The 70,786-nt window shown below is 38.1% G+C and overlaps 2 protein-coding genes and 1 long non-coding RNA gene across 3 annotated transcripts in view; all 3 read left to right on the forward strand.

The window, feature by feature from the left end:
* LOC127523517 (protoheme IX farnesyltransferase, mitochondrial) overlaps positions 1-20,713 on the forward strand; it is a 42,078-nt gene extending 21,365 nt beyond the window's left edge. The window contains exons 5-7 of the mRNA XM_051914284.1: positions 9,750-9,820; positions 16,431-16,663; positions 19,383-20,713. Of these exons, the coding sequence (XP_051770244.1) occupies positions 9,750-9,820; positions 16,431-16,663; positions 19,383-19,807 (729 nt within the window). The 3' untranslated portion in view covers positions 19,808-20,713. The remainder of the gene's footprint in view (positions 1-9,749; positions 9,821-16,430; positions 16,664-19,382) is intronic.
* Positions 16,684-18,636, forward strand: LOC127523519 (uncharacterized). The gene is made up of 2 exons (XR_007932889.1): positions 16,684-17,313; positions 17,450-18,636. It is a non-coding gene; the product is annotated as an uncharacterized LOC127523519 (long non-coding RNA).
* A 5,346-nt stretch (positions 20,714-26,059) lies between the features above and the next one.
* Positions 26,060-48,348, forward strand: hs3st3b1b (heparan sulfate (glucosamine) 3-O-sulfotransferase 3B1b). Its single transcript, XM_051914286.1, has 2 exons — positions 26,060-26,926; positions 45,338-48,348. Exons 1-2 carry the CDS (start codon positions 26,349-26,351, stop codon positions 45,954-45,956), a joined length of 1,197 nt encoding a protein of 398 aa, XP_051770246.1. The 5' UTR covers positions 26,060-26,348; the 3' UTR covers positions 45,957-48,348.
* Positions 48,349-70,786: the final 22,438 nt, after the last annotated feature.

Below are 70,786 nucleotides of genomic sequence, written 5' to 3' on the forward strand. Positions count from 1 at the left end.
CAAAGATAGATGCAGTTTCAGCAGAGAAAACAGATCTTGTGACCTATGTCCAGACATGTCTAAGTGCTTACCGCAAACTGCTGATAAAGAAAAGAGAATAAAACAGGCAGATTAGAAATTGAAAAGAGTTTCTATAGGTGAAATGGCACTAGGAATGTGTGTATGCTTTGCGTGTTATGCCTGTATATCTGTCTTGCACAAAAACTCTTCTCCTCAAAATCTTAACATCCCTGCCTCATGGATCATGGAGATAGGAGAGGGTGCTGACATGAACATTTTGATAAGAAAACCACTTCTTTCAGACGTCCATTGTTGAGATGGCTTAATGAAGAATGTTTAGCCTTGTGTCACATCTTTGTCAAGTTGGTATGTTAAAAGTTCAAGTAAACTGTGTCTATCTGAAGTGAGCCAGCCTCTTAAGAAGTAAACTTAGACGTCCGTTGGCAAGAATGTTTGGATGAAAAGTGCATTTTCGCCACAGGTTGTTGATGGCGACAAATTCAACACAATGGAATTGAGGCGGTAGGAAATGGAGTTCAACCTCTATAAAGATATAAACTATAGGTCTGTATGTAAACACTTAGTAAGCAAGCATTTTAGGGTCGTGCATTTGCGAGGCCGCTTTTCACATGTGCCTTCTGCTGTCACACACAGCTGGAGGCACCAGATATAATCTAAACACACACTCATGCGTTCTTGTATAAACACATGCTTACTTGACATCCATACAGATGCTGATATTAAACGACTCAGTTGCACAAACAGTTCATGGTCTTAATGGTAATCTGGGAATGTCATCATTTAATCTTAACCAATATATCACAGGTAAAATACACGTATGGCTAGCCGGACCTATCAAAGCGAAACATGGCCTTTTGGCGCATTAAGTATGTTTGCGTCCTTAGCAAAAATAAGTGTATGACTCAAATGTGTCTTTGTTTAGTTTGCCAGAGACTTAAATTGTGCTTTGATTATTGGGGTCATGATAAATGAGGGTTCTTAGTAGAAAGCTCTGTTCATAAACATGCCTACGCATGGCTGTTACTTCAGGGAAGTTTCTTCATTTAACATCATGAACAAGGAACTTGGCGTAACTCTCAAATATTGCTCAAATCACCAAATTTAAAAAGGCTGCCTAAAATTTTTTTTAGCCCAGTTATTATTTTGATTGTTCCTTATGTGCCAGATCTTTTGAAGAAAGGCTTGTTTTGGCTTGGTTTTAAATGACTTGATTAACTTATAATTGCCTCATTTTTTTTCAGGGAGGTCTTGTTGTTTTTGTTGTAGCACAAAATACAAGACCAATAATGAAATTGTTTAAATTTCAATCCATCACAGTTGTCTTATTTCACCGCAACCAGTATCATCAGCCATTCGAGCTCTTTCTCTGTAACTTGAAGCCCCATCACAGTAGGAGGCACTGTGGTGTGGGATCACGACGGCGAACTACGGGCTCACCTTAGTGATGGTCTGGGTTATGTGAACTGACATTGGGCCAAAGATGATGAACTAGCTCGTCATTCCCACAGGAGATTCTCGGCTTAGCCTCCGTCTCCAACTCCCAACCGACCTAGACAGCGCTCATCCATCTTATGTCATCGCCATGAAATACCTTTTAATGTTGTCGTAATAACTGGAACGAACGTTGCAAAAACATCTGGAACCAAGCCAAGATGATTTGGAAAAAGAAGGGCTACAGTGCAGACCATGTCACTTTTCTTGGGTGTGAGTTGCTAACATGACCAAAACACAAGTCTTTATCGTTCGATTAAACTGATGATGCATAGATTTCCATATGCTATTTTATCCTTTCTTCTTCAGGACCTCATCCCTAAGCATTCCCAGCCTCCCTATCCTATTTTGCCCGCTGGCAAAAGAACTAAATACATTGATTTGCACTGAGGCAGCGCTAGTGTAGAGCAGAACATTCATAATTGGCTGATTAGCATGTGGACAGTTTAGCACTCAACTCTGCTTTGCACAGGCCATTAATCAAGTCTGTCGCTGTGCCAGCTGACTTACTGCCAGGTTCCTTGCAGTGCTCCAAGCTGGAGAGGCCAAATGATCACAGCTTGGATACCAGGCTGGAAGAGAAGGACCTGCATCCTTGCTCTTGTGTGGGGGGAGCAGGGAGTAGGGATATTAAATAGGGCTCAGGATGAGCCTAGACTCAATAGACTGCAAAGTTGCATTGCTAGATATCTGAATCTAGAGGATTGTCAACTTCATTGGCATGCATGCATCCAACTACTTTTCAGTTCAAACTTAAATTAAGTCATTTTAAAATTAAAATTGGTCATGTTTACTTTATTAATAAATGTTTATTCTGTTAGTGTGATGATTTTTCTTTGCACTTTATCTGCCAATATTATTATTATTATTTTTTTTAATTTATTGGTATCAGTCAGGATATTGGATATAAAAATATAAAAATATACATGCTCATTTCCACTATTATTTTTACATTTATATTGTCTCATCATCTAGCACTCTTTAAAAAAAAAAAACACTAATAATTTAATACCACTGTTAATTGTAATCTTTTGCAGATCTCAAAATGAAAATCTGTCATTATAATGTTGTAATGCATAAATTCACTTGAGGCATTTAAAATTAATTTATTTTAGTGTTTTATTATTATTATTATTATTATTATTATTATTATTTTACATAAGATAATACAGAATTTTAATTATTGGCCATTTATTAGTTATTGCAAAATAAAATAATTATCCAAATATGTCAAATCTGAATATCATAGCTCAACTACGCAAAAATCTGTTATTGCTCTTTTTTTTTTTTTTTTAACTGTGAATGTTAATGTAACAGTTGACCTTGTCATGATTTGGTTATGAAACACAATTTAAGATTGTCAAAATGTGTTTCCATTAGTTTTATATTCATATTGAGATCCTCATAAATATGTTTGTGATCCTCATAAGTTTGAGTAGTGAAGCAATTGTTCGCACTGGCAGAGGTTTGTAGTGACAGTATTCTTTGCCTTGCTATAGATTAACACAAAAATATGTCTAATATCTGCTTGACGATTAAAAAATTGTTGACACCGAGGCATCATGAACATCCCTGTCTGTAGGATTGGTAAATGTGATTTCACCAAGTACAACGTTCCTGGATCTATATCTTTGTTGATCCTTTAACAACATTCTAATCAGCCTATCAGATTTGAGAGAAAGTTTACAGTTTGTCAAGTTTAGGCTTACAACCAGGGTTAGGTGCTTCTACATCAGTGTTATTCACCTAAAATTTCACTGATTTTAGGGATAAATTATGGGTAGCGTTAGGTTTAAAGGTGGGGATAGGATTAGGATGAAATTTTCAGACAGTAATGTTGTTCCAGAATCATCAGATCAAATATGTTGGTCCAGGAACATGTCTGTCTTGGCAAAATCAGGGTGACCCTGTAGGATTCATCCATTTACATCCTTTCTTGTGATGTGTCAGGAAGGTAAGATTGAACGAAGCCCATGCAACTGATTTGTTGAATAATTGTAATCATGAATGAAGAATTCAGAGGTCTTTTCTGTTGGAGATGATGCTTTTTGCCTACCAACTTTTGTTCTCCTTCACTGAATTTCACAAAAACAAGGAAATACAGTTCATAATTGTTATTCAGTAGACTGTGATCCAGTCTTGCACCTTTTAAAGCATAATCTTAGTGCAGGCACTCTGTATAATTACTGTATGGCTGAGCATAGTGGTCTGGCGAACAGTTTCTGCTGGGCCACGGCAAAATTCACGTAGCTCGGGTTGAACTTGAACCTCAATGATTCAGCGGACTGCTGTCACTAAAGAGGAATTTCTCTTTCATAAGCTCTTGAGATAATAGGCAGCTGATGATTTCTGCTGCTGTTCTTTAGAAATTTGTCAGGTAATTTTGTTAAATCGATGGAGTATTACCTCTTCAACTCCTGAACTCTGGTTCTGCACCTGGACTTTGACAGCATGAGGAATTATCTTTGAATGCATGTACTTACAATGTACACAGCGCTGATTGAGAATCTGGATTGTACTTTTTGTTTGCAAAGGTGGAGGAAAAAAGTTGAAGTTGCTGAGTTAGGTGTTTGAGCAGGTGGTGTTTACTTTGACCAATTTCTACTGATCAACGCCGACATCTTTCTCATATACAGCAGCTGTGTTGTAAATGTGTATTTACTTGGGCTCCATGCACATGCATTTCTCTCCGTGAGAATATTTAGGCTGACTTTTGTGTGTTTGTTTGCATGTTTATGTAAGTGTGTTTGTCCTCGGATGCACCTCCCTTCAGTAAACACTTGTCACTGTTACAGTAAGTTTCTCATCAGCGTTAGTTAGTACGGTCTCATAGTTCAGGCAGCGTTTGTTTGCTGTGCGTGTCATTTTGTCCAGCCATGCTGCTGCAGTCACAGCGCTTTTCACTGTGAGTGAACCCAGAACCCCGTCACTGCGAGTACAGTGAACTCTGCAGTATCACTCTTGTGCTGATGTAGCATTTTTATAAATATACTGAGACTCTGTGGTGTTGATAAGAACGGAATGAGGATTAAAGGGTTAGTTCACCCAAAAATGAAATTTCTGTCATTAATTACTCCCCCTCATGTCGTTCTAAACCCGCAAGACCTTCGTTCATCTTCGGAACACAAATTAAGAGATTTTTTTTAATTTATTTTTTTTAATCTCAAATAGAAAGCAACAAAATTACCACATTCAAGGTCCAGAGAAGTAGTAAAGACATCGTTAAAATAGTCAACATGACTGCAGTGGTTCAACCTTAATGTTATGAAGCCATGAGAATACTTTTTGTGTGCAAAAACAAAACAACAATAACGACTGTATTCAGTCTTCTCTGTCAGACTCCTACGCAGTTGATGCAATGAACGCAGTGCAGAGCTTCCATGTTTACGTCCGAAGTCCGACTCATTATTGGCCGGCTCCTGCATCAGCATCACATGCATGCGTCGTGCTGCTCACGTGTACAGCGTCGGCCAATAATGAGCCAGTGTTTGGGGTCAAACACAGAAGCTCTGCGCTGTGTCAACTGCATAGGCTCGCATTGACTATTTTAACGATGTCTTTACTACTTCTCTGGACCTTGAATGTGGTAATTTCATTGCTTTCTATGGGAGATAAACAAAAAACCTCTCGGATTTCATCAAAAATATCTTAATTTGAGTTCCGAAGATGAACGAAGGTCTTGCGGGTTTGGAACGTCATGAGGATGAGTATAGAAACGACAGAAATTTCATTTTTGGGTGAACTAACCCCTTAAATGCAACGGTTCCTTTATACACACACGCAATGCAATGGAATATTGCTGTAACATATCACTTTGCAGTAGAGACTAACTATTTGGTCTTCTTAGTTTGGACGCACCTTATGCATTCAGCAAAAAATTCACTTCTTATATTTTGAATCAAGATATGAGACCACTATAAGGGTTTCTGTGATACTGTCAATATTGTAAATGATACTGAAATATTTCTGTACTTGGATGTCCTATCGCTCAAAAACTTGTTAGACTAAATTAACATTTTCAGGTTTTATAAGCAGAATTTGGCAGCCTCTGCCATGGTCAGGCCTCTGATCACATAGTCAGAAAACGTTGCCTGGACTTTGACATTAGTTCCCTGCCCTCTGCCTTCCTCCCTCTTTTATCCACTTCTTTGACCTCTCATATGGCCTTCTTGTCCAAAGAATCATTGATTGGTGGTGCTTTCCCTGGCAGCCTATCTGCTCTATACTGACACTGCAAATTCTCACTCACTTTATTTATTTATTTTACTTTTTTTAAACGTTTTTCCACATTTTATATTTATTTTTTCTTAATTTAATTTGCATGTATTTTTTTAAATTATATTTTTAAATGTTACCCAAATATACACTACCCTTCAAATGTTTGAGGACAGTAGGATTAAAAAAACATAATACTTTTATTCACAAGGGCAAATTAAATTGATCAAAAGTGACAGTAAAGTTATTTAAAATGTTTTAAGCGATTTCTATTTAAAAAAAAAATGCTGTTCTTTTGAACTTTCTATTCATCAAAGAGTCCTAAAAAAACATGGTTTTCATAAAAATATTAAGCAGCACAACTGTTTTCAACTTTGATAAGAACTGTTTCTTGAGCACTAAACCAACATATTAGAATGATTTCTGAAGGATCATGTGACACTGAAGATGTAATGATGCTGAAAAATTCAGCTTTGTCATCACAAGACTAATTTATATTTTATATATTATATTTTATATATATTTGAAATATATTCAAATAGAGAAGTTATTTTTACATTTTAGTTTAGTCTTTTTATTTTACATTGTAATAATATTTAACACTTTTACTGTTTTTACTTAAACAATAAAATAATCTTATATATCAGGGCTCCAGACTGCGCCTAAAACGGTCGCATTTGCGACTAAAAATATTAATTTGCGAGTGATATTTTTGCTGAGATCGCCTTTGGCGACCAAACAAATTCACACGTTATGACTGTATAATTTGCAGTTATTTGCGTGTTCTGTGACCAGTAGCCTATCACATCATTTGTTGTTTTGACATAATTAAATGAGATGCTGCGTGTGAAAGTTTCACTGGGTTAAAGCGCCAAAATATGAACTGGTAGGGGAAAATATCACACACCAAACAGACGCCAAAGAACTATCGCTGATGAAAGCTGACTATGTTGTCGCCTCGCATCGGTGCAAAAAACTGCATTTGAACACACCGTTCTGCTCCTGCGTAAAGGAGATGGGGGCGATGGGGGTATTAAGTGAAAATAGTGACATTCATTTCCCAGAAAAATCAGAGATGATAAGATTAAAATGCTGAAACTGTAAAGGGGAGATATATAAACACAACAGGAAAAAAATTAAGTTCCTTGTTGTTTGGTTCTTAAAAAAAATTTTTGGCGCCTGTTTTTTTCCCCCTATAGGAGCCAATGGCTCCTTAATGAATTTTTTTGTCTGGAGCCCTGCATATTCAGGAACTTGGATATGGAGATGTGACAGCCCGTAATCTTATGCACTTCATATTCATTTACACTTGTACTCACTTTCCTTTTTAAAAAGCGTGATCTTCACCAACAATAAAAGTACTGAAGCAGAAGTGGCAGAGGTCTTGGGGTGTTGAACCAGATGATGTACCAGTCTGAGAGGGGAAAATGTATAAAGATAGACTGAAATAAGACAATTCCAGAGAACTAAGTGGTTCTGACAAGCACCGAAAACATCTTGAACACTCAAAACCCTGGTTGCTTTTTCATTGTCGCAGAATACGTTTTGTCGGTCTGCTTACTCTTATGATTGCTCCAAAGCAAGTCTTCAGTCCCAGGCCACATTTATACTGACTATTGGGAGTATTTTATTGTAAACTTTGTCCTTTTGCAGGTTAACAAGACATTTGAAATCTCACAGGTCTAAAATGTGCAGTCGTAGCCAAGATACACTCCGCAACAATCGTGTTAGCATCCGGCTAATACTTCGGAGACTATTCCAGCACCAGAAATTCGCTCCAGTTCTCTCTGTGGCGACCATCTGACGCACTTCCTGACCCAGGAAATAGAATTAACACCTCGGCCCTAAAACTGCAGGGACCTGAGCTACAGGTCACATCTGTGCACTGCCCCATCCGGCATCTCGAGTGCAATAACACTAACGGCCGAGAGAATAAATTTGAGACTCAGCAGACCCTCCACTCAACTTTATACAACACACTTTGGGCTTCAACTTCCTCTGCACTGTATCAGGCTACTTTATCACTTTGGATGACATTGGTCCGAGTTTGAAAATGCTGCCAAAAATAGCTGAAACAAAATGAAATAGCATCAATCTTCCATGATGGCTTTTAGACACGTTTGTCACCGAGTTCGTTTTTTTACCTCCTTGAGATGTTTTATTGACCTGTCTTTTTGTCGTACATTAGTCTAAATATGAGGTTCTTTTGTTTTTTTGTCCTTATGCTTATGTTAAGATGCCTGCTGGGAAGTATCATGTAATTGATGGATGTTGTTATTTGTTGCAAATAGCACTAGCAGGGTTCCTCTTTAAACTCGAGGGGACGCTTAGAAAGGCCAAACAGACACGCACCGTCACAGACAATATGTATTTCCCCCCGTTGTCCTCCACAGTGGTACGGTCCCGTCCTCTAAGGTATCTAACAAAATATAAATGTATTCTGCGTGAAATGTATTACCTACCACAAGAACATTTTTAAGCGTGGACTCTTTTCCGATGTCAAATGGACAGTAAATTAAGAGAGGAAAAGAGAAATGGATTATCTGTTTATTAGTTATTTTATGGGGGCCATATTTTAGGAGAAATGGATCCTGAAATTCTTCAGTTGAAAAGTGAGCTATCTGTTTTCTTCATTAGGTGCATGTGCTGTCTCTCACAGACTGAATAACCGGTTCCTGGGTTTAAACGCCCCATGTGTTTGTGTTTTAGTCTCACATTGTAGATTCCCCGAGGTGACTTTTGTACAGACTCCCCAGCAGAAAGCCATAAAACACAATTTTTTTTTTTTTTACCTTAATCGTCCCCGTTGCACCTAAGCAACCTCTGTCGTTCTGTCTCAAACACATGCGTTCATATCGATCCATCTAAGGGTTTGAATTTCATGCGTGAGTTTGGATATCTTGAGCAGATGTTTCAGAGAAATTCTTTCAGAAATGTGTTTGAGGTTTTTGAGAGAAAAGTGCGAACAATTATTGGCTGTGCTGATACTACAGCAGTGTGATTGAGAATGTGATTTATTTATTTTTTACAATACTTCATTTTTTTTTTTTTTTTTTTACAATACCATTCCATTTCAAAAGTTAGGGGTCAGTAAGATAAGATATTAATACTTTTATTCAGCAAGCATAAAAAACTGAAGACTTATATTTAAAATAAATGCTGTTCTTTTGAACTTCGTTCATCAAAGATTCATCAGAAAACGTATCACTGTTTCAACAAAAAATATTAAGCAGCACAACTTTTTTCAACATTGATAATAAGTAGTAATGTTTCTTGAGCAGCAAATCAGCATCTTAGAACGATTTCTGAAGGATCATGTGACACTAAAGACCGGAGTAACGATGCTGAAAATTCAGCTTTGTCATCACAGGAATAAATTACAATTTAAAAACAATTAAAACTGGAAACAGTTATTTTAAATCGTAATAATATTTCACAATATTTCCGCTTCACTGTGTTTTTAATCACATAAATGCAGCCTTGGTGAGAATAAGAAAGTTCCTTCAAAAACATTTAAAAAATAATTCCGAAAATTTGAATGGTAGTGTATACGGTGTTTTTCTCTGCCAAAGTTTAAAAGAAATGTAATACTATCGCTATGTAATATTTGATATCTGTATATTGTGTGTCTTTAGTGTAATGTGATGGAGAGAATGCAACTCAACTTTTTTTTCTCTCTGTCTTCTGTATTGGACTGCAGTGTTTTGTGTAATTAATGTTTGAGGTCATACTGAACTTGGATTCAAATAGAAATAATCAAGTGTGTGTGTGTCGTAATAATACCCCAGTACATTTCACCATATCACAAAAATATTAATGTGTAAAAAAATACTAAAAATATTGTTTCTTCTGTCTAAGGTGTGTTAGAATGACTGTTTAATTTAGCCTGGAAAGGATCTGGATTGGAAAAGAGAGGCGATATGCACATTTACATTTAAGATTGTTCGTATGTGTTCAAGGGAGTTTTTGTGCTGTTAATGTACCTTTTATATATTAATTTCATTCTTTTTTTCCTCCAACAGTACTTCGAGGTGCCCTTTGACTCAAACATGAATCGTACCAAAAACAGACCTCTGGTCAGAGGACAGATCAGGTAAGACCGTTCAACACCTGTATCTCACTCTTGGGCAGTTTTAAAAATTAGTGAGCATCATACCTAGACTGCATTTTCGGGCTTTGTATGTAGATTCAAACATGCTTGTGTTTTCCAAAAATGTTGTTTAGGTAGGCAGCTCACTCAGTTTTGAAACACATCCTAGATGTGTGTAAAGAGCCACTGCAGAATAAAGTGGCTTCCTTACTTTCATTATGTACATCATTTGCTCTCTACATTGTTCTCATAGCCCAGTGTTTGTGTATAGCTGAGCCTGCTGTATCAGAAACTATACGCCATTGTCTAATATCTAGCGCTGGCCAGCCGCTTGCGCACCTGTCCTGTGTAACCTGATCCAGGTGTGTGTAGGTGTGCCTCTCTGTTCTTCCCGTCTCACTCCACTGCTGACAAAGGATGGTCCAGTATGGTCATCCATCCACCAACAGACTAGTCGTATAGTGAGGTTGACTAATTTATTTTTGTTTTAGCTTTGGGAGCTTTAAAGTGGAGGCATTTACAGTTGCAACTTCTTCATGCTGTTAGACTAGCATGCTAAACTCTTTCAGAGAAGTTGTTTTTTCTTCATTAGACAGATTGGTATTAGGCTAAAAGACAATGATAGAGTGCTGCACTGATGACATTTTTGTAGGCCAATCCGGAGATTAGCTACTTGTTAGCAACCACCTTTATAAAAACAAGTAAAAGCTTTATAAAATCACAAGAGGGCATCACTGATGTATTTTATGTCATAGAATAAAACGTGAAAATATCTTGAGCTTGTGTTCACCTCAGACCATTTTTTAGGCATTTAACCAAAAACCTATTCAAAAAAAACATTGACTCATTGAAAAGTGCTAAAATGCTAACTTGTTTCCAGGGTTTTGCCTACATGAATATGTCATCCCTGCAGTACTCACTCTATGGGGCACCTTGCAGACTGGACTCGAACCTGCATAGCCCCATAGCACAACATCTGGAACAGCTGCGCTATAGCTCTGATTAAAGGGGACCTATAATGCCCCTTTTACAAGATGTTATAAGTCTCTGGTGTCTCCAGCATGTGTCCGTGAAGTTTTAGCTCAAAATACCCTGCAGATCATTTATTTTAGCTTGTCAAATTTTTACCCTATTTGGGTGTGAGCAAAAACATGCTGTTTTTGTGTGTCTCTTTAAATGCAAATGAGCTGCTACTTACAGCCCACTTTCCAGAAGAGGGCGGAGCTTTAACAGCTCCTGCTTCGGTTGCTCAACAATAACAAAGGTGGAGAATCTCACGCAGCCCAACATGGCCTCGCCCCTTTTGTTGTGTGTTTCCGGGAGTAGGGTTTATGTAAATTTTGGGGTTTGTAATGTCACCAACCCTGGAAGCTTGTTGTAGTCCCTTCCAGCCGGTTGTTGTAGTTCTTAAAAAGCGATTTCTGTAAAAGAAAATATCTCCCTTTGCATTAAACTCTGAGCATTGTAACTACAGATGTTGTTTATGCAAAACAGCAATATTACACACTAACTGAAGTTAAAAATGTGAAATCATAATCAAGGACCCCTTTAAAATAGTCAATCAAGAAGCATTCTATGTCCATCTCAGGCATCTTTTCACGCGTTTTTGAGCACGATAACACACATTTGACAGCCATTACTACTTACTAATTGGGTGTGTTAGTGGAATTTAACTGAACAGGACCCCTGCCCTCTCTCACTCCCTCGAGGGTCACTTTCCAACAACAAAAGGGGCAGATCTGTTGACGTGAGGGTATAAGGAATGACTCGAGCAGTCACAGTAATCCAAACAGTCCAAACAAAACACCCCAGCTTATCCCGTTGTGGTGTGTGCATCTCAAACACACACTCACAGACGAAGACATCATAAGCGACGCTGCCCAGCTCCAGGATACATAAGAGGTTTTGTAATGTCACTATCAACTGTCAACTCATTCCGGCTCATTCCACACCCTAGTGTGCTTTTATTTTAGATTGCGAAAAGTATGGTATTGTGATGATCAAGGCAAACAGTTTGTTTCAAACTATACATCAGAAGAAAAGTTGTCTGAGGCAGAGCAGATTATTATAGTTTGATTAATAAACAAAATATATTTGTATAAATAATGTATGTATTTATAATATTTTTTTTATACATTTTAAATATTTAATAAATTAATATGTACCAATAAACCACAGTAAGCACAATAAGACTAGAAATCATGAAAAAAAGGTTTATTGGCAATTATTTATTATTTATGATAGTGACAGTCTGAGAGGTGACAAAGAATAAGTATTCGAGTGGAATAGTGTGCGTACCACTCACAATGCCACGTCTCCAAATTGCTTTTTTTTTTAAGCTGTTATTGTGTGATCTATGTTTGCAGGCTATTGTTATGTCATGCATTATCTTGGTTTGGAAAACGTATAGCTGTGCAATTGACTCCCTTTCAAACACAACATTCCTCAGCCTAAATCCAGGCTCGTTTCTAAAACCGTTTTGGAGCAGAAGATAAAGAGGTGAGCAGATAAATAGTGCTCTATTTCAAACTTCTGGAAACATCCCCCCAGAGCTGCTTAATTACTGTGCGATTTAACCTCGCAGTAGCACAGCACTAATTCAGCTGCGCTGTAGGAGGTCTATGCAGGTGGATTAAAGAGCAGCATTTATATGAAAGCAGATGAATGCGATTTGACATGCATCAAATGCACTATTTTTCTGTCACTCCAACAATGAAATTGCTTTCCTGAATGTTTACCATACATCACAGATCCAGACTAACTGTCAGTGACGGGAGGAATTCATCTTTTGTGCATCGTAACTACTTATCTTCACCTGACACCTTTGTAGACACTCTAGACCTGAACACAAATGCACAGCATGCCAACAGTAGAGTGACCTACCAAAACGTGTCATTACACGCATTAGACGTGTCCTAGCGCAACCTGTTTATGCCCACACATCCATTCGTACATCTCTCAGTATGTTATTACGCAGACTTGAGATGACACTGTCCTCTTTGATGTTTGCGTGCGTGTGACTGTCACATTTTTATGATGTAAGCCTAAAGGCAGAGATGTGCGTGAGAGAAAGAAAAGCAGAATCTCAGAGCTGTGAATCCTTTCATTCTCAAGATCGCTGTGTGGAGTTTTTGTATGTTATTTTTAAAATTATTTATCAGAAGGCTTTTTTCATCTGCGCATATATATATATTGATTTCTCGATTTTAATCGATTCTCATTTCTACGAACCGATATCGATTCTTAAATCCCAAGAATCGATTAGTCTAGTCTGTTTTCAGTTGATGAATGAGCAGAATATGTAGCGCCTCACATCCAATAATCACAATAATCTTTGTGCTTTGTTACTTTTGATATGAAGCAAAGTCTCAGATTTCAAATGACGTCCATCTTATTATGAGATTCAAAAAATAAATACTGTTTTGGCGCTGTTTAATGTGGCGTGACAGATCACTTTAGCGCCTCAGTTAAAGAGAAGCAGCAGCACGGGGCGCATGTGAACATCCTCTCCTCCGCTTTAATACCAGTTACAGCACAAAATAAACTGACTAAACATCTGAAGGTATGTTAAAATATACAGTACAACTTACTGAAATCTGTCTCGTGTAATAGCTCAATCAGTGTTTCAACCTCGGAAAGACGTCAATAAAACGGTAAACAGTGTCACGTAACTTCACATTTACCTCAGAAAAACATATTCAGTGACCATAAACTCATTAGTCAACTAGAAAAGTGTACTCTAGAAAGCAACATTCTGATAAATATAGCTATGCACCGTTACATATTCATTATAATTTTTAATGTTCTTCAATATTTAATGCATGTTTGAATAAATTAGTTATGACAGCCGCGATTTATGTTTATATTTCAAAAAAACAAATTGGAGTAGAAATATGATTATGTAATTCTAGACTTTATAATAAAAACATCATTGAGTGTAATTTAAGTGTTTGTATATAAATAAGTTAATTTAACCTTCAATATTATTATAGTAGTACCAACTGACTTACATGTGTAGTTTACAGCATTAGTTGAGTTTTTTTGTTCCTCTAGAAAATTTGCCATGTACTGTAACTGAAATACTACATCCAAAATAATATATATATATATATATATATATATATATATATATATATATATATATATATATATATATATATATATATATATATATATATATATATATATATATATATATAATATTAAAACCAATCAAAAGTTTTTGAACTGTAAGATTTTTTTAAAATGTTTTCAAAAGAAGTCTCTTCTGCTCACCAAGGCTTAATTTATTTGATCCAAAATACAACAAAAACAGTAATATTGTGAAATATTTTTACTATTTATTATTTTTATTTTTTTAATTTAAAATAACTTTTCTATTTGAATACATTTTAAAATGCAATTTATTTCTGTGTTGGTAAAGCTGAATTTTCAGCATTATTACTCCAGTCTCCAGTGTCACATGATCCTTCAGAAATCATTCTAATATGATGATTTGCTGCTCAAGAAACATTTATTATCAATGTTGAAAACAGTTTTGTACAGTTTTTTTTATTTTTATTTGATGAATAGAAAGTTCAAAAGAACAGCATTTAAGTTATTTTAAATTGTAAACATATTTAACAATATTACTGTTTTGCTGTATTTTGGATCAAATAAATGAAGCCTTGGTGAGCAGAAGAGACTTCTTTTAAAAAAGTTTTTTAAAAATCTTACCGTTCAGAAACTTTTGACTGGTATGGCACACAAGTTCACTCAAAATGTCAGTTCTGAAAATCATTTACTCACCCTCATGACGTGCGTGACTTTTTTTTTTTCTTTTGACAAGCAGATATGCTGAATGCTTGCACTATTTCCACAAAATGAAAATGGAAAGTGATTCAGACTGTGAAGCAACAAAAACAAAAAATGAAACGGATGTGCTACATTCCCAGTTTTCTGAAGCCATACAATACAGCAGCTTGCTTGATGAACGGACCGTAATTGACTTATTCACTTCAAATTTTTCCCTCTGTCATAGCATGTTTCTGTCAATAATGATTCAGTCACACTTTTATGGAACTTTAATGGTGTGTTTTGTGGAAAGCACTACCCATTTTTACTGAAATGCTTGTTGCACATAATAAAGGAAATGATACATTTGGGAATTTGTGTTTGAGTAATCAACTCTAGACTCAAGTGACTGATTTTTTTTCTACAGAAAGTTATTGTTGATGTCATGATTTAGGCCTTGTCTGGGATTCTTTTTGCATTCTTCTTGGGAAAACCTGCCATATATGAGACCATGGCGTCACATACATTGAATTATCAAGGCCTAACGGCTATTTCAATAACTCATGTACTTGTTTTAAGTAGCCCATCACATGAATAAAACCTTTGTAACACTAGATAAATTCAATAATGAACAAACTTGAAATATCTAGAATAGCACTTTTTATTCATGTAGTGTAGGAAATGCCAGTGGCTTTGCTCCTAACGTTAGTCAGCCTTATCCCTCAAACAACTGATCTCACCCGTTAACTTATGGGACTCATATAGATTTTAAAACCCTTCCACCACATAAAACAGCCATAACAATGATAATAACATTAAAATGGAATCTCCTGCTGTTGGGCGGAAAATTTGCCCTCTTTTCCTCTCTGCTTTGGTCTTTGTCTCAATATTCCTCTAATTTATGGAGCAGTTAGCTGTGAATTTGAACCAGACGCTTCTGCAGGATTGGAACTGACTGCTTTTAATAAACCTTAGAGGAAGTGGTTGTCCAATGGGGCACAGAGAATAGCGTCTGTGGCCAGGAGAGGTTTAATCTGTAGCAGAGACCCACAAGCCTTTGTTTTGATGTGACTCATAGAACCACACTAAAGTTTATCTCACAAACTGATGTTATACATGCACTTTATTACTGCTTCTTTTTCAGTTCACTCTATCTTTTTATGCATCAAAATATTTTTATTTTTTGATTTATCATTTCTTTTCTTTTGGTGGTTGTTTCAGATCTGTAAGCTAACATTATGTATGTTCTGCGCCAGTGCATGCTGGTTTATTTTAAAGGGTCATACATGAGGAATCAAATCATTCCTTGATATTTTGAAATAAAAAAGTTGTGTACTATGAAAACCAAAATTCTATTAAAACTTACTGACATCAGACAATATTAAAGGATTAGTTCACTTCAGAATTAAAATTTCCTGATAATTTACTAACCCCCATTTCCTCAAAAACCTTAATTTCTTTTCGACTGAAGAAAGAAAGACATAATCCTGGATGACATGGTAAATTATCAGGAAATTTTTATTCTGAAGTGAACTAATCTTTTAACACAGGGCTTCCTATTTTTACAGTCAACATGTTTTGCTGTTCACAAGCCATTTTACTTTGTAATCTGGCTCAAATTATGTGTCATACTTGTTGAATGTCCTGTTTCACTTGAAAATACAGCAGATCAAATTCTGTTTTGCTAAAACAATGCCTATAAATCGACTATTTGACACAAAAACCTTCGTTAAGAGTATAAGTGGACCTCAAGGAAAATAAAAGTATGATGTCTTTAAACCTTATTTAGGAATTGTATTTTGGTTGTTCTGAATTTGCCCTCCATCTCTGTTTCTCTCAGCCCTCTGCATGCCGTGTCATTCGCCCTGGCATGTGGGATCCCTGGTGTGACCTTGTTGACCCTGGGCGTGAATCCCTTGACGGGCTTCCTGGGCGCCCTGAACATCTTCCTGTACACATGCTGCTACACTCCTCTGAAACGCCTCAGCATCACCAACACCTGGGTGGGCGCCGTGGTGGGCGCCATCCCACCTGTAATGGGCTGGACAGCAGCAACCGGCTCTCTTGATCTAGGTACAAAGTCCTCTTACACGCATACAGTAGTGACTACAGTTCCTGCTGGAATGACTTGGATTAAGCAAATATACTTCCATTTAAATAGTCTTAGGGGAGACTATTTAAATGGAATAAATGGTCTCCCCTAAGACTATTTAAACAGAATAGGTTTGGTTTCACACTCAACCTGATTCTACCAAGCCCTGGTTCATTTGCGTTCATCTTATGTGCACAAATGTGCATGGCGCACGATAGAAAACAGGACGCGGGTCAATATATTGTGTTTTTTATTAATTTGGAGAGAGAGCGGTTAATCAGGTGCACCATCATGTGGTCGGATCATTTTGTTCTCTTAACTGTTGTCACTGCCGTATTATCAACATGTCTAATTGTTTGCTAACATTTTTATTCTAAACAGTGATTTCTCGATTTAAAAATAATAAAATCGTGGCAAAACATTAAATTCAAATTAATAATAAAAAAAATTAAAAATCAGAAAAATCTCCCAGCCCTAGTTTCAGTGCAACCAAACTCATTTTTGGCTGAACTATTCATTTAAGCTTAACACTCACTGATTCTCATAGACCTTTTTTGACCTTTTTAGACCTCTAGAGCTGTAGAGTTCTCTTCATAGCACCATATATGGCACTCTGGGCATGAACGATATTGTGAGTGTTATTGTATACCTTATCATGTGATATCTTCTCTATTGCCACAAAGCTAAATGTTAGTGTTTCAATAGGAACTTATTATCAGGCTCACATTGAGATGTGTCCTTGGTCTTAAATGCCTTCCTTGTTTCAGCGCTATCACAGTTCGAGGTTGTGTAGCCATTCCAGAGAAGTGAAACTTCATGTTCCAGATGGCACTTCTGACTTTTACTGACTTCTCTCCCAGACCCGAGGTCCCTGTCCACTTATGAGTGTTGTAGTTACATATACATCCAGCATCCTGTGTCCCCCCCCCCCCCAAATACGTCTAGCACTTGGATCAAGTGTTTGTAGAAGACAGCAGGGGGCCTCTGGCCTGTTTTGCAAACTATTAAAAGTGTGTTGTTGTGGCAACCGTGAGATCTGTTTTCTCAGGAGCGAACGACTGAAGTGTTTGTATGCATAGTTTTGAGAACTCCATACGTCTCTTGTAGTAGTACCGTTTCAGTGCCGTTTCAAGCCTGTGAATGAGGATGTACAAACCTAAATATTGTTGTGACCCCATCTAGGGTGAGGCTGCGACATGAAATGAGTCGAAACAACTATGACTTCTTTCAATATTTTATTTATTTAATATTTTGGTTTATTTATTAGAACTGTCTCTCTGAGAAACTATCTTTAATATATTTAATATATTTAGTGGTAGTGTTAAAGAGGGACTAGTTGACCTCATTGATTAACTGGAGAACTTCTCAACCATCTTGACTGTATTAGGGCCCTATGAAATCCATTTTATTTTTCCCCAAATTATGTATTTTCCGTTTTAATTTTTCTAGATTCTGTTTTAATAGTTTAATTAAATTTTAATAATCAAATAAAAAATGTCTAATCAATTGAATTCATGAAACTTCAACAATTCAATAATTTATTAAAATTTTATCAATAATAGAGTCCTATATAAAACCCCCCAGTGTTGTCTGTTTTATTTTTTTCTGAATTTTGTATTTTATTTAATGCAAATTTTAACTTTAACATTTCATCTTTTTATATTGATCTTGTGTGATATTCCTTAAAACATCTTTTAATAAACTGTATTATTATTAGTTATTATTAGTTTGGAGCAGTACATTGTACTGTACAATAGAAATATATTTCTGGTATAATTTCATAAGTTTAACCAAACTTTTATTTTAGCAGGTTGTAGTGTGAAGACCTTTGATTTTCTGTGTGTATCTGATTTTATTAATGATTAATCGTGCAGCCCTAACTTTGATTTATTCATCCACATTTTGTCCAATTCTGTGACATTCTGCGTTATACAATAAATTGAATTTTTATGACAGGATTTCTCGATTCTGTCTCCATTTTTTTGCATTGCTGAAATAGGGCCCTACTGTATGAATAGTCTTTTTCTTTTTTCTCAAAGTTATAGCGTGATATTCATTTGTCATTTCTGCACCATTAGCGTCGCCAAACTGAATTGGAAAAGGTATTTTAACATTGTCAAAATTACATTAAGTACAGAAAAGTACAAAACTACCCCTCAAACACACACACCATTCTCATATTTGGAGTCTCTGGTGTCATTCCTGTTTTCTCAAAGCAATTTGTCAGGTTTTCTTGACCAGTTTCTTCCTTAAAATCCCCAGGTTTGAGAACGTTCAAAAACACGCAAAGCTTAAAAAGATGACCCAAGTCTTTGAGGTTTCTGTCATGTTGCCCTACGCTGTGTTTCCCAGAGGATTTAGCTACAAGTGTGTTTTCTAAGATCACACACACAAAGGCAGCCCTACGTGTCATGCTCCGCTGCCTCTGCACGGGCCGCTGTTTGTGCGGTGTCACCTTTCCACTCTGCCAGGTTCTGAATGCAGGTGGTGTTTGTTTCCTCCATAGTAGGATGTGAAGGAACTCAGAAGTCTTTTCAGTGATAGAACGGAGTGTTCTGTCGTTCTTTGACTTGTGTAGTCTCTCCCCGCACTCTCATTTCCTGCTTTCACACGTGCACTTCCTCCACCAATGGTGTTTAAATGATCTGGATGATCTTGTTTGTTTATTCACTTCTTCTCTTCCTCTCTCTGTTTCTCCAGGAGCACTCTTACTGGGAGGTTTCCTGTTCTCTTGGCAGTTTCCTCATTTTAATGCATTGAGCTGGAACCTGAGAGAGGACTACTCGCGCGGCGGATACCGAATGATGTCCGTCACCCATCCCGGCCTTTGTAAACGCGTGGCCCTCCGCCACAGCGTAGGCCTGATTGGCCTCTCAGCCTTGGGCCCCGTGCTGGACGTCACCACATGGACGTTCCCCTTAGTCTCCCTGCCGATTAACCTTTACATCAGCTTTCTGGCCATCAGATTCTATCGCCATGGCGACAGGCAGAACGCCCGCAAGCTGTTTTTCTGTAGTCTTTGGCACCTGCCCATGCTGCTGCTGCTGGCCCTCACCTGCAAGAAGAGCCGCGTGTCGCAGGACGAGGCAGCTGTAGCTCCCAGCACGCCGTCTCTGCCTCTGTAGAGCAAACACAATCCTCTGCCATATTCATACTGGCTAGAAAATTGCTGTCAGCCCCAAAATTAATTATCTTGGTGCTAAAAAGACACCAAAAGTTGTGTATCTTGGAGAGGGAAGTCATAGCCTCTTTCCATTGTTATAAAAGTTTCCTTCAGGGAAAAATAACATTGATGTATATGTAAATGCGCAGCAGTGATTTAAAAATCCCTGAACTCACTCAGGTAACTTGGACGCAAATCAATGTTATGTGTGTGTAAATACATGATATATTTATTTGACGCAGCTCCCCTGTTGTCTGTACACTCATAAACTGTAAGTTTCTGTAGACCGATTTGTCTATGTGCAAAATGGATAAGAGAAATTAAAGGATAAGGGAACCACAAATACATTTTGCCAAGAATTTGCAATTAACGTCGCCATTACTGTGGATATTTTGGGTCCATGCGGATAATGGAGAACGGTTTGTTTTAATGCACCTAGCAAGTAATTTCCAAGTTTCACCTCATCTAATTACTTGCTAAATGACTTGCTAAAAAACCACTGAGCCCTTGCTAGCCCAGAAGTCTTTATTCTACATAAAACTCTGTTCTTCTGAGTTTAGATGTTGAAAGGCTGATCGTTTTGGAGAGCTCTCGGGTATCAGCTCCATCAAAGATCCTTTATTATTTCAGAACTAGTTAAATAAACTCAGTTGAGCTCCCCAGAACTGAATTACTGTTGATTCATCACTGAATGTAACAGTGCAGAATATCTTTGACTGCAGCCTTGCATTGTTTGTTACTACGTTTGCTTGCTCAAAATGGCTACATTCAGCGCCTTCACTGTTTACCCACATCTGATCTCACTGTACCAATGACTTGTGTAAGACACAAAAAGAAAGTTCTTATTAATAAAATGTGCTGTGATCAAGCTTGTGTTTGAGTTTTGATTTGAAATCATTGAAATGCAATATAATGTCACAATGTATTTCTGCCAGTAGAAGCACTTTTACATTTACTTTCTCCCTTTATTTATATATATATATATGTGTGTATACACACACCGATCAAGGTTTCCCAGCAGAACATTGCCCAAAGCATCACACTGCCTCCGCCAGCTTGCCTTCTTCCCATAGTGCATCCTGGTGCCATGTGTTCCCCAGGTAAGCGACGCACACGCACCCGGACATCCATGTGATGTCAAAGAAAACATGATTCATCAGACCAGGCCACCTTCTTCCATTGCTCTGTGGTCCAGTTCTGATGCTCACGTGCCCACTGTTGGCGCTTTCGGCGTTGGACAGGGGTCAGCATGGGCATCCTGACTGGTCTGCGGCTATGCAGCCCCATACGTAACAAACTGCGATGCACTGTGTATTCTGACACCTTTCTATCAGAACCAGCATTAACTTCTGGAGCAATTTGAGCTACAGAAGCTCATCTGTTGGATCGGACCACACGGGCCAGCCTTCGCTTCCCACGTGCATCAATGAGCCTTGGCCGCCCATGACCCTGTCGCCGGTTCACTACTGTTCCTTCCTTGGACCACTTTTGATAAATACTGACCACTGCAGACCGGGAACACCCCACAAGAGCTGCAGTTTTGGAGATGCTCTGACCCAGTCGTCTAGCCATCACAATTTGGTCCTTGTCAAACTCGCTCAAATCCTTACGCTTGCCCATTTTTCCTGCTTCCAACACATCAACTTTGAGGACAAAATGTTCACTTGCTGCCTAATATATCCCACCCACTAACAGGTGCCGTGATGAAGAGATAATCAGTGTTATTCACTTCACCTGTCAGTGGTCATAATGTTGTGTCTGATCTCTGTGTGTGAATATATTACAATAATTTAATTTATAATTATTTAATATATATGTATTCAAAGGTTTTTTATTTTTATTTTTAAAGGTTTCTTATGCTCACCAAAGCTGCATTTCTTTGATCCAAAATACAGGAGATCCTTAATGTTCTGAAATATTGTTACAATTTAAAATAACTTTTCTATTTTAATATATTTTAAAATGTAACTTATTCCATTACTCTAGTCTTCAGTGTCACATGATCCTTCAGAAATCATTCTAATATGCTGATTTGGTGCTCAAGAAACTTTTCTTCTCATTGTTGAAAACAGTTGTGCTTCTTAATATTTTTTTTTTTTTTTTTTTTTGTCAAAACCATGATAATTTATTTAGGATTTTCTGATGAATAGAAAGTTAAAAAAAAAAAAAAAGCATTTATTTGAAAAATAATAAATAAAAATAATAAAATTACATTTTAAATATACCTTTTATATAACTATGTAAAAGTTATTCAATTGTTTCAAAAGAAAAAAAAAAATCTTGCTGATCCCCAATGTTTCTTGTATTTGTTATGCCAATAATATTTGCATTTTATATCTATAATATTTATATTGTAAACTTGTGTGGCAGGTAGTCCTGCTGACTTTAGTTCACCATACAATGGCTGAGTTACATTAGAGAAGAATCCCACTGCACCTCCAGACAGGCCTGGAAACAATGTCTGGCTGCTCTGGACACATTTGGCTAAGATATCAGCCTGTATAATCTCCTAAGCATCGACCTCTGCACCTGTCCGGCTGCAACACTCGATACTACTCTGCTGTTTCCTTCCCAGTTGTCCTCTATGATTCCACTTCTCTCACCACCTCCATTAGATGCCCACATATACTGTATGCTGAGATTTAGTCAGGGCGGCAGGGCGAGGCATTCCTCCCCTCGTAAAGATCTGGTCTGGATGCGGCCAGTGCGTTTCACATCAGAGAGGCAGTGAAGGGATGGAGGGGGCAGAAAAAGAGAGTGAAACAGCTGTTCCCAACATGTCAATAGATTAAATAGCAGCTCCAGCCCTCCTGGGGTCCGTGGACTCTCCCACCATGATTTTACAGCTTCCGCTCTATAGGGTTATCGTGGTGGACACCCTGTGTGGGACAAAGTCCACAGACTATCCAGTATCGGAATAGACGGCCTGCACACTTTTATAGGGTATATCTGCGGTCATTTGCATTAGCTTATAAATATTGCATATGAAAGATGTTTAATTTTCCTGTTTAAATGCTTTACTTCCTCTTTTATCAGGCCAGGCTTGACGAATGCATCATAAATGGAGTAGTAATCCTCTTCTCAAGAAAAATATTGTTTGACTCCGAGTGTCACGGAGCGAGTTTCTCACAGTGTGTTCATTCATTATGAGCTCTGTGAACCCTGAGGAGGTGAGCACATTTCCCATAATGATCTTTGGCTCTCTGTGGTTTTTCTCATCCAGCTTGGATTCTCATTACAGTTTTAACAGCCTCCCAGACCTTCATTTGTTACAACAGCAACAGGTGGATTTCTCCTCTCTTTTCATTTACAGGCAACAAAATGCTTTGAAATCTTACACTGAAATGCGGGATGATTTCATTTTGAGTTGTTAAAGAAGATATATGGTTTAGTTTATAAGTAAAAGTTTAAAAAATGTGTCTTTCTGAACTCTCAACTCTTGAGTGACAGCTATAAACAGTATTTTTCTAAAATACTCTTTAACTGCTGTTTAAGCATGTTAGGCAGAATGACAAACATTTTTGGCAGACGTTGGGCAGCAGTGCATCAAGTATTCCTGGCACGAAGTGTGCAAGAAAAACAGTATAGTGAAAGGCTTTTGAAACTGATTTATACCTACTCGCCACTTGCTTAAAATCAGTCATGTTTCTTGGGCAAAATATTCCCTAAGCTTCTTTAAACTTGCACAGATATATTTGTCTTAAGGGAGTCACTCGGTCTCAAACCCGCACAGTGACATCAATCTCAGAAATGTGGTCTAGTTCATAAGTTATATTTGTGAAAGGCGACAGAAGAGTCTTGAGGTCTGTGCTGGAGTCAATAGTGATGTTGAAAAATATACATTATAATAAAGAATGCTGTGCTGATTCCAAAAAATGATTTTTTTTTTTTTCATTCGATATCAGTTTTTTAACTTATTCAACTTAGGCATTTTGTCATTGCTTCATCTGATATACATTTACATTTATGCACATTTAGGCAGACGCTTATATCCAAAGCGATTTACATTACATTCAAGGTATGCATTTTGTCGGTTCATGCATTCCCTGGAAATCGAACGCATGACCTTGACATTGCAAGCGACATGCCCTACTGTTGGAGCGACAGGAATTTTTGGAGACATAAAATCGAACGTAAAAAGCAGAATTTTCCAGACTTTTTCCAGTTTTGTTGGCACTATTCAGTGGTAATTCGTTGTTGAGAAAAAGTTCTAGACTTTATTTCTTTTTCTGACCCTGTTCTTTTTACTTATAATATACTGACAAATGCATTTTTTCCCACTACTTTTTCTAAATGAATTATTGCAGGGCCTAATTCATAACTCAAAACTTGCTTGGTTCAAATAGGTGCCTCAAACAAACACAATTTTGTTTCAGTATTGGCTTAAATTGCAGAAATTTGTATTTGTTTAGAGTCAGAAATACTTTCTGAACATTCATGAATAACACAACATACATATGACATTATATACTATTTATAAAATCTTTATAATTAAGCATCTGTGTTCTCTCTCTCTCTCTCTCTCTCTCTCTCTCTCTCTCTCTCTCTCTCTCTATATATATATATATATATATATATATATATATATATATTTATATTTATATATATATAATATAAAATTCACACATATGAATATGCTGGGTTCCCAAGATATTGTAAAACCTTCAAGGACATTTTTAAACTGTGATTTTCAGGCTTGAAAAACTCCATAGGAATGTTCTGTAATCAATTATAAATGTTTCTAGTTATGTTCGAAATATTCAGTCCGCTAGAAATATTATACAGTAATCATGAACAACTGGGAAAAAGTAAGGTCAGATGGCGTGCAAACGCTGAAAGCGCTGCGTTCTAAAGTTTAACACTCTTCTTCACTTTTGAGGGAGTGTAAATAAGCTACATGTTTACAATCCTGGTTAATAGCGAACTGAAGCGGCGCTTGTTTTGTTCAAAACGTCACAAAAACGGACATATCTTATCATGACTGCAAAATAAATACTACTGCAGAGAAACACAACTTTCAGCATTAATTAAATATGGGTTAAAGTTTATTCTATTTATTTTATTGAACCCCATACTTTAATATGTACTTACAAAAGACAAGGTTAATGACATTAAATGATGATGATAGTTTAATAAAGTTTTAAGTTAAATAATGATGATAGTTTAATAAAGTTTCATTAAGTTTATTTGATTTAATTTAAAATTTCATCACAAACACTAAAAAGTTTAGTAAAAGTTTTTTTTCTCTCTCTCCAAAATTCGAAAGCGTTCTTTGGAATGAAGACATTTGGAGGCAAAAAACATCGTGTTACTTTTTTTTTTTTTTTTTTGGACTTGCGTTAGTTCACTTTTTTTGCAGATATAGATTTAAAGTGACGACATTAAACTTCTGATTCCAATTAATGCGTTTAAATTTAGCAGATTTTCTTGTTGCATTGTACATTTGTGTAAGACGTTTGAATATTTATCCCCTGATGTTTTGTCTTTTAAAGCTAAATGAACGTATAACTATTAAAAAAACATTTTTAAAAACGTTCATTTTACGTTTGTTTGATCCAGTTGAATAATAATTTTTAATTGATGAATTAGTTGAATCAAATTTGAGTAGGCTAGATAAGAAGTAGGCCTACATTGTAAAATAAATAAATAAATAAATAAATAAAATTGAAGTTGTAAATAAAACAAAGATTATTGGAGTACATTTCCAAATACTGTCAAGTCTATGTCGTTGAAAATTGTTTCTACACCGCATTTTTTTTTTCAGTGATAAGTGTGCCCCTATATATAGGCTATATATATTTGTGTATTTTAAATATATGATTTAAATTGTTTATATATATAGACCAATGCTAAATTTATCAAATACATGCAGGCTTAGTTTGTAGGCTACGAAAACTTTGTAGGTCTTTTTCAAATCCTGATTCCTTTCTAAACCGTTCAGTTGCGTAAAATTTGTAACACTTTGGAAACTCCCAAAAAAACGCGAATAAAAGGATTCCGGTCTAATGTTTCTCTATCCAATAAGAGCGTTTAATCGGCTCGCGACCAAGTGTCTTGTCTACGACCCCCGCCTATATCACCCTCTGATTGGCAGGCGACTTTAAACAACCACGCCTTTATTCAAATCAGTGCGCAGCGGTAGGCTGGCCCTGTTGTCAATCACAAACACCAGCGCTCTATAAGGTCTACTCTCTCCAAAGCGCTCAGACACTCGAGGATGCGGCCGGGAGCAGCTTCTGCGGCTGGGAATCAAGTGCACCGGTCATTCTCATCAGTTTTCTCGTTTTCTTTCGCAGATATGAACGAGAACAGCTGACTAAAATCGCTTTCCTAGATGTCCCGTCCACTTTGGGCTAGTTTATTTCGCGTCTGAGGATTTTATTGTGAACTCCAATGGCGTTTAAAGACTTTTGAGAAGGATTCCTGAGCCTGGACCTGGACAGAACTGTACCTACCTGTCAATATGTCCAGCTGGAGTGCGATGGTCTGCATGCACAGGGCTTATGGAATATAGCCTGTTCTGTCACCATTTTTACGCACTCTCCGTCAGTCCCGTGAAGAAGAAACTCGGGCTCCTCTTCATCATGCTGCTCCTCTGGGTCTACATGCTGTACTCCTGCGTGGGCTACTGTGCCACTATGCCACCAGGTTTAGTTGTGGACAGTAATAATAATAATAGAGCGAAGGAGACGGATTTCCTCGGGAAATATGCTGAGGCAGAAAGTGGCCGGCCGGACCTGATGATGTCCAAGCTCCTGTCCAGACCGCAGAGCTCGTGGACGGACGTAGAGTCAGATTATGATGAGCCTACGGTCAGGAGAGCTCCCAGAGACTTCTCTAAAGATGAAGTGGACGTAGACCGAGCTGAGGAGTGGGACGACGGGCGGAGAGTTTCTTCGCTGTCAAGTTTCTCCAACGGCTCGGGCAATAAGAAGCTGCCTCAGGCGATCATCATCGGCGTGAAGAAGGGCGGGACGCGGGCGCTGCTGGAGTTTCTGCGCGTGCATCCAGATATTCGCGCGGTCGGAGCGGAGCCGCACTTCTTCGACCGTAACTATGACAACGGACTGGACTGGTACAGGTAAGAGCGTGAATAATAAATACACTAACTTATACATCCTATACTTCCATTGACTTATATTGTTCTTCAGTGGAGTAAGGCATAATAACTAGACTACACACTGACGATTGACCTATGGCTACCCTTTCCTGGCTTTTGTTTTTATTATCCATTCTTTAAATTTTAATTTAAGGCATTATAAATAGGTCCTATTTGTGTGCTCCTCAGAAGCTTTTCTCTCTCTCTCTCTTTTTTAGCAATATTTGTGTTGGCATTTCCTCACGAGAAGGACGAGACTTGCGCTGTAGGCTAAATTTCAAGCTCATTAAAATTTAACTTGCGTTTAATTTAAGTAAAATTATATCGACCAATCTACATTAATAACTTGCCCATTTTCGATAACTTTAAATTTAATTAGGCCTACTACGAAAATTCAGAAATGAAACTCTGAAAACCTCGTGAAGTCGTTAGCCTAAATAAAACTTTTAAATATTATGATAGCCTACGTTAAAAGAACGGAATACAACTTTTTAATTCTTTCTATAGACATATATAAGAAATCCGAGATATTCAAAATGACAAAACGGAGTACACGGCTTTAGAATTCATACATTCTATTTTTTTAATGGTTTGTTTGGCTTCTGCATATTGCTTATGATTAATAAGAAACATTAATTAAACATACATATATTAAATAGGCGCCTTTTTCACTTTTTGAAGAATGAATCTTGTCCTCCGTCATGCATTGGCCTTTTTGTTATATCTGTCATTCATTAGCATATGTAATTTTAACCTTTGGCTTGATCTCAAGCCTTCCTTTTAAAACATCAAGCTACCCCATGTTTCCTAGCACTTCAGTCAAATTTAAATATGATGTAAAATGAATGTTCTGTAGCCTATTTGCATTTAGCCATCTAGAAACGCAGAGTTGCAGTAGCGGTAGATTTCAGAGTCCAGTTCAAACATTTACTTTGGTTTCACTGTTCCTGCTACTGTCGAACTGTTAGACTCGGAGTTTGGAGGGCTGAAAGATTGAACACGGTCTTTTAAATACACATTAATTCAGACGGATTTTGTTCAAATAAACACAATAGTTCAGTAATGATGCATTTTTTGTGAAATATCTTGAGAGATGACTCGTGTCCGTCCGCATGATGACGCAGTGGTCTCTGTCGGACACACTGGATCATTGCAGGTTAACGGACCCCTGCGTTTCCGTTCACTTTTATGACTTTTCTTTTTTTTTTTCTCTTTTTTTTTTTTTTAAATCTTACGCTACAATTTTCTTAAATAGCCTAGGGATACAACAGAATTAAAGCAAATAGCCTATAAAAGACTGTAAAGTGAAGTTTAGTTAATGCCTAGGTTTTAACCTAAATCAAATTACTTTGCATTGCAGTTTTGGCAACTTTTTTTTTTTTTTTCTGACAACCCATGGGTGGAAATGACTGAAATTATGAAATGTCGATTTGATAAATAATGAGAGCATTTTTAATAGTGTGACTACCTTAATTTTCGTTGCGCAAGTGTAATGACAGTCTAAATAAAAATAAAAATCATACATGTCAGAGTAATTTGACAGCGGGATCAATAAAATTAAAAGCTTATGAATTACTCTTGTTAATAATGTGTTAAAGTCTTGTATTCCGTGCAGCTGTGTTTTTCTCTTTTTGATGTTCTTACAAATCGTAAAATTTCGGCTTGTATTTGAAAAAGCATTTCAATTAAGAATTACGCAGTGCTGTTTTGGACATTATTATTTGGCCCATTTCGTTTTATCAACTGAAGTGCCAGAACACAGCGAGAGCTCATAAACTCGAACTCGAGACATTCAACTTTTTTTGTTACTTATATGTTGCAGTTATTTAAATGTGATGACATTTTGATTAACATTATTAATGTTCTACAGTAAAATGTAATGAAATAAATGTATAGCTGAAGAGAGAAAGGGGGATTTATTGCCCCAGAGTCTGTCCCTGTTTACCCCAGACACAGAGCGGAAAGAAACACTCAATAAGTTGATAAAACAGTCCTGGACTGCACGCCTGTCTCTCTAAATGGATTTGCAAAGGTTTGAGGGGGTGAAAGCCCAGTGCTTTTAAATATATGCAACATTTCAGGGCCCCTATAACAAAAAAACAGGACGGATGAAAGAATGGGCGTTGTAGTGAATGCTCGGTAGTCCAGCTTAGATGAAAAGGGAATTATATTCATGCATGTTGAGAGAAAAAGATTTATTTGATTAATTATTTAAATGCGGGGCCTCACTTTAGTCTAATGCAAATTCAAGCTGGTCCAGCAGAATCAGTCAAGACTGTCCCAAAAATGTTCAGATTTTTAAAACATATCCTTCATTTTCTAAACTGAATTAATTGATTGCATGGATTTTGCTATTAACATTTTAGTATTAACATTACACATGTAGAAACAGAAAATAAGATGTGTTAATTTCAACTTTGATTATTCCTGGTAAAGTTGTACCAGAAAGTAAGTCGAAACGAGTGATTTTTTTTTTTTTTTTTTTTTTCTTTCTTTTTTTGGCAAAAAGAGCACCAGGGCGGTTATTAATTTTTTTTTTTCTCCAGCTTTTTTTTTAACATTGAAAAAGTAAAGTTGTCTAGTCAGTGGATGTGGGATTTGAAACCAGAGGATTTTCCTCTAAAATGCTTTTTTTTAATCCTATTTTTTCCTTTTCGGAATTTTGAAAAATGCTTTAAATGAAGAGCAGAGCCTTCACCATGTTATATCGTTGATTGAAAGTAACTTTTCAAAAGGCACTGTTGAGTAAACACAACCGATAAATTACATATAAAAATCCAGAAGATATAAACACTGGGTGTTGAAGGGTATAATGCTTGTTTTCCACTCATACGAGAAAGTTTTCTGTCTCAAGTTTTACAGGATTCACATGCCATTGCAGCTGGTCTGAGTTGGACATGCGATGCCACAGCGAAATTCTATATCTGGCCACTGCTGTTTGGGCTGAAGATACAGGGCACAAACAAATGCAGATTTGCTTTTCTGCTCTCGCTTTTTCTTGCTCTTTTCTGTCTCTGACGTCTCCATGTGACCTGATCTAAAACAGTGTTGAAGAGTTTGTGCCGCCAGACAGAGCGCTTGAAGTGAACCCTCTGCACTGACATGTCTGTTTGGTCCTTTCTTGTCTTTTTAAAGAAGTGATATGTTCAAAATGTGTTTCTTTCTTAGAATTGTTTTTCTCAAGGGACTGAAAATGACTCTGATTCTCAGTTTTAGAGTGTCCAATACTTGGCGAAGTGATTTGCTTTGTAATGGAAAAGAGAGTTCATAGTGCAGAAACCGAAGTAAAGTAATCCCAGTGCATGGAAAGCATGCAAGTCATTTTTAATAAGGTGGTTTTACTGTGGTTGCTTTATCTTTGTTTATCAGGAAGTCGTGATTGACCTTTTTATACCTTTCTGTACTACACAGAGCCAGAGAAAGACATGGCAGATGAGCTTTTGTTCCTCAATACTGGTTAGACCTGTTCAGGCTGTATTGTAAGTATATAGTGTATGATTCACAGACATTCATGGATTATCTGCAGGCACTTCACATTTTCTACTGTATATTTGTTGTGATATTCTCCCAAGAACGTCTGGTCAATGTAGAGTTTATAACAACTGCCAGTTTATTTGTAAGAGATATTACAGTATGAATAGCTGAAGTCGTAGTGGGTTGAATTGTTGAGTAATAACTTTGGCAATTCTCCTTTCGCAGTTTTCAGTTTCAACTACTTTTCTGATTTGTGGGACCTTGCAAAATCTGCTGGTTTTGCTGCTTTTACATTTTATTTTCTTTCTTTTTTTGCGGAGACTCTGATGATTTAATAAGCAGTTAAGTTGGCTTCTCAAAAATCCCACCCACCCAGACAGACAGGGTCCCAGCTGGAACGGTGAACGTTGTGGAGGCCCTGGTGCTGCATTTGACTTAGTGTTACATAATTTTTAACTCTACCAGAGCAGTTTTTGTAGTCAACTCTTCCTTTTTGGTAGTCAACCCACAGTAATTTTCATAAAACTGGTAATGTTTAGTCTCCATTTCTTCTATGCATCTTTCTAGTCTGTGTTTGAAGGTCAGGCTTTCTTTCCTCTGCTAAAAAGGTATGTAGTAGGAAAATGCAGTTCACTCTTTAGTGTGCAATCCCCGAGTCTATCCTGAGATTAAGGGTGTGTTTTCTGAATAGCAGCCATTAGACAACATGGTCCGTAACTGCCGACCATCAAAAGGACAAGTGGAGCATTGTTCTGTAAGAGCGAAATGCTCCGCAGAAAATCCCGTTCCGCTGTTGGACCAGGGAACGTTCTCGGAAGCATGTCACTTGAAAGTTCTGAAGTGCTTGGAGGGCTACGACCCCCTGCCACCTTGTCCAGATGAGCACTTCCATCCATGGAATGGCTAGTTCTGGATGGATGCCTCTGCTTTTGTAACTACACTCCATGGGGTGTTCACGCCACCATGTAGGTGACCCATACGGACGCTGTGGCCAGTGACCCCCTCCTTCCTGCTTGTACAAAGCAGGGACCGCATTGTCTAAGTGGTTGCGGATGAGATCAAACCAAAGTTTGGCTGTACACATGGGGTGTGTTAGCAAACAGTGAGTGGTAGTTGACTGCTAGGGCTGGCTATTGATACAGATACACTGATCCATTTTGATTCACAAGCGCTCAATATAATTAGATTCCGATTCATTTGGGCATATTTTAGTTTTTATGTCTATGTTATTCGCATAATAAAAAAAATCTGTTTTACCTAATGCTGTACATTATAAAGGTAAACTTCTAAGTTGGTACATTACAAAAATTATATATATTATATTATATTATATTATATTATATATTATTAGGGAAGCACAATCGCTAGGTACTTTTAAATCTCATCTTAAAACATTTTACTTCAGGATAGCTTTTACTTAACTACTGTTTTCATTTAGTTTATTTATTTTTTTGTTTTCTTCATATCTTGTGTTGTTTTGTCAGTTTAAAGGAGTCATCTGTTGTTTGTGAGTCAGCTTACACTGTTGTATATTATTGCGTGCAGCCCATGAGGACAAATGTGTTTTCTTGCCACACTGACAAGAGGTAAAAGGTCATTCTAAGGATTTAGGAATCAACATTGAAATTGTTCAAACGAAGACTGTGAATAATTAGAAAATCTGTTTTACCCTACTGTTTTGTCAACTTTTTTGTTGTTGTTAGTACGATTTATGTGCAGTATGATGGTTGGTGACTGCTATAGCAGAAACTTACACCTTTATCCTTCAGATAAGCACAAAGTAATGACTCAAGCCAGCTAAGACCCTGTGGGACTACATGTATTGATTAGTTTACGCTGTGGCGGGCACTGTGTGGTGTGGGGTTAAAGGTCTTTGTGGCTCTGGTTATCTATGAATCAGTTGAGCAACATTGCCTCTGTAAAGACCATCTGCACTGCAGGTGAGACCCGATCAACCCCTCATCCTTCCTGAACACACACACTTTGTTATTAGAGTTATAAAACCGATGGGAATTAAATGCAAGAGCAAATCTTAAACATTTGTTTAAACTAAAAAAAAAAAAATATATATATATATATATAAAAAAAAAATTATATATTTAATTAATAAAATTAAATGATATATATATATATATATATATATATATATATATATATATATATATATATATATATATATATCATTTAATTTTATTAATTAAATATATAATTTTTTTTTTTTTTTTTTTTTGCCTGCAGTCAATTTAGTGATTGCTGTAAACTAAAACTATAAACTGATCCCAGGTCCCAAGATTAAGGAGCAGCATCCATGGAAGCTGTTCAGTCTCATGGTAGAATAGACTTCCTCCACTCAGCTGGATCTGAACCTTGACCGGTCATCCATTCAGCAGTCAGCAGGTTGACATCCTCTATTGAGAGCCTGCGCAGAGCTGACTGAGGACATTCAAAGGACTGCCTCCAAATGATGCTTTAGTGTTGGCTAAACTGCTCAGCATCTTTTAGACCAAAGGATTACTCCGCTTTTGTGTTCGGCCTCAGCTTTGGAACTCATCTCTTACACTTCAGAAAAGTAAACCACTTGCATTGCCTATTTCTGTCCTGCTTACCTTCTCTTCGTTTTTCCACACATTTTGTCTCTAATATGATGTGTGTAATTGTAGAAGGGCGTACATAATGACCCTTTCGTACGTGTCTTCTCTCCTTGTATCCCATATTAGAGCCGGGCCCCACATTGAGCTTTGGTTCCCCCATCAGAGGCGGGGCTGTTGTAGGCCTCAGTGCCCACATAAGGCCACCCCCAACCGGGTACACTGGTCAGCAAAGAGAGGAAGAGAGAGAAAGTGGGCCCCTACTTGAGCTGGCATGGCTTTACCAGTGGGGTAGACCAAGCAGGGAGGGTCTTAGTCTGGAGAAAGGGGCTTTCATTCATCAAATTACCACTGGCTAATTGTGAAAGGGATGGCCTGGGGAGAGGCAGACAGTAGAGGCCCACTGTGGTGGTCTGCCATTGAGAAGCTACAGTCTCCTCCAGAGAAAAGCAAAATAACATGGCCGCCCTCAGCAGGAACCTCCCGCTGAAGGATAAAATAGAGGCAGACAGGAACTTGATGTCAAACGCTCATGTTTCTACCCCCCTACTGAAATATTGTCTCTTATACATGCTAGCGTTGTCAGCAATGCTGATTTCGGTACCAAGTCGGTACTGAAATTTTTAAAATGTGACACTTTGAGCACTGTTGAGCAGATTCGTAAACACCTCTGATTGGCCATTGTGTTCACGCGCTCAACAGATAGGTCTATGATTGGCTATAATGATCAACGCACGGGAGCGTTTGAAAGCACATGGAAGTGTTTGAAAGCATTTTGAAAGCGGGAGTGGGAGTGGGAGCGGGAGCGTTTGAAAGCAGGTGTCTATCAGCGGACCGGTGTGTATCTGTGTAAGCACCCTGTGAAGAGCATCATTGATGTCTATTTACAGCATGTTTTTGAAGCGTTGATCATTGTAGCCAATCACAGACATATCTGATGAGCGCGTGAACACAGTGGCCAATCAGAGGTGTTTACGAATCTGCTCAACAGTGCTTAAAGCATCACATTTTTAAAATTTCATTACCAACTTGGTACCGGAGACAGTACTTTTGACAACGCTATTACACGCATACAAACACCCAACATAGGCAACAAATGACCAATAAGGGAAGGGGGCTTGTTCATTCGACTTTTTTTCCCCCTAGTATTTGGAAATTGTTTGGATAGCTAAAATGGAAAAAAGAGAAATATCCAACATAAAACCCTTCCCCCTTTCACCTTTTATTTTATTTCAGTGGCCTGTTGTGTACAGACCCACCCTCTGAGCTTGCCTTGAATTGGACTCTTTTTAAACAAGGTGATAATTTGGATGTCGGATGTTAGAATAATGCTAGCCTTTCTCCTTCAACAAGTAAATGCTCATTCATTGTAGGTAAATAAACTGCATTTACAGGAGCCTGGGGGCTACAGCGCATGGCTGTCTGTATGGTCCGGTAATTGTTGGCCCATGTCTCCCACCAGGTCCGTCTCCTCCCAAGTGCGCATCATCAGAGCTCATTTTCTTAAAGTTTGACACCCCAAAGAGGATAATTAGGAGTGAGAAAAATGTAGAAAGGAACTTGATGTGATATATTATAAACACTGATTGTAGATATTTACTATGAGGCACTATGTTTGTTTGTGTGCATCTGTCTGTCTCCCTGTGAAAAAAAAGTGAAAAGTAGAGGATCAGGCAGAAGTAGAGACCCCCTGAGGTTTCCATTAACCTCAGCGAGAAAAGAGCAGACAATTAAAGGAACACACACACTGCTGATGTGCCCAGAGGAGCACAGCATGAGCTGAGCTCCAGGGCAACAAAGCCAGTTTCTCCCTGTAGCCCAGGAACTGTCACTACTTTTATCCTCACACTTTCTCTTGTTAGTCTTTTGCATTGCTTTCTTTCTCTCTCACACTTCTAAAAGGACGAGCTAGAGAATAAGTAAGAAGCGGTAAAACTCTGTATTTCATCTTTTTTATAGTGATTATTTTACTTTTCTACATTGTCAGTACTGAACAGATTTACTCTTGTGTCATTCTCTACTTCATACAGGCTGTGGATATATTATATTGTATTATATTATATTATATTATATTATATTATATTATATTATATTATATTATATTATATTATATTATATTTCTGCTATTAGTTTTTAATTTATCAGTACTTTTTGATATTGGATATATGTTGCCTGATTTAGAATAGTCAATTATGTATGCTGATTTTCCCTATTTTCAAGTTTAGATTACCTTTTCTGTCAGTTACTCTTTAAAAATGCTAATAATTTAATAACATTAAAATCTTTAGAAAAAATATTGGAATTTGGTAAAAAAAAAAAAAAAATCTAATTGTATTCATGTATTTGTCATAAGTCATAACATGACAATAATTATCAGCTTATATATTGATCAGAATTTTAATATCATTGCATCCTTGAATATCTTTAGCTGTAGTCAAACCAGGATCAGGAATGAAAACATTTTTTACTGTTTGGAAACAAAACAGGTTATTCTGTCACTTTTTTTTCTTAGTTTCATAGCCCATTTCTCAAATGTCTCTTCAAATCTGCATTATGTGGTTGAATGGCTTGTCCTCTTGGCACGTTGACTCCAGATCTTGTTTCTTGTGGGACTGTAAGGCCTTCTGGAACACAGACAGCAGAGAGAATGGAGAGCAAAAACATTTGTCATCGTATTCGCAATACATCAACATGCCTGCTGAAATAGCAACCCCTTGAAATCAAATTACACCTGTGACATCCGCACTTGGCTGATTACTTTCAGCCGAAGCGTTTGACAGTGATCTCTTTGTGCTTCACGCCAGTTATATTGTCTTCAGCGGGCGCTGAGATACCAGAGCGGACTGTAACTAGGCTATCATCCAAAAAACGTTCGCAGAGTTGCCTTAGGAGAGAGCTGTACGCTCTTGTTAGTCTCCTTGTCTTATATGTGCATTTTAATTGTCAGCTCTGGTGCTATCACCACATAATTTGGCTAATTGTGGGTTAGCAATGAAGAATACTAGTCTGGAGGAATTTGTAAACCATTTACCCGAAGCGTCAAAGTAATGCAGCTGTGCTGTAAGCCTCTGATGTAACAGCTTGACAGACTTGGAGGAAATTCCCAGCTCTTTAAAGCTCACCTGTCTTCAAAAGCTCCTCAGCTGGAGAGAGACCGTGTGCCAAGCAAAACAGGATGTAATAGGTGCATGCATGTGTGTTCTTGTGTCTGAGCATGATGGCTTTGAAAAGTGGGGAAAAAGTCTTTTTGAAGTCTCTGTGCCAATTTTACAACAATTCAGTGAGATACCCTAAACTGTCAGATGAGATGGGTTTTTTTTTTTGGCATTCCAGCAGGACTTTTTACTGTCCAGCATCAATGAAATTAAATTTAGATTTGCATACATCAATGATTTGCCAGTTAATTGAAACAAATGGCAGATATAAATTATGAAACTTTATAAATTATAATATGCCCTGTCCCCTGTTTCCTATTTCAAGGCAGGCGCTTTGGCCTTGTAGCTTTGCTAATAGCCTTTATAGCTTGTTAAACAAGCTAAAACCTCATCATGGCTAGTTACACTAAACACCACTAACAGTCTAGAGACTCTTTGTGTCACTCAGTGGGAATGTAAATGAAGTGTGGGACTGAGTCCGTTAACACCCTCTACAAACACCCAAAGTAAACAAGCTTATCACTGCGGATTAGCAAGAGCAAGATAAACACTGTGGTCCTGACTTGATCACTGCTAATGACTCAAGGGTAGATTCAATGGGAAGGCTAGTGTTTGTGGAATTACTGCAAGTGTACATTTATTTTATTTTATTTTATTTTATTTTATTTTATTTTATTTTTTTATTTCCACTTATTACCTAAGAGTTTGTAAATACCCTTGTTTAATATCAGCATAAATCCTTATAATTTCTTGTTAAAAGTCATTAAAGTAGCTTGCAATAATCATTGAGGACCAGCAATAACAATTTTATTTTTCATAATAATGGTGATATATATATATATATATATATATATATATATATATATATATATATACAGTCAGGCGATTTTGGCAGCTATACTGTTTGAGAGCTACAGGATTAAACTTGGGTATTAGAAATTCAGGTTTTTGGGTCAGCACGCCTTTATATCAAACATCAAAACTATTTTTTAGAGATGGTGTCTTCTTTTGTCTTCTTTCAATGCAAAGTCATTTACAAAATAAGGATTTATGCTAATATTATCCAAAACATCTCATTTTCTTTTCTAGGTGATCAAATTTGTGATTTTCACCGGAAAGTCGTTAAAATGGACAAACAAATCTCAATAAGCCTCGTTTACACTGAAATTACCTAGAACAATTTGTCGCTGGAATTTTTTTTTTTAACTTTCCAGTTCCCGCTGGATTTCATCCGCAGCATATAAGCTTAATAAACTCTGAACCTCGTCGTCGGTCCATCGGTCGTATTTTTACATTCCAATGTTGATTCGAATAGCAAACAACTCTCACTGAACGCACCGCAACAGACTTTTAAACATGGTGGTTGAAATAAAATGTTGCGTGTCCACCAATCAAAATCCTGCGTAAACTCAACCAATCAGCATGTTCAGTGCCCAAGTCCCACCCCGAAAGTTCCTGAGCTTTAAAAAGGAACTACCTTGTGAGCAGGTACTTTTTGGGGGGAGAATTTTTACCCGGAACTTTATTTAGACCCTGGTTCCTGTGGAAAGTTCCTGCGGTGGAAACGGGGCTATAGACTTGCATTGTAGAACGGACCTGAACTACATCTAGAGATCAGAATATCATATAGACTTGGGATTAGACTCTTTTGACTCGGGCCAGGTGAGCAGTGACAATTCCTAGTTATGTTTTTAGATATGACTCTAGTATCACAGAATTTTTTTTTTTTAGGTATGACTCTAATATCACAGAAACACCTGCTCAATAAGGTCAAAGTAGCCTACAAACGGCTCTTCAGTACGTGCTATCGCTCTGTAAAATGCACACCTGAGTGCGAATGAGAAAAGTGCACTTTATTACCCCGTCTCATTCCTACATCTTTTATTCAGAGCTGATGGCAGCCTCTTCTTGTGCAGCCTTGTCACTAACGCACAGTAATTCCACTCAGCTGGGAGAACTATAGGGCTGTAACATAATGTGCAGCTCGGACAGCAGAAAACACACCCTAGTACCCTTGTTTTAAAGAGATTTTGGTAGGTGTTGAATGGCAACAAATAAAGCTGAAACGGAGTCTGGGCAGATTGCAACGTAGAGACCGAGGTCTCTGTGATTTATGCATGTTCTGCCCTTCTCAGAGGCTGCTGTGGTTTTGAATGAGTTTGAGAGCGAGAGAGAGAAAGAAAAGAAGAAAGAAAATGGGCCTGAAATTGTGGTTGGCACAAGTCAAGCCTAGACCTCAGTATGATTGCTGAGTAGATACCCTCTCTCACGATACTCACTTTATGTCGAATGTCTTTATATATACAGCACTGCAGGGAGACTTAAATATATTTTTCTGCCCTTGACACTCTAAAGCAGACCAGTCTTCTTCCCAAAACCAAAGACCCCTGCTCTGAGAGAGAAAATATACAGATTAAACAGCTCAATGTTTCTCTTTAGTGTTGGGCGGCCAACTGTTCAGTTTTATGCAGATGTTTTTTGCCTTGAAAGCACTGATAAAGTAGTTTTCAGAAAGTCTGAGCCCAGCTCAGCCATAATAATTTAATGAGAAACTAGATCAGCATTAAGGTATAACCCTCTTTAGAGACGACTCTAAAGGAAGAGCGTGTCTATTCTCGGAGAAAGGCAGGTCAGAAGTGTCTGCAATCCTCCCCGTTCCTTCATTATTTATCTATCAGAGCAGTCACTCCACGTGAGAGAGGCTTTCTCCGTCCATTGAATGTGGATCCAGTGTCGTGATCCGTCAGCGAGAATGTCAGAAACTGAAGCTAAGACACACCAACACCTTAGATAGGCCCAACGGAGACGGCCATTTACACCTCTTTATGTTCATGTCAGGGTTACATGGCAAAGATCAGAGGCTGAAGAGAAACCTGAGGAAGAGCTAGACGGAGAACGAGAAAGGTTAGGTGAGGAAAAGGTAAAGTATAGCCATTAGAAGCTGGGATATTCATAAAACACTGGTGCATATGCTATCTACAGTCTCTTGGCTCCAGCGTTGCAGGTTAAGAAGAGATCTCTGGCAATTTTCACTCAGGAAACCAACCGTCAGGAGGCTCTAAGTGGCTGTGTACCTCTTAAAATACAGCGGTAACTTAAAGCTGCTGCACACATGCTCATCCTGGCTCTGTCTCTCACTATTTTTCTCTTTCTTTTCTCCCCTCGCTACCCTATTACCATTCTCTCGGTGCTTGTGCTATAAAACCCAGCTTTGCTCCATAGATTTACGGCTGCAGTTTTGCTCTGCGGTTAAATATAATGTCAAGGCTCCAGACTCCGCGGGGTGTATTTCAAAACTACAGCCTTGCTCAGGTCTCTATGACGACAAAGCACAGAAAATATTGTCTGTATGGAGCGACCTGGGAGGTGCCTGGATTTACCAGATGTAGCCACACGGCCTCCATTGAAGACAGAATCCATATTTCCCGGCATGCTCTCCAGACACGGTAAAGAAATGACCCTGATCTCACTGAGTAATGTTCCAGTGGTCGCTTGATGTCAAAATTAGCTGCTTCAAACTAGAGCTACAGAACTTTGAGAAGGTCAAAAACACTATTGAGTCATGAAATGATTCAGCCTGAAGACAGACAGTCACTTATCACTATCGGCTCAGTCTCACTCGTTCATGAAGCGACGGCGGTCTTTCTCCTAAACAAGCCCTCTGTTTCTTTTCTAGTATTAGCCATCGTCTGTTCATGCATGAATGTCACGTTTGTTGTTTTCCATCCTCCACTTCTAATAGTCTAAAGTGCAAGGGGTAAGAGTGGCAGGGCTGGAAAGCTAGCGCTATAGCCTTTAGTAGGGTGAAGTGTCACTCAGACGTCTTGAGACACTGGTAGACTGGTGTTAGAACACTGCAATCAATAGTCTGATTATGAAACGGAGTGTGTGAACTACTGGTTGCCGAAGCAGAGAACTTTTTTTTATTTTTATCTACTCACCCATATGCTGTTCTAAAACTTCCAGTTGTTTTTTCCTTGGACCACAATATATATATATATATATATATATACACGTGTCTGTTGTAGTTCATATAATCTTATATCTTTCACATTTCAAACTCGCCTAGGTATATTCTTTTACGGTACTTTAAGGTACGTTGGTACATCACGAAGACACACTTTCATTCTTGCGCACAGGCAAACTCTCACACTACCATTCTGGCACAAGCACTGCCATTTTAGATCATTGTAACTGCTTTGCAGCTCTGGACTTTATCTTTCTAGCATACCAAGCCCAAGCAGCTGAGCTGTTAAACTCATTGGCAATTAATTTAAGTTTATTTGACTGCTGAGACTTTATTACACTGCAGCTTACTCAAACAGCTCTTCAACTCACTGCCACTGCAACAGCGGCAAGTTCTTACGCTTAGGAGATGTCTATCAAAGATGCACGCACAGGTGTTCCAAAGTTGAGTCTGTTTTGACTTGCTCTTCAGAACCAAAGTACAGGTACGGCTGTGTTTCTCTGATCCCTCCAAGACTTTAAAGCCCTGGATATAAAACATGCTTTTAGGTTATATAAGTTTGCATATACAAAAGAAAATAAGCACAGCAAAAGAACAAAAACACTGGCCAGAATATAACCATGACAATGCCAGAGTTGAAAGACAGATATACTACAATCCATGTCACTTGAAAGCAATGAGATCATAGATAAAGCAGGCTTAGGGCCTTTTTTGGGGGCTACTGTGTCTATCTTAAGCAAAACAGGCTCTTCTTAACAAACCAAATTCGACAGAAGACAAAAACATCATTATAAAAACTCCCTTCTGTGTCTTTTGTTCTCTCTTGTGCTTTAGTCTGTCATTTTCTTCTTTTGTCAATTTATCTCTGCTGGATAAAAAGTCTTTTAACGTGGCCCTCAGGGCCATTCTGATCCTAAAAGAAAGGATCGTTCTCTCCTTAAATAAGTTTTCGACAGCACACTTCTAAAGTTGGTCCAGAACAGCAATGTCCGTCAGGCCATGTGCAGAATAGTTGTAGGAATGAATTAGGACAGAAAACCCAAGCGGCAGAAGCAATCTTTGACCTTGCCTTATCACTTGAGAGGACTGACCCTTTTTATCAGTAGAATCATTTCGAGCACTCATATCCACTTTCTAATCCCTGTTTTAATAATTGATACGCAGCGTATCTTTACCTGCTCCAGTGGCAGCGTGCGCTGTATGCCGGCGAGGCACTTGAGGCACACGTTCTGCTCAAGAGCTCTCCACAGCCTTCTCTCTCCTCGCCCTGAGAGAGCTGGAGAAGTGCTTTCCACTCATCCTTCAATGGTCACCCTCCCCCTTTCCTCTCTGGCCTCTCCACGGCCCTTGCTCTTTCAGATCATTGAAGGACAATGCTAGGTTTTCAAAGAAAAGGGGAAAAAAGAGGGCCCCGGTGTCAAAGCATTGCCTGTTTGCTGGCGGAATGTCTAAAAAGAAGCACCTCATAAATCAAAACAGGCAAGAAAGGCTATTGTTCTTCCGAGAGCTTGCCTACTTGTCTTCCTTAACTCCCTCCCTCCCTTCTTCTTTTGCCCTCTGCCAAAGTAAAAGAAGTGAGGTGAGGGGATCGTTGCAGGCTTTTAAGTTTTTTTTGTGTCTTGTAACTTTTTCTTCTCCCACTTTTCTTGGTCCAAACCCGAGATTGTTTCCATCTTCCTCCCCCCTGCCCCCAATAGCGGCAGCTGTTTAAGATTGTAGCTAGGTAGTTTTGTCCTTTTGCGTCATCAGTAGAGGTTCACATTAGAAAGTAAGTCTAGATTGCTTTCACACCTATTACTTTCAAGTGCCCATTTAAGTCTGAACACCAACCAAACCATCCAAATTCTGACGTGAAACGTCAAATCACCTATAATGTGAAAGCATCCTAAATCTGCAGTTTACTCAGCATCATGCTTTTCGACCGCATTTTTTTATGACCTCATGTTTTGGCAGATTAATATTAGTTGTGACCGTAAAAAAGGTTATGTTTTGTGGTTATATGGTTAGGTTATATGTATATGGAGGACCAAAACGGCAAAAATAATAAATAACAAAAAAAAAAAAAATTAACTTATTTCATTAATTTACTTAATAATAATTGTTTATTTATTTGTTGTTTGAAACATTTGTTAATTTATTTATTTATTTATTTATCTATCATTTTTAGTCCCTTATACGTGTGCGTGTGTGTGTGTGTGTGTGTGTGTGTGTGTGTGTGTGTGTGTGCTCGTGTGTTTTTGCACGCTTTGTATTTGTGACATTTGTGTTTTTTTTCTTTCCTCCCCAGCACAGTAGTTGTGGGTGGTTTATTTAACAGTAAAAGCCTGCATTATCTCTTGCCTCATTGGCACCACACATGCACACATACAGCTGGTTTGCTCCTATTGTGTAATAATTAGTAAATACATTTTTGTTTAAAAAAAAAAAACATACTTGGAGGCTAAATATTAGTAAGCCAACACATTCATATTTCCTTCACATTAGAAATAAACAGTTAAACCATGCAGATGAGGGTGTTAGAGTGCGTCATTGCATACAAAGGCACTAACATAATTTGTTTTCATTTCACAGAGATTAATGAGGTTTTTTTTTCCTGTGTTCTTTCCCTCAAACTCTCACTCCAGTGTTCTGACAGAGCAGTAATCAAACTGATATTATCATAATTGGATCTGTGGCCAGCTCTTTAGAGAAGCCATGTAACCACACAAATCTGCCAACAGTTTTCCATCATATAAATCAACACGTTACCTCCTGCAGCCTTAGGCTGTTCTCTCTTTCTGAATTGAGTGCTGCCTGATTTTCACTTGCAAAACAGGGATTTTTCGCACATAGTTTCAGCTCTGTGATCTTGAAAAATCCTGTAGCGCACAGAGAGTTGGTGCTTTGCAGGTGCTGTACAGCAAAAAAACAGCAGAATGCAGCAAAAATCTAGGTCTACAGCAGCACCATAAAGTTTTGAAATTTATGTCCGCATTGAAACGCTCTCCGTGGGTTTTGTTTATCATAACACCTCTCTCTGCTCTGGTGCTTAGGGGTTCTCACCTCTAACTAGTGAACACCAGTGTTAAAAATAGTCAGGCTTATACTGAAGACTGCCTAGAGATAGAATAAACTGTGATCCGCTGAAGTGTGTGTGAGATATCCCTCAACAAATTGTTTGCAGACTCTTGAATTGCTCGTAGCCTTGTTTCCGCAGGGTGTAAACACGCAAAGCAGGATTACACTAGACACTGACAGTGCACTTCATAATACAGCAGTAAATTAGCCCTGGTGCTAACAACAGGGCTCGATACTCCAGAGACAACAGACCAACAAGAGCTTTATCTGTGTGCACACTGATACCCTAAAGAGGCTCATTCTGGGTCTGTTGACATCTAATTGTGGCTGAAATTCACACTTTGTTATCTTTAGTTATCTCCACCCATTAAGTTAGTTGCTCTGTTATTTTCTTTGTATTTTCTCATCACATATCTTTTATGCCTTGAAATTTTCAGTCAGCGGAAGCTAAACTTTCTTCAGTTTCCATATATTTTAACACGTCAATGTTCCTGAGAGCGTGTGCCAATGAAATAGGATACATACCCCCATGTGTCCATCAAAGTCCTCTGTTATCACCTCCTCCAGTATAATCCACTCTTCCTGATCGGGCAGGGCTGTGAAACCCAAGCCTGTTTGGCGTTAACATGCATGTTCACTTTTCATTTAAAAATGTGCCTTGATTGCAGTCCTGCATGTACCCTATCCATTTCACCCTGTTACCGGCTTTAAAACAGTTCTTTCTTTCTTTAAACAAGGTTGAAGAACTTTCATGTGGAATGTTTTTGCTTTGCTTAGTGTATGGTCATTTGCGTTAGCCGCTTTGAAGTATAAATCGTTGTTTAGATCTGGGTGGTCAGCAGTATAATACCATAGCTAAGGTCATATATTGGAAGACTATTGGAATCAGACTCAGAATGGGCTTTAAAACACAGCTGCAGTACATTGTATGGAGTGGATTAACCAATTTGTACCAATCTGTAAACTTGTTTTTTGAGCGCCTTACTAGTTAAAGGATTATTTCACTTCAGAATTAAAATTTCCTGATAATTTACTCACCACCATGTCATCCAAGATGTTTATGTCTTTCTTTCTTCAGTCGAAAAGAAATTAAGGTTTTTGAGGAAAACATTCCAGGATTTTTCTCCATATAGTTGGACTTCACCAGGGTACAACGGGTTGAACGTCCGAATTGCAGTTTCAGTGCAGTTTCAAAGGGCATGCAAAAACTAAGTCAAACGGCCTTTACAAAAAAATATAAAAACAACGATGTCGGATGATTTTGAATTTGGTGGAGTTTTTCGCCCTACTACGGTACTTCCGCCTATGTCACGCGTGACCTTTCCAACATGATTACGTAATGCGTGGCGCATCACAGAGCAGTGCAAGACAAGCATTTGTAGTTAAAAAGTATATAAATTTATATACTTTTCGCTAGACAAGACCCTTTTTCCTCAGCTGGGATCATGTAGAGCCCTTTGAAGCTGCATTGAAACTGTAATTTGGACCTTCAACCCGTTGTACCCAGTTAAAGTCCACTATATGGAGAAAAATTGTGCAATGTTTTCCTGAAAAACCTCAATTTCTTTTTGGCTGAAGAAAGAAAGACAAGCATCTTGGATGACATGGGAAATTTTAATTCTGAAGTAAACTAATCCTTTAACATGGCGTTAGAAAAGCTGTTTAATGTAAAGACAGATTTAATGGAAACATTTTATTCCAATCTGCTGTTCACCAAGAAGAGACAAATTTATAATCAAACATATGTTTTTTGTTGTTGTTGTTGTAGTCTGTATCAATACTGGTTTTAAAAAATGCAATATTGGTTGATCTATAGCTTTAGACATAATCAGGAACATGATTTTAAGAGAGAACAAAACCAAAAGATCTGCTAAATAACATTTCTCCAAAGCTTCTGAAAGATTTTGTATTATATTAGAAAGCCTTCGCTATTGAGGAGCCATGCCATTTAACAAGGTTTGTGCATCTGTGACGTTTGAATGCATGTTTTGTTTAGCAACCGATGCTAATCACATTTGACCCAAAATCATGGCCTTGAATTGGCTCATTGATTGAGGAGCACCACATGCTCCATCTGTTTGATTGCATTATGCAAAATTTTGTTTTCATTATACCTCCATCTTAACCCCCTTTCCTTTCTCTCTCTCCATAGGGACCTGATGCCTAAGACCCTGGAGGGCCAGATCACCATGGAGAAAACACCAAGCTACTTTGTGACCCGCGAGGCTCCGGCCCGGATCTACGCCATGTCCCGCCACACCAAGCTGATCGTGGTGGTCCGGGACCCCGTCACACGAGCCATCTCTGACTACACACAGACGCTGTCCAAGAAGCCTGACATTCCTACTTTTGAGAGCCTGACGTTCAAAAACAGGACTACAGGGTTGATCGACACCTCGTGGAGCGCCATTCAGATCGGCATCTACGCCAAACACCTGGACAACTGGCTGCAGTTCTTCCCCATGAGCCAGATCCTATTCGTGAGCGGAGAGCGGCTGATCAGCGACCCGGCTGGAGAGCTGGGCCGCGTGCAGGACTTCTTGGGGCTCAAGAGGATCATAACAGACAAACACTTCTACTTCAACCAGACCAAGGGCTTCCCTTGTCTCAAAAAGGCAGAGGGCAGCAGCAAGCCCCATTGCCTGGGTAAAACCAAAGGGCGGACCCACCCAAACATCGACCCTGAGGTCGTGCAGAGACTTCGAGACTTCTACAGGCCTTTCAACATGAAGTTCTACCAGATGACTGGGCATAACTTTGGTTGGGATTAACCGTGAATGGAGGACCCGTTGTTTTCTTTCTTTTTCTGTGTATTTGAAATGGCAAAAAGACATTGAGATGATTGCTATATATATGTAAAATGTACAGAAATCTATTTTATAATAATTTATTTTTAATTTCTAAGCAATTAATTCACTAAGCTGCCTAACCATATTGTACATAACGTCCGGCCCAACTCTAGTCTCACCACCGACATTCCACATTTTTGATTTGCTGTGTGTGTTTCCATTCACAATGAATTTAATGGTGCTTCTGAATTTGGAAATGGTTTGACAGACAAAAAAAAAAAAAAAACAGTTTGTTACGGGTATCGTGCATTTACAAACCAACAGCGACATTTGCGATTCATTCAGTTCTGAATGTCCATATCTACCTTCGTGACAGAGGGTAATGAACTATATTTCACTCTCTGATCGCATTTCATGTTTCATTACACTCCATATTGGCCCGAGTCCTACTATGTTCGGCTGATAAGCAAGTGAGCTGATTCGATGTGTCCCTTTACTCAATAACATGACGATCAATAACCCTAATTGCTACTTACAGTGTCACTCATGTTTAGAGACGACCGCTGGCCTTTCACTCGCAGGTTCCTGTAATGAATGACCAATCCATCGATGGCTAAATCGTATCTTGGACAACAGCAAGGCAGCATGTCGACATTATGTTAATCGCATAACACATCTGAACTGATCGATTGGGTTTCTCCAGCCTCAGAAATGGCTTGCTGCCCTGTATGAAAGGTTCAAAGGTCAAGATAGCACTGAAAGGAACTGGATTTGTTTAAAAAACAAGAGCCAAATTACATGTCAAGCGCCTCATAGATGGTAGGCCCATATTTTTATTAAGAAGCTTTACCCAAATGTGACTCATACTAGAAAATAATCCCCCTAACGTGAAGGGTAACGTTTCTCATTCATCCCATCGAAATGCGTTTTCCACTACATCTCAGTTCTCCTCTTCTTGCCAAATTTTAACAAGCTTGCATTGAGATGCCTCATTGTTCATCTTTTTCTCATGCAAGCCTCCATGTGCTTTTGTTTGTCTTTCTACTTGAAAGCGAGGAGAAACAGTCGGTTGCTCTTTATCTGTGAAATTCATCCCGTGACCGCTGAGATGGCGGCTGCCTCGAAGGCAAGATGAATGACTGGGCTTTAGTGCAGCTCTGGTTACTGTTCATTCGAAGCACCTGATTCAGGATCAGCTCTCGATGTCAGGTTAAGGTGTAGGGTTTGAAGGGTGCATGAAGCCAACATTTCACTTTTTATGCCTCAGCTTTAACATCAGGCTGAGATGCTGTACCTGGACCAGAATTCAAGGGGTGAGGTCACCGGGAGGTTTTAAAGCAGAATATAGCATTACGAATGTACTGAAACTTCGCCTTTTTCACCCCTATTTAATATACTGGAAAATGAAATGCTGAGGGAAATGTTTGTCTAATTGTTTGTTTATGGATGGATGCATTTGAAAAGAAAACAAACAAAATGAAAGCGTTGTATCAGCTCACTGATTTTCGTTTTGGTTTACAACATGCTGTGCCTCGAACCAGTCCTGTGCTATGCTAAGCCAACTTCCTTTCGTTTAGAGAGGGGATTGTAATATTTATCAGCTGTGAGAACACAGCCATACGATTCTTGTTGGCCTTCGAGTCTGAATTAAGCGGTGGAATCTGAGGGAAATTTCCCAGGGCATTTTTCCTACTTTATTCAATTCATCAAGTAATCAAATGTTCTGAGGAGGCAAAAGGGAAACAATGTGAAATTTCTCTTACAACTGTAATCAAATCATCAAAGCGTGTTTCTTGCATTCACATTGCATTTAAGAGCAAATCAGTTGGATTATGGAAGTGAAATAGGGTCAAGCAAATTGTCATCAAATGCTCGCCCATGGGGCCTCCTGTGATTTTTACCAGTGCAATTGTTTTTTTGTTTTTGGTTCAGAAACGACTGTCCCAGGATGTCAACGATGAGCTTTATTGCTCAGGCATTTTCTGGTTAAAGTTTGTCACTGATTACATGTGAACTGCATATGAATTGTGATCTGTCAAAAGTTGTTATGAGCAAAGTTTCATATCTTCGCTCATGGTCAGGCAGTGTGTGCTGATGCATCTGTTTAATGGTTGAGTTTTATTCAACCTCATAGAGATATCCAGATGTTAGAAATGTTTGTCTTACTCTGAGTATAACACAAATAAATAGACTAGAAATGAGCTTTATGTACAAATGATGAGGAAGACATGTAAACCAAGTATTTTGTGGTATCAAAAATTAATTTTACACCATGAAAGAGAAAAATGGAACAGATGTTTCTAGATAATTAAATACTGAACATTCATACTTTTGCTTTGTATGAAGAATAAAATAAAATATATATTTTACCAAACTAATTGACTCTGTCTTGACTCTGATATTAAGTAATGTGTCATCTTGTTGTAGTGTGAGACATGATAGAAAAATAATTATTAACTATATAGCATGAGAATGTGTTTCTGACAGAATTTTGGAAAAAAGAACATTTTCTGACTTCAAAATTGTTAATTTTCAAGTTTTGAATTCGGTCAGTCCATTTTTTTTTCCTCCCATAAAAACATTTATTTACATTTTTACAAATATCTAAGAATCTAAGATGGTGTCAATACCATCTCAAAAGTCTTTTTATTTTTATTTTTATTTTTTATAAAGAATATCTTTTATATGGCCAGTGGTGTTTAAATGAACCATATGAAGTGAGCATACCCCCATGTTCACGTTTTAATAGCCTCTTCTTCATCTGATGACCTTGAAAGCTCTTTTCCACACCTTTTTGTATTCAGTAACCGCTCTGATTCAGTCCAGTAAAAGAGTCGTCAGAAGATTCAAACCGGCATATTTTCTTTTTGAACTAAAGAACCAGCTCATATGGGTCATTCGTTTGTGAATCGGTCAACACTGGGCACTCCGTTCATTTTTGATTCACTAAACAGAACCGACTCTTAAGAGTCATTCATTTGGGAATCAGACACTGGTTGCTCTGTATGTTTTTGATTCACTAAATGAACCGGCTGATAAGTGTTTGTGAATCTGACTACGCTGGTTGTGTAGGCTATGTTGTTTTTGCTTGTGTCATCCGCGAGAAAAATTTAATAGAAATGCGTTTCTTGCCATTATTTTGTGGTATAAGATATTTTCATTGCCTCACATTCAGTAGAGACAACGAATTCACATTCAAAACTCAGGTAAGATATGTTTTCTTTTGCCGTAATGCTGAAGATTCATTAACGCTGAACAAAATTTTTCTTGTTTTGTTATCCATTTTATTGTTTGAATTCGTTTTGTGGCTTAAATGTTACTGCAACATTTTGTACTAAGTGAACTGTATCTTTTTCCTCAGCAGTTACTGTGAATGATTTTTTCTTAATTTTATTGATTGATTGATTGTAGCCATACAGTATGATTTCTGTTTTTCTAAGATGTAAATACACATTTGAAATGACTCAAAAACACCTCCTAATAAGATATTAGCTCAGGAAGTTGTTTTTACCAGGCTGTAGCACTTTAAAGGTCCACTGTATGTATTTTTGTAGTTTATTTCCAAAAGATTCAGACAAGGATTTGGGCAGCATCTAGTAGTTCAGCACCTAGTACTGCTTCTTTCTCCATATTGCCTCATATATAGAGGAGACAGTCAGTGGATACATTCCTGTAGCCCACCCACTGACCCTCTAATGAAAAGAGATCTGTGTCCACGTACCTGTGGTGAGATCCTCCACCAGCACACTGGTGTGTTTATTGCTGGTCAGAGCCACCAGGCTATCAAACAAGACTGCAGTTCTTCTTTTTTGGGCAGTGCAGTCTCTGGGGACAGGTGATTTGCACCTGGGTTAGAAAGTGTGGTGGAGCAGCATCTGCCATGGACACTAAAACCTTACAAAGCCCTATATGGGTCACCTGAGGATGTATGAGGGATCTTTTGTGTTATGCTGGTGGTGCAGGTTGCCTCAAACTACTTTATTTCCAAAAAAGTTTGTCCTTGAAATGTGTGTGCTATATAGGCAGACAGAAAAGTTCAAAAGTGGGAAACCTTATTGTACATATTACTGGCCAGCTTTTGCCATCAAAAGCTGTTTCCATCCAATTTGAATATTTAATTTGTGAATTAAGCAACATTTACTTGTTCAAGACAGCCAAACCGTCACATTCAGACAGTTCTGGGAGCTCATAGTAGCCAATAATCTGAGCAAATTATTCAGTCACATGACTTAAAATCACTTGACTTCTTTGACGCGTATTTAAAAAAAAAAATTTAATAGCATCTGGGATGATAAAGGTCAAAGTAATCATTCTTTTTTGTTGTTGATATCCCAAAAATTGCATAAAAATATGTGGATGGAAACAGCTTATGAAATCCAAATGCTTGTATAAAAAGTTAAAATCAATAAGTTTAAAGACAGTTACCTTTTTTATTGTTTTAAGATCGTTTACAGAGCTTTTTTTTCTTTTTCTTTTTTTGGATCAAATACTTCCTCTATTCCCATAGTGTCCGTTGCCACAGTCTGTATTTCCAGCTCTTTTTCCACTCTAAGGGCCAGCTGACACTCTGTAGTGTTGACATGAACTGAAAACACAGCTGGCCCCAGGGACCCCCTATGGGGCTGAGGTGTTACCCGATCTTAGAGATCCTTGGCTGGAATAGAGCAAAGCCGAGCCTTGGGTGACTCCTCCATCCTCCCGGGAGCAAAGCATTCTAGGGAACGGAGACGAGGAAAAAAGCCATATGCTGTACTGTAAACAACAGGGAGCCTGTGGCCCACACGACAGCACTTCCATGGTGTTTTTGTGCATCTATGACAATTGTGATTTAATCCTAAAACCGCTCACCCACTTATTGTTTCGGTAATTGCTAGGTGAAAGGATTGTGAATATTTAACTCAAATCATTCCTGCTAGAACTTGTCATGTATTTAGCTAATTGACATCCCCTGTTAGAGATAGCTGAAAATGACGCCATGAGGGAACGAACTTGGCCTTGTGAAGAGTAAAACATGTCTCAGCTTTCCATTTTTCTGCATTGTTCCATAATTGTTTTCCTTTCATCAAGATAACAGACAACACCGGCATGTCTGAGACTAGATAATTGCTCATCGCAAGCCGAAAAGTGTAGACTCTGTGATTCCGGTTAGTCTGTTTACACCATTCTGACTTTACTGGCTTGCATCCAAAACCTCATTCTGTTGGCATGGCCCATACCGATAAATGACGATCCTGATTAGGCCTCTCCCTTCAAGACATGAGGGCTCAGAGCCAGTACACCTTCAGAGGAAGTGTTTATGCTGCTGCTGTTAAGCTCTGGGCACTGAATGGTATCCAGTAATTGCTACTTTACTCTTAACACCGATGACTTTCTGTCGTCACAGCAGCCGCGGGGCTGTTGTGGGTATGACTACTGTTGTTTTCGAGGTTTGGATGGGTGCAAACACCTGGCCCTTTCTTGACACGCGAAGCCCCTATGCTTCATTTATAGACCCCCTTAATGACTATGGCTACTTTGTAGCATATTTGATCTGGCTGGCTTCAGACTAAAACTATTGTTGAAGGTCCACCACAGAGGAAAATATGGGGAGGAATCAATAATTCAGCCTACTCAGCCCCCTTGATACCACATTAATTCATGAACTACATGATGCTGCTTTCCATTAAAGGGTGGTATGTACGTAGTGGACAGCAGAAGCACTTGCACTTTCATGACATTTTATGTTATAAAAGTGGCAAGTTATGGCTGGGAATGTCTTTGTCTTTGTTTTATTACACATGTGTCAAGGATGGACAAAAGAGAACTGGCTGTAAATTTTCCATGAAGACAGCACATGGAAAGACCACACCAGGGTTGTGCGCCATTCAGAATTGAATTGAGAATGCCTTTGAAATTCCAGATAATTTCTACATTTAATTTGAATTTGAATTGAGATAGCAAATTAGATGCAGAAAAGCAATTTGAATGCAAGGAATTAAAATTAAAATTAACTAAAATGTTAGACGATGTGTTCAAGTCTAACTGGAAAGTTTGCATTTACGTGTTGCGAAGTTGTAATTACGACGATGGATAGATGGATGGGGTGAAAGAACACTTAATTTCCCAGAATGTACACTATATTGCCAAAAGTTTTGGGACGCCTGCCTTTACATGCACATGAACTTTAATGATATCCCATTCTTAATCCGTAGGGTTTAATATGGAGTTGGCCCATCCTTTGCAGCTATAACAGCTTCAACTCTTCTGGGAAGGCTTTCCACAAGGTTTAGGAGTGTGTTTATGGGAATTTTTGACCATTCTTCTAGAAGCGCATTTATGAGTTCAGGCACTGATGTTGGACGAGAAGGCCTGGCTCGCAGTCTCCACTTTAATTTATCCCAAAGGTGTTCTATCGGGTTGAGGTCAGGACTCTGTGCAGGCCAGTCAAGTTCCTCCACACCAAACTTGCTCATCCATGTCTTTATGGACCTTGCTTTGTGCACTGCTGCGCAGTCATGTTGGAACAGGAAGGGGCCATCCCCAAACTGTTCCCACAAAGTTGGGAGCATGAAATTGTCCAAAATGTCTTGGTATGCTGAAGCATTAAGAGTTCCTTTCACTGGAACTAAGGGGCCAAGCCCAACCCCTGAAAAACAACCCCACACCATAATCCCCCCTCCACCAAACTTTACACTTGGCACAATGCAGTCAGGCAAGTACCGTTCTCCTGGCAACCACCAAACCCAGACTCATCCATCAGATTGCCAGACAGAGAAGCGTTATTCGTCACTCCAGAGAGCACGTCTCCACTGCTCTAGAGTCCAGTGGCGGTGTGCTTTACACCACTGCATCCGACGCTTTGCATTGCACTTGGTGATGTAAGGCTTGGATGCAGCTGCTCGTCCATGGAAACCCATTCCATGAAGCTTTCTACTCACTGCTTGATTTTATACACCTGTGGCCATGGAAGTGATTGGAACACCTGAATTCAATGATTTGGAGGGGTGTTCCCAATACTTTTGGCAATATAGTGTATCATGTGATGAATTTTTCCAAATTACAATTCAGTAAATTCCTCTTCCTGTCATTCAAATTTTAAGGTGTGGCTAATTCAGTTCAAGACCTTGTGGCTGCATTTGTCAAAATTTAAATGTGCTAAATGTCTTTGAAATTCCACTAGAAGTTTGTATTTGTTGTGAATCACACTTAGAAGTAAAGGAACTACTCTCTCAGTGTAACACTCAACACCCTCACAGGTGTTTCCTTAGATTTGGCTCAGAACGTGTGTTAACATATAATATTCTTGCGTGCTTCCTTTCAGAGGATAAAATCTACACCAGGTCATTTTGCCAACCAGATTAAACATCTCTTACTTATATGAAAATATCAAATGTCAATCATAATCCATGTATATGGAGCTACTGAGGACCATTTGGCCAAACAGATTGACAGGTAACAGTGTACATTACCTGTGCAGGATCTCACTGAGGTTTAGGATGGGGTAACTATTGCAGGAAGCAGCATGCTGGATCATGCAGCTGCCTTTTATATGGTGGTGTTGGTGTTAGTGCAGACATAAGAGAGGAAATATAAACATATGGCACGGTATGTAAGAATGTAGGGACAGATGGACAAAGAAAAAAGAGGGCTTGGAAAAGAAAATTTAAGAGTGGGTGGATGAGTGGAGGTGTGTGATTTTTAATAGAGACCTTGAACTTTGAGCATGAACCTTACTGCTGTTACTCGTGCCCAATTTGAATGAGAGATGCTCTCACTATTTTTCTTTTCTCTTACTAGGTAACTAGGGAGCTTGATTAGCTTTAGGTGTGTTTGGTTAGGGTTTGAGCTAAACTCTGCTGGAATGTGGACCTCAAGAGCCAGAGTTGAGAACCCCTTGAAATAGTATGTAATAGCATACTATTCTTAGTATTTCTGCATTATGTAGTACTATGCAAAGTATGTACATTTTCTGTTGGAAATGAATATCATGGATCAATATTGTTGCTATTCTGTACTTGTGTCTTTAATCAGTGTGTATTTTATTATTTATTGCCTGTTTTCTTCCATTGCAAGTGCCTTACAGCAACCACAATTTTGGTTGAGGGATGAATCAAAATTATTTTCTGTTACAAATTTGCACAAAAGATTAACATGACGACACATGTTGGTCGATGAGTTGAATCAATCCCACAGCAACTATACAAATTTATCCACTAACCATTCAGAAACATGCGGTTGCATTCTAAAAGTTGTAATTTCTTCCTGAGTCTCTCCATCAGTGTCCGACTCCAGTTTGACCAATGTAAAGCTGAACACCTTTACTGACAATAGTCATTTTGGCTTCGTGAGATTCTCCAGCTTTGTTGCTGTTGAGCAACTGAAGTGCAAGCTGTTAAAGCTCCGCCCTCTTCTGGAAAGGGGGCCGGGAGCAGCAGCTCATTTGCATTTAAAGGGACACACACAAAAATGGCGTGTTTTTGTCTCACCCAAATAGGGGCAAATTTGACAAGCTATAATACATTATCTGTGGGGTATTTTGAGCTGAAACTTCACAGACACATTCTGGGGACACCAGAGACTTACATTACATCTTGTAAAAGGGGCACTTTTTTAAAGTCCCCTTTAAAAAAAGAAAATAAAAACACTAATTTTATTTCCAAGATGATAATTGGACACCATTCACATGCAGTGTGATGAGGTCATGTGACAAAAATCTAGTATACTAGTAAAACATTTATCTTCGCATAGTGTTTACTGCTTTACTTACTATCTTTAAAAAGACTAGTAGGTAGCATACAGTGTAAACTGTGCATAATCTATTCCATTCTGTATGTGCACATACACGATTATCTTATTAGATTAAGATGGCATACTTAAGCACATGTCAAATACAAGTTTAATTTTGTATCCTAATCGCGAACATCAATAGCAACGAGTGGCGTGGGTTCATAACAAAAGACAACTGAAGATAGCAAAACGACCAGCTGTGCTCATGTGTGTGCATGTGTGTTTTGATTGCTTTTGGACCCCCTGTGGAAACACTTAAATGTGGTCAGACACACTGACTGACGTCCATCAATAATTCAGAGAGCAGGAACATTTTGGTTGTGTGTGCGCACGGCAATGGGACAATTGACTTGTGTCCCCGCAGGAAGTCTCTCTTGCACAGACGAATGGATGAGTCTAATTTGCTGTCTGATGAGACTCTAGCCGTTCTTAAAGGCCGGAGGCTCAGCAAAGCCCTAATGAGCGGATCGAGTGAACTGTGTGCTTCATATTCGTGTGTGTGTGTGTGCGTTTAATGGTAAAAACATTCATAGGTATTAGACAGTCTATCGAGCACATTATCAGCCGCTGATGCATTTCAGTCTGTGCGTGTGTGATAGGTAAGGAAACCCCACTGTTCCATTAGTTCATTGTCCATTATTGTTTCTGATTTCACTAATACTCATTCTCAGTAATGGTGATCATATTATAAGGTGTGATTGACTTTTACGCTATCTGAAGAAAATGTGAGTGGTGTTTACCCATGAAAAATGGGTCGCCTTCATGCTAGGGTGTTGTGGGTAATCCTGGGTTGATCTGAATAGTTGCACTGCTAGATATTTGTACCATGTCAAGTTATTATTTATGAGATTTTAGAGATTTTACTCTTTAAAATTTACACTACCATTCAAATATTTGAGGTTAGTAAGATTTTTTGTAAGAAATTAATACTTATATTTAGCATTAAATTGGTCAAAAGTGACAGTAAAGACATTTATAATGTTACAAAAGATTTGTTTTCATACAGAAAAGTATCACGATTTACACAAATCATAAGCATAAGTTTGCCATCACAGGAATAAATTACATTTTAAAAGATATTAAAATAGAAAATAGTTATTTTAAGTTATAATAATATTTTAGGGTTTTACTGTTTTGTATTTTTTGCAGTAAATGCAGCTTTGGTGAGCGTAAGAGACACATTTTTTAACAAAAAAAAAAAAAAAATCTTACCAACCTCAAACATTTGAACAACAGTGTTTCTGTATTGTTTGATATTGTAGACTATATTTAATTGTGAAAAAAGATGGAAGAAAATACTGGAAATGCATTGTAAAATTGTCATGGTTTTTTCCCCCCATTTAGATTATAGGGTTTTAAAAAACACTAACCATAAGTATTAGCTATAGCTATGGAGAAGAAAAATAAAACTATTCATTTAGTTTATTAGAATAGAATATCTAATGATGAAATCTGAATAATTTTTGTTCACATTTGCAGCATAAATGCAAAAGAAACAATGGTTGTAAACTATCATTTTCAGTCACTCTCCTTTATGTTCACTCTCATTGTATGACTCTTTGTTCCTGCATTTTAATGCAGAACATCCCCCAATCCTTTGTAGGATAGACAGAAATGTGGTGTACAGTTTCTCCAGGTGATTGTGAGGTTATGCATTTTTACTGGAATGTTTTTTTTTTTCCTTCCGTTTTCAACTATTACATCAATAGATGGTTGAGAGTGTGAGTTTTAAGGTCATTGCATTAGTGTAATAAATTTATTCATATATTCTTGTGCCCACAGGGCTGGTCACCCCCCTTTAATAAGCTACTGACATCGGACTACTGGGATTGGCAGACGAGAAGTTTCACTGCTGGAAATAGGGCCCAAAAACCTGTGTTTGGGTATGTCTGGATATGTGTGTGTATGTGTGTGTCTCCCAACGCTCCCCATCCTGGGACCATGGCATGGCTGTGTGCCATCAAAATGCCATTTCAGGACAGAATGAAGTCGATATATTACCTCCAGCCATTTAACATCTGCATCTCCCACCTGGCCTTTATTGACCGAACCACCTAAAGCAATAAGGGGACAGTTGCTGATGTTTACAGGCTGGGTGAGATTGTGTATTCAGTCATGTGTAGGTGTGTGAATATTATAGAAATGACATGTCATCACTCAACCAAAACCAGTTCAGGCGTGCATCATTACATACCTGCCATAACTATAGCACATGGCCAAAGTCACTTTAGATATGCATAAACATTTATGATAAGAGTCCGTGCTGGCAGGCTTCCATTCATGCAAAAAATTGGACATTTTGAATCTTCCTAGCATAAATACCCTGGGTAGATTTTAATAATATATTACAGTTGTAAGATACAGAAAAGATTGGATGTTGTTTAGAATGGAAATGTATAGAATTCCTTAACCATATTTCATCTGGCTGATGTAAGCAGTCCTGTTGATGCAGTATTGGGATTTTGGAGGTGAGGGAACCCAAATAGTGGGCTTTATTTATATATTTTTCTATATTCATTTCATTGTTTTTTATGATCATGTCCTGAAAAAATCGAAGGGGAAAAAAACTAGTATGTGGTCCTATTTTTGAAGCAAATGGTAACCATTTCAAAACACTGTACTACCGGTCAACAATTTGGAATAATCATGATTTTTTTATGTTTTTGAAAGAAGTCTCTAATGCTTACCAAGGCTGTATTTATTTGATCAAATATACAGTAAAAACTGTAATATTGTGAAATATTATTACATTTTAAAATAACTGATTTATTTGAATATATTTAAAAATGTAATTGAGTGAGTTCAGACCTCAAAACTGTTGTTGAAGAGCTCATGAGGCTTGTGAAATGGCAAAAAAAAAAAGAGGAAAACTTGATTTGTAGAAGGGTGTGTGGAGAGGCTCTGGGTGGCCTCATCCCTCATGTTGTGTCTCTCACTGAGGGATTAGTCTCACCAGGAACCATGTGATGTGTGTGTGTGTGTGTGTGTGTGTGTACTGACAGCTGGACTCGCACTGCAAACTATGATCAGACACTAACGCAAGGAGGGTTAGTAAACACTATGCATGGCAGTTGTGGCCTAATGGTTAGAGAGTCGGACTAACCCGAAGGTTGTGGGTTCAAGGCACAGTTTTGGCAGGAAATGTAGGTGGGGGGAGTGAACGAATCAGCACTCTCTTCCACTGTCATTACCCACATATGAGGTGCCCTTGAGCAAGGCACCTAAACCCCAATCACTCCCAAGGCACCGCAGCGAAAATGTTTGCCCACTGCTCTGGTGTGTGTTCATGGTGTGTGTGTGTTCAATACTATAGTGACTATATTTACAAGGACAGAGTTAATATTCACCACAAGTATTTGACCATGCCAGTGCTCCTCTTAAAGTCACCATGAAACAAAGTTGCGATTGTCTTTTCTTCCCTTTAGTGATGTATATTGAGTGAAACAGCTACTTAAACGACAAAAAAAAATTAGGGCTGGGTTAGATTTTGTCAACCGGGAATTGATTGGATTGCTGGATCATTGTCGTTTGCTAAATGCTGCATAATGTCATCAAAGTCAGAGAAGAGATATCGTTGCTAGGGAGAGTTATTTTGATTAAAGAGGGCACATTAATTTTCAAAAAATAATGATGTGCACGGATATACAATAAATCATTTAAAACAAAACCTGCAGTATTCCAAAACCCCTATGATGCGTCCAATCACGTGATCACTCTAGGCTGGTCCCTGGAGCGTACGATCACACCGGTGTGATTAGAATGTTCAGTGCAGAATATTTATATCAGAATATATCAGGTATAGTCAGGCTTACATAATAGTTATATTCTTCTTAACTAATTATTTAGAATCTGTACCACATCTATTAATCACATAGAAATTTCATTCGGATCAAGCTCAGTCAGATTACTTTTTTCCAATTGGATATTTTTTCCATTTTCATTGAGCTATTAGTCTGAATTTTAACAGATTATTTATATTCATGTAAACGTAGCTATTTGTGTGTGGGATTCCTGTCTTCATTGTTTTCCCTTTCAGTAACATCTCTCATGTGGAGTGTGCAAAATTGCTTGCTTAGTAGTATTTTGTGGCTCACTCTCGCATCATAACCCGAGGCGTTTCCTTAAGCAGGTGAAGTGTAAGTAGATGCACTATATCCAGGCTCATAAAGCACATCTTAGGTGTAGACCTGACATGCTTTTACACCTACCATTTTAAATAAGAAAACAGAGGCTTAATGGGTCTCTCAAAAGTGGAGGCCACAGAGAGAGAGAGAGAGAGAGAGAGAGAGGTGAAGGCTGTTGATTTTCCTCTGTGTTGCTGAGTGCAATATAAACCTGCATAAAATGTGGCCTATAAAACCAGCCATAAGAAAAAATGCTTGACCATGCATACTTAACTCTGTCGGTAGGGTTCAGTGAAATGGATTCACAGGCTTCAGGGCTTCGGGGAAACGGAATGAGAGGAACAAACCGCTCAAAAACACCCTTGAAAACTTGTTCTTCTTTACCCAACTGGGTTTAGAAGAGAGAAATATAACTTTATAAACTTGTTTTAGCTTAAAAGCCCTCACAATTTAAATTTTAAATAAATGAAATATGAAATTGTTCATGAAAATGGCCTAACAGAAGTTATAAACAATGGTTCTTTTCCAAAAACTGCCTACACTAACCAGTTTCTGTGACTTTTCCAGTTGTTCTTTCTTTCATATTTTAAACAAACTAATTATTGAAATTAAATAACTTGAAAATTTTTCATGATTTTTCCTTGACTCTTTAAGATTTCATTAATTTCCATAACTTTTCTTGGAAGCCTTGAAAATCCCTTTTTAATTCCAGGATTTAATGGTGACTCCAATGGCCAGATTCTCTGTTTAAACTAAACGTCTGCAGTAATCATGTCTTCGTTTTTCCGATTACGACGGTTTGCAGTGGAGTGGGTGGGCTAATGATGATGAGGAAGATGTGAGGAAGGCAGATGAGGGTTTGTGTTGTAATTAGAAAGACTCATTGTGAGTTATCAGCTGATCTCCATTGCTGCTCTGCACCATGATTCTGGAGTTTGAGGAGTGAAATTACAATAGCGGCAAATTGCAGGCCTTGTCTTTCTCCCACACAATCTTTTCCACTGAGATAACAGGAGAAACCGCTAATGTTGCTATGCTAATATTGGCATTGCTCCAGAGATTAATGTCAGTTGATTAGCACTGAAAACTTACCAGCCTTTTCTCGATAACTCTCACTCTTTCTCTGTCTCTCTTTCAGTGCTGGAGTAGCTTACAAATTTTAACTTTATGTATATATATATATATATATATATATATATATATATATATACACCGATCAGGCATAACATTATGACCACTGCCAGGTGAAGTGAATAACACTGATTATCTCTTCATCACGGCACCTGTTAGTGGGTGGGATATAATAGGCAGCAAGTGAACATTTTGTCCTCAAAGCTGATGTGTTGGAAGCAGGAAAATTGGGCAAGTGTAAGGATTTGAGAAAATTTGACAAGGGCCAAATTGTGATGGCTAGATGACTGGGTCAGAACATCTCCAAAACTGCAGCTCTTGTGGGGTGTTCCCGGTCACAGTGGTGAATCAGTGACAGGGTCATGGGCGGCCAAGGCTCAGTGATGCACGTGGGGAGCGAAGGCTGACCCGTGTGGTCCGATCCAACAGACGAGCTTCTGTAGCTCAAATTGCTCAAGAAGTTAATGCTGGTTCTGATAGAAAGGTGTCAGAATACACAGTGCATCGCAGTTTGTTGCGTATGGGGCTGCATAGCCGCAGACCAGTCAGGATGCCCATGCTGACCCCTGTCCACCGCCGAAAGCGCCAACAGTGGGCACGTGAGCATCAGAACTGGACCACAGAGCAATGGAAGAAGGTGGCCTGGTCTGATGAATCATGTTTCTTTTACATCACGTGGATGGCCGGGTGTGTGTATGTGGCTTACCTGGGGAACACATGGCACCAGGATGCACTATGGGAAGAAGGCAAGCCGGCGGAGGCAGTGTGATGCTTTTGGCGATGTTCTGGTGGGAAACCTTGGGTCCTGCCATCCATTTGGATGTTACTTTGACACGTACCACCTACCTAAGCATTGTTGCAGACCATGTAAACCCTTTCATGGAAACGGTATTCCCTGCTGGCTGTGGCCTCTTTCAGCAGGATAATGCGTCCTGCCACATGGTTCAAAAATAGTTCAGGAATGGTTTGAGGAGCACAACAATGAGGTGTTGACTTGGCCTCTAAATTCCCCAGATCTCAATCCAATCGAGCATCTGTGGGATGTGCTGAACAAACAAGTCCGATCCATGGAGGCCCAACCTCACAACTTACAGGACGTAAAGGATCTGCTGCTGCTAACATCTTGGTGCCAGATACCACAGCACACCTTCAGGGGTCTAGTGGAGTCCATGCCTCAGTGGGTCAGGGCTGTTTCGGCAGCAAAAGGGGGAGCAACACAATATTAGGAAGCTGGTCATAATGTTATGCCTGATCGGTGTGTGTGTGTACATATATATATATATATATATGTTTATATATATATATATATATATATATATAATTTTTTTTTTCTTCACTAAAATGAATTATAAAATATAATTAAATAATATAAAATTAATTTGGTCTTTTTTTTTTTTTTCTTTTTCATTTTGCTTGGTTTTGAATTGTATGTGTATTATGCAACCCACTCTCATGAGAAGCTCGCACAAGATGGCAAAATCGCAAGAATTCCAAAAAACATCACTACTTTATTTAGCTACTTTGCAAGAATGGTCTTCATGTGTACATTTTCACTTGTAATGATGTCTTTTGAGGTAAGAGGAATGTATAGAGAGTGAAAATTGTGATTTGGTTTTCAGAAAGACACTGAAAATGAGTTTTATGAGGAAAAAGCAGCTGAGTTTGATTTAGAGTTTCATATTAAAAGCAAAAATGAGCTGCTCTTCTAAATCATAAAAATGATCTCCATCTACAGTAAGTGCTCAGTTGGAGCCATTTTCAGTATGATAAATGATGTATTTATGATTTGTCAAGAGATGGGGGGTGGGGGGATTTCTCTGCTCTTGGGTTCAGGAAAATTAAGAGCATGTTCTCTCTTTCTGTGAAGAAAAAAAAGAAGACAAAGAAGATATATGGCTGTTACAGGTGCGAACCCTTCCAGTAAACCTGAAGAATCTATCCTTTCATCCATAGGAATTTAACTGAGCAACCTAAACCTAGCATATCCCAGGTTTGATGAGCAGATGAACAGGAAGCAGATGTCTTCATGATAGACAAAGCTGAACTGAATGATTCTAGTTAGCAGAGCAGACTGGTGCCACATAACCATTTGGCTGGATCTTGATGATCCGATATGTTGCTGCGATAGACTAATGCACGGAGAAAAAGACACTTCTACGCCTCAGGGAACCAAAGACAGAAGTAGAACAAATCCAACCAGGGATGCAGTTTCACAAACGCACATATTACATTGTCTAGTTGAAAGCTTCCATTCGGTTTCTGTCAGGATACGTGCTCCGATCCATAGTGCCCTGGAAGTGGACTTCACAGAGTATAATAGGCCATTTTAATTGAAAAATATGTATATATATGAAAATAAGGATCTTGTGAATCTGAATGCAGCGTTTCTGCTGAAGGGAAACTAAACAAACCCAGATGTGTTTCAGTGACCTGGTTGACTCGCCTCAGGGCTCAAGGCCTTGTCCATCATCAGCGCAGAGAGAAGTGTAAGGTGTGCAAGTGGGCGTGTGTTTATGACAGAGAGAGTGAGAGGAGAATATGAAACCGTAAAACTGCCTGTGCAGACTGTTGTACGTGGAGTGAGAGAAAAGGGTAGAGCAGAGATGTGAAAAGATGGAGAAAGAGCCTCTCTTTTAACCATGAAAATTTCATGATGTTAAATCTAGACAGACTTTTAGTGTCGGCCAGGATTACAGCACAGCGCTGAGCACACATGAATAATTGAGCCTGGAGTCTCAGAATCTCTAAATATGTGGATGCAAAAGACACGCAGAAGATCAGCACAAAGGAACAAAGACATGAAAATGATCGATTAAATACAGCAAATCAACCTTCAATTCAAAACTTATTTACTCATTTATAGGATAATTCACCCAAAAAGGAAAATTCTGTTGTTATTTACTCACCCTCATGTCTTTAAACCTCATGACTTTCTTTCTTTTAGGGGTTATTCATAGCAGAATGTCCAAGCCACTCTTCCATTCATTTAAAGTGAATAGTGACTATGGCTGTCAAAGATTTTTGAGGCAAAATACTCATTTCCTTTCTCAAAAATCTGTCAGATTGTGTTGTGTTCAGACTCGCGCATCAACTCAACCCACATGCGCGAGTGTTCACAAGAGCATCACGACGCATACGTTTTTTGTTCACGAATCTTTATGAATCTTTTGTTTCTAATCAGTGGTTACCTCATAAGTGTTTCGAAATTTCAATGGTTCACCACTGGGGGGCGTGACTTTGGCAGTTTGATACACGCTCCGAACCACTGATTTGAAACAAAAGATATGTAAAGCTTCGAATCTTCATGAAGCAGTGTTTTGAAATCGCCCATCATTAGATATTGTTGAATAAAGTCGTTATTTTGTTTTTTGTTTTTTGGCACACAAAAAGTATTCTCGTCACTTCATAAGATTAAGGTTGAGCCACTGTAGTCACATGAATTATTTTAAATATGTCTTTATATTTTCTTTAGATTTTATAGTAGCTTTCTGGGCATTGAAAGTGTTAATTATCTTGCTGTCAATGGAGGCCTCACTGAGCCATCGGATTTTATCAAAAATATCTTGATTTGTGTTCTGAAGATGAACGAAGGTCTTACGGGTGTGGAACAACATGAGGGTGAGTAATTAATGACAGAATTTTAATTTTTGGGTGAACTTACCCTTTAATTTGTGTTCCGAAGATGAACAAAGGTCTTACGGATATGCAAAGACAATTAATGACAGAGTTTTCATTTTTGGGTTTAATGTTACTTACCTTCAATGTTACTTAACAAAATTGTTCATGTTCATGTTCACAGTGCATTAACTAATGTTAACAAATACAACTTTTGATCCTAAAAATGAATTAGTAAATGTTGAGATTAACATTAGCTAAGATTAATAAATGCTTTAGAAGTATTGTTTATGGTAGTTCATGTTAACTAATGAAGTTAAATATCTAGTTCAGTCATGAAACTCTAGATGGCACAGGATGATAGGTCCTTTACATGCAATCTGCAAGCAATCACATCATTACCCCATGGCAAGGTTTTACCAAAAAATATTTTTGTGGCAACAGCATAAACAAAATAGAAGAAATTAAGAAGACCTCAGCAAAAACATCTGAACTGATAAACTCAAAGGAAAGGCATCCAGATGGAGAACCCCTGCCTATATTTTCACATGTAGTATCTGTTTTGAAAAGAAGGACACTGGGTTACATTCCCTCCACGCTGGCAGACTGAAGCACCCTCTAACTGTGTAACAGCGTAACAGGTGGCTAAATAAAATTACTGTTAATGGCTTTAACAGCTAAGCTAATATTTAACATGCCACAAACATTACCTCAACCCTGGGCCACCTCGATGAACTAGGTGAAACACTCTCTCTCTCTCACACACACACACACAAACACACACTCCTGCTGTCAGTAACGTGAGGGGTGTTGACCCAGCCATAGCTGTCATTTAAGGTTTAGAATTCCACTGGCCTTCCCAGCCCCTGTGAACTATTGGCTAGCCCTGTCCAGCGATCGACCTGGACCCCAGCAGTGTGTGACAACAGGTGCAGAGACACCAGCTTTCTCTCTCTTCTCACACAGTCATCTTTTTTCAAAGACATTCTTCCCATGTTTCAACTCCCACTGGCCTTGAAGATAATGTTGTCTCTTCTGGACTCCTGAGAAAAAGTCAGGGAGGAAGGGATAGCAACAAACTGGGCATTTTGTTTTGAATTTTCCTCATTCATAGTCTGAAGACCTTGGAATAAAATTAAACTTTTGTTAGTCTAGATAATAGCTTGCATCATTCCTGACATGTACTTACTATAGGGTAACGGTTAGGGTTTGTTTTTGGCTTAGTTACTTGTAATTATGCATAATTTACTGTTATTACTATAGTAAGTATATATAGTAACATGTAACTACAGTTGCAAGAAAAAGTATGTGAACGACTTGCAGAATCTGTGAAAATGTGAATAATTTTAACAAAATAAAGGAGATAATACAAAATGCATGTTATTTTTTATTTAGTACTGTCCTGAGTAAGATATTTTACATAAAAGATGTTTACATATAATCCACAAGACAAAAAAATAGCTGTATTTATTAAAATAACCCCATTCATAAGTATGTGAACCATTGATTCTTAATACTGTGTGTGGTTACCTGGATGATCTACGACTGTTTTTTTGTTTTGTGATGGTTGTTCATGAGTCTCTTGTTTGTCCTGAGCAGTTAAACTGAGCTCTGTTCTTCAGAAAAATCCTCCAGGTCCTGCAGATTCTTCAGTTTTCCACCATCTTTTGCATATTTGAACCCTTTACAGCAGTGACTGAATGATTTTGAGATCCGTCTTTTCACACTGAGGACAATTGAGGGACTCAAACACAACTATTTTTTTTAAAAGTTTTCACCCCCTGACTCTCAATGCATCGTGTTCCCTTCTGGAGCATCAGTGAATGTTTGAACCTTTTTTAAATAGTTTTTTAATAGAGAATTTTTCTGAAGAACAGAGCTCAGTTTAACTGTTCAGAACAAACAAGGGACTCATGAACAACCATCACAAAACAAAAAAACAGTCGTAGATCATCCAGGTAACCACACACAGTATTAAGAATCAGTGGTTCACATACTTATGAATGGGGTTATTTTAATAAATTCAGCTATTTTTTTGTCTTGTGGATTATATGTAAACATCTTTGATGTAAAATATCTTACTCAGGAGAGTACTAAATAAAAAATAACATGCATTTTGTATTATCTCCTTTATTTTGTTAAAATTATTCACATTTTCACAGATTCCGCAAGTGGTTCACATACTTTTTCTTGCAACTGTATGTCACCTTAAAATAAAGTGTTACCAATATTTATAATATATTTATTTAAAAAAAAAATACTAAAAAAAAAACCCATATAAATAACTGAATAAAAATATTTTATTTTTCCTGTATAAATACCTCAAAATCCTTTACACATCATCTGTATCTATTTTGAGAAGCACTGCATAACATATAAAAAAAAAAATCATAGATTTTTTTTTTAAATGAGTATAGTTTGTCATACTGCACTGTCATTTTTCACTTGTTTTTAAATTACATGACAAAATATTCCAGTACAATAAGACAAAATGCACAGGTCCCACTTATATTTTGTGTCTTTAACTACTATGTAAATACTAATATTTTGTGGGTGGTTTCTATGCGGATGCTTATCAGAGTGGATTTTAGCATGTTGCTGTCTTGTAGGGTGTTCTGCATGGTTGCATATTGGTGGGGCCAACATTACCAATATGTCGGGCAGATTGCAACAGTAAAAGTGATGCTTGTCTTAATGAGCACTACTAAAATGAATCTTTTGGGTCCAAATATAAAATATAGAATATAGAGCCATATTAATAGACTTTATAGCAGTTAATATAGTTTAGAATTATAACACAGACTCAGTCATGGCATGAGCACACATGTCTGTAGTCCTCACCATCTGTTCATGTGATTGTACTCATTTCCAACTGATTGTGCAGGGGGCTAGTGGTTCTTTAGCGTGTCTTCTCTTCTTCTCATCTTTTGATTTCCATAAGACTTAATTTCACAGCCTTATGAAAGTAATTTGAAACCTTTTGTTTTTCAGGGCCCCTTAAGACAGAGGAGGCATTTATGACAAAACTTAGGCCCTTCTCCCCAGCGATGGAGCCGTCTGAGGTCAGATGGTTCTCATTTGTTATATGTGCTCATGTGAGTCGGAGGGCATGTTTTCCGCTGTGCTTATTTGCATGTAATTGACTTTTTTCCATTTGTTGTGAAATGCATGAAATCTGCTCTGTGATTTCTCAGATTGTTATATGTAATAGCGTGACAACATGACAAGGGAATTCATGTTCTGTGTCTCATAAATGCCCCGCTCACATGGAAATATAGTTATTCCATTAATATAAACTGAATCTCCATTCTAATCTAGGATGATGTGCTTGATGTTCACAATACTGCACAACCAGAGACTGTACAGTCTGCCACCTACATTGACAGCAACTTTATAAGGCACCTTAATGACAGTTTATTCCAATACAGTTCACAGTTAGCATGTGTTAAAAATACATTAGTAGGCAATTAATAGAATATTGGATAAAATAGTCAATTTGGCCAAATTAGTATACATGATGCCTTAAAATGATATCTTGGTAGGCAGCTCAATAGGTTTTGGAAGAGATCTATGGAAGCTTGTTTCCGACATGAAATAAAAAAGGTAATTGTGACTTTTTATCTCACAAGTCTGACTTTTTTTCTCGCAATTGCATGTTTATATCTCACAATTGCGTGATATAAAGTCAGAATTGCGCAATCTAAAGTCAGAATTGCAAGTTATAAAGTCAGAATTGTGAGTTATATAAATTTGTAATTGTGTGTTATAATGTCCAGTTGTGAGGGAAAACAATTCTAACTTTATAACACACAATTCTGACTTTATATCACGCAGTTCTGACTTTATAAAAAGTCAGAATTGTGAGATAAAAAGTCGCAATTACCTTTTTTAATTTATTTTTTTATTTAGTGGCAGAAAAAAGCTTTCATAAATAACACAAGTCATTCATGTAAAAAAAAAAAAAATGGAATGAATGCTTCTGTTATTCATAATTTAGAATAAATTCTAATGATATTTAAGAACTAAGTGTCCTCAGATAAAGCAGAGAAGTTTAAATAAATGCATTTATATAATTATATAATAATTAATAATGGATGTGCTGTTAATTTAACATTAATTGAATGTGATTATTTAGAAAAAAAAAAAATATGATTGTCACAATAATGTCTTTTGAATTGAGGGCTTTTCTCAGCAAATATTTATGATCAATTCAATTATTTTATCTGCATATGTCATTAATCAATTGACAGTGATGCCCCTTAAAACATAAACTTAACTCCAGTAACTTATTTGATTATAAGAGGATTCTTGTTTGATCCAATTAGGATTGGTTCCAAAATATAACCGAATTTCAATAGCATTCCCTTAGTGTCAGATTTACTCTTATATTGGGACATACAGTAAATTTGTTATTTAGACATTTTCAGATTGAGTTTAGACAGGTGAAGCAGGTTGAATAAACATTGCAGAGACGTGTTTCAGTCTGTCTGGAGTTGCTTGCCGTCTCTGGAGTCCTGCAGGGTTTATTGGTGTTAACTGATCAATTCCCTACTGGAACCCTGTTGTTTGCTAGACGCAGTCTGTTCTCTGCATGGTCAAACACATACACACACACTCTCACTCTCTTTACGGGCTCGCTCACACTTATACGCTCAATCACCCGCTTGCAAACACGTGCAGACTCTTTACTTTGCACGTGTTGTTGTTGCAGGGCCTACCCAGTAACTGATATCAGTGCCCATCCTGACCTCAAGGGGCGGTGCGACTCGTGCCCTAGGTGCCCCATTAGGCCCCGAACAGCTTGAAGGGTAAATGACTGATCAATAGATTATTTATCATTTGCATATAAGACAAAAACAATGGCACAAGAAGAGGCGTGTGTGGAGAATGCCTACATTTACATAATCATTCTTCAGAAGCTCAAGGGGTCTGGACGGGCTGTCAGCATCGCACATGACAGCTTCTGTTTGGATGTATAGCACTATTGTATAAGAATCACCTCAACACGTTTGGGTCATATGCTACAAACCATCCATCTGCAGAACATGCATTGTTCATGTGGAGAACTGGTTTAATAATCAATATTCTCTTTCTCAACATTGGCATCCCTCCAGAATGTGTTTTCCCAGTGGAAGTTAATTTGCTGAGGTGTGTTGTTTGCTGAAGTCATGTTAACCTCATGCTGTTGGACAGAAGATCTTGTAACAGAACTGTTTAGATGACTAACTGTTAATCTGTCCTGCCCAGAGACCTCAAGCCACATTCATTAAAATCCCAAGCAGGTAATTCATACCAAACCTCTGGTCAGAAAAGGTGATTTTGATGCATATTGGATCTTTTGGGTCACGAGACACACAAGACCCAATGCCATTTCACGATCAAAGCTGACGTAACACTTCTTCTGGTGGCAATTTTTGAATGTATGGATCTGAGATGGTGATTGCTTTTGGGTCTGTCCCTCACACAAATCAATCTTTTGGTCTCAAAACACATTTGAATATTTGTACTTTATGAATAAATTGTGTCTGTAGTCATATCTTTCTGTTATATCCTGTGTTTTATATTATATATTATACAAATGGGTAGGTTTAGGAGTAAGGTTGTGTGCCCAAACATGTCTAAATAGTGTAAATAAAAAAAAATAAAAAAAATTGTAAATAAAATTATTTTATTTTATTCTGGCAAAATTATACCCCAGTATATAATTTCATAACAATTCCCAGGCCAATTCCCATGACCAAAGGTTTCTCATTGAAAGCAATAAAGTGCCCTGCACATCGAAAAATGGTGCTAAAGGGGTTCCCAGTGCGTTAAAAAGTGACTGACCAAGCGTCAATATGTGAAAAGTCGGGAGTGAGAATGTATTCATGTATCAGCTATTTTACAGCAGCTCATCCAAACAAATCTACTTTTGAACTGTTCCAAAGTATGTTAGCATAGGTTGTTTAGATTAAAAGATGTAAAAACAACATTAAAATTGCATCTAAATAAACAAGCAGAATCCTCTTGTTCCTAAAATTGAGCAAAGTAAGGCCAGTGTTCATGCCCTTGGGTAACTCTTCACAGTGGCTGTGATAACTGGAAAGTGAAGCGTCTCATCTAAAACACCATATGCTGAATATGTTTCCCACTTCATCAGTTCACAGCTCTGCCTGGGTGGCGTGGACTCTGTGAAGAGCTCTCCAGAGAGAAACCGAGAGACGACGGCTTGATGGCACTCTGCTGACACTCTGGGAAAACTGCCTAATGGACAGAAGAGATATGGACCAAAGAATCTCAAAGAGAAAGACACACAGGTTATGAAAGTTAGCGTTGTTTCTGCTGATTTATTTAAAATTTCCCCAATGGACTTTTTTCACAATAGATTCTGAAAGCTTAAAGGGTTAGTTCACCCAAAAATGAAAATGCTGTCATTTATTACTCACCCTTATGTCGTTCTACACCCGTAAGACCTTTGTTCATCTTCAGAACACAAATTAAGATATTTTTGATAAAATCCGATGGCTCAGTGAGGCCCCTATTGCCAGCAAGATAATTAACACTTTCAGATGCCCAGAAAGGTACTAAACACATATTTAAAACAGTTCATGTGAGTACAGTGGTTCAACCTTAATATTATAAAGTGTTGAAAATACTTTTTGTGTGCCAAAAAAACAATATCCAGTGATGGCCGATTTTAAAACACTGCTTCATGAAGCTTCGAAGCTTTACGAATCTTTTGTTTTGAATCAGTGGTTCGGAGCGTGTATCAAACTGCCAAAGTCACGTGCACCATTGAAATTTCGAAACACTTATTATGTAACGAAGCCTCATTTACTGAAATCACATGACTTTGGCGCTCCGAACCACTGATTCGAAACAAAAGATTCGTAAAGTGTTTTGTTTTGAAGCAGTGTTTTGAAATCGGCCATCACATGATATTGCTGAAAAGTGGTTATTTTGTTTTTTTTGGCGCACAAAAAGTACTCTCATCTCGTCACATGAACTGTTTTAAATATGTCTTTAGTAGCTTTCTGGGCATCTGAAAGTGTTAATTATCTTGCTGGCAATGGAGGCCTCACTGAGCCATCGGATTTCAACAAAAATATCTTAATTTGTGTTCCGAAGATGAACGAAGGTCTTACGGGTGTGGAACGACATGAGGGTGAGTAATTAATGACAGAAATTTCATTTTTG

The sequence above is a fragment of the Ctenopharyngodon idella genome, chromosome 12, assembly GCF_019924925.1.
Source record: "Ctenopharyngodon idella isolate HZGC_01 chromosome 12, HZGC01, whole genome shotgun sequence".
Lineage (NCBI taxonomy): Eukaryota > Metazoa > Chordata > Actinopteri > Cypriniformes > Xenocyprididae > Ctenopharyngodon > Ctenopharyngodon idella.

Excerpts from the sequence above, each read along its gene's own strand:
- hs3st3b1b (XM_051914286.1), top strand. The coding sequence starts at position 26,349 with ATGGAATATAGCCTGTTCTGTCACCATTTTTACGCACTCTCCGTCAGT. Across the intron at positions 26,927-45,337 it reads AACGGACTGGACTGGTACAG|GGACCTGATGCCTAAGACCC; the intron begins GTAAGAGCGTGA and ends CTCTCTCCATAG.